Here is a 72089-nt window from a genome sequence, read left to right as displayed (position 1 = left end):
CTCCGCATCAGGAGGACAACAATAGCTCCCTAAGGCAAACATGCCCGCCCTTAAAAAGGAGAAAGCATTGGTAACCCATGATTAAAGTCTTCAATTGTGATGGGGTCCAACCTGAATGCTGTTTGAGGACAACAATCTGCATCAACATTATCATTCCCAGTAGTAATAGTAGGGTTTGTAGTCTCCTCTTCAGGAAGAGCAGAAGGTAATTTTCGAGTCAAGCGCTCAGGTACCCAAATTGGATTTTCTTGATTCTGCAGAAAAACACAAACAGCTCCCCTAGATCTCGAAATCATGGGATCTGGGCCACGCCATTCATCAGTTAAGACATCCTTCCACTTTTACTTCTGCATTAGTCATGGTGTAGTAGCAACATGGCGATCTGCAGCAAGCGACCATCGCATCCAATTAGAAATTTAGAGTAAAAAGAGTTAAAGAAAGTTGTTCTTTTGGTGTTCGGCCGCTGGCAATTCCCTCTTTCTGTTTTTTTATAAGCTCTTTTAAGGTACGATGTACCCTTTCCACAATTCCTTGACCTTGGGGATTGTATGGCAATCCTGTAGTATGTTTGACCTGCATTGTCTGGCAAAATGCCTGAAAATACTTAGCAGTGTAGGCAGGCCCGTTGTCTGTGTTGAGACTATCAGGCTTTCCCCAGGCTGCCCATGCCTCTAAGCAGTGGCTAGTGGCATTACGAGCCTTTACACCAGTCATCAAAGTGGCTTGTATAATAATACCGGAACAGGTATCAACAGAAATATGAGCATATTTTAAATTTCCAAATTCAGATATGTGTGTGACATCCATTTGCCAAAGTTTTAGCGGGATAAGACCAAGAGGGTTAATCCCCACTGAGGAGGGTGGTGAAATTGAACACAATTTTGGCAACGTAACACCACATCACGAGCTGCAGCTCTAGAGATTTTAAATTTTTGTTGAAGAGTAAAGGCAGGTACATGAAACTTTTGATGAAATTCTCTAGTGAGATCAACCAGAGCTGCATGAAAAAAACTCTCTACGAGTACTGACATCCACCAGGGCATTATTACTGGTCATGGGACCAGGCAAATTAGTATGGGCTCGAATATGTTGTATGAAAAATTTATTTTTTCTGGCCCAAATCAAATTTTGTAATTCTAAAAGAATTTGACATACAGTTCTAGTCGACCGAATTGGCCCTGCAATTTCAAGTGAGCACACCGCATTAACTACATAAGCAGAGTCAGAAATTAAAAAAATCATGAAATCTTTTGAAAACTTCCAATACAATTTTACATTCTGTAATTTATGGGGTACCTGGACTGTATTGAATTAATACTGGTTCTTGAGAATCAACCATATAGGCACCTACACCTGTTTTGGAGCCATCTGTATAAATATTTAACGCTCCAGACAAAGGCTCTGAGGCAGTGACCTTTGGAAAAAATCACTGGATGTTCAGTAAAAAATTATAGCAAAGGCATCCCAATTTAGACCTGTTTCCCTAGATTGGCTCATGCCACAAGTTGTCTAGAATGACTCCATCCAAATTTACCAGTTTTATGTCAACTTTCTGTTATCAATGTTACATTTTTTTAACCATATCCAATAACTTAAAAGCCAATAGTCCATAACCAAGGCATGTAGAAAATATTTATACATTTAAAACCAATCAGAAAACAAAATTGAAGTGGCTACACATATCTTAGCTACAGGTGCAAGGCTCCAAGGGCCGATTGAAACTGCTTTTTTAAGAGAAGCACCTTGTCACCTGCTAAATCTCCTTGAGACCAGGAATCCAAGTAGGCACACTCTATACAATTCTCAAGACAAAAGTTTATCTTTTTGTTTGATTCTCCTGAATAAATTTTTCAGGTGGTCTACCTCTATCAAATCTGATCAGTATGACTCTGTGAGGTTTCCAGAGCCTAATCACATACCTAGCAATAGCCTCAACTTGAGCCACAACAAAAGCTGCACTGACCCCATTTTTTATCTCTGCCTTCTCTCTGTTCCTTTTATCTCCTTTTCTTTTCTTTTTTTCTTTCGAGACCTTTTCTCCCTCTGACATACTTTCTTGTTGCTCTGCAAGGACCCTCTGACCTGTCCTAATGGCTCTAAGGGCTTCCTCACATCGTTTATCCTCTAAGCAGGCAGGGACCATTCGCCAAAGAAGTTTTGGTCCGGGCTTAAGCTTGCCCTCTGTGGCTTCTCTATCCCACACAAGAAAAAGAAACAAAATTACAAGCCCCTACCCACAAAGGATCATTGGAAACAACATTGCCGTGGTTCCCAAACCTTTCGCCTCTATACCAAGGCTTTATCGTCTCTGCTTACCTCCAGAGAACTTTATTTATCTTACCTCCCTTATCCGGGAACTTTCCGACGTTGCTCGTCCTGAAGCTGAAGAGTTCTGAGATCCACTAGGATGTCCTCGGTTCCCCGTCCAGGGCCACCACTTGTCGCGCCCACCTCGGCCGGCAAGGAAGACGCAACACGGTTGGATTCTTCTCAACAGCCTTTACTGCAGGACACTTTCATTCTTGATACAGGGAGGCGGCGGCGGCAGCAGCAGCCAGCCCTAAGTGTTACAGCTCCAAGTGTTACAGCTTCAAATGTTACTGCGCCGAGCGGCAAAGCCGCTCGCCTTATATACACAACAGTATGCTAATATTCTTTCAGGGATTGGTGGGGCACGAGTCACCCCACTGTCATCCCAGCTACTTGTCCTCCAGAGATTGGTGCGGCATGAACTTCCATTAGCATAGTACCGCCCCAGCCAGACTGACGTCAGGTGCAAAACCTCACACATGCGCAGTACTGTTGTTCACCACAGGAGGGCGCCAGATTCACCTCATTATCATACACCTGCCCTGACAGGGGACAAGCCTGGGCATGCGGGGTAAGTTATTCACATTCGGACGGGGCTGGCTGTCGGCGCCATCTTTACTTCGCCGCGCCGCTCCCTACAGGCAATTCTGTCTTATCAATTGGATCTAAGATTATTGTGTTGTGTGTTCTTTTATGTGATGGTTTGAGTGTAGGAAAGTGTGTGGTGGCAGGAGACACTGGGCCGCCAAAGAGTTGGGATGTGTTTCTGCCAAGATATCTAGCAGATATCTTGGGGCACTATGGTGCCAAACCTAGTGAGGTAAAAGACAACCAATACCTTTTTAATTTTTTATATCTTTACAACAACAGATGGCACCGACACCAATATTTTTACAACAACAGATGGCGAACTAATGTGATGGGCAAGAATCCACTAGAATTCCTAGGAGTTGAGAGAAAGTTTTTATTTTCTAAGTGGAGACTGGTGCCATGTTAAGTCATGTGATATCTCTAGGGCAGGAATTCAAACAAAGAAGGGGAAGCAGCCTAGACTATCAGGCTGAAGGTCCCCTACTGTGTGATAAGTAATGGCAGCTCAGAGAGTTAGAGATTAAAAGCTGCTTTTTAAAGAAAGTTGTTTAGAAAGTCTTTCAGGATACGCATATTCTTTTTAACGTGGGCTCCACGGGAATTTTGGGTTGAAATCCAAGTTAGATAAGCTATTTCTTATTTACAAGTATTATTAAAAGGTGATTAAGTTTGTTTTTAGAAAGAAGAGAGTAAAGAGATTACCTGAATCAGGTGGGGATTTTCATCCATGGTTCAGAGCTTAGATAGGGAAAAATTAGTCACTACCTCCAAGTAAAGAGTTATGATGAATGTCTGTAACACCAGGGAGAGTGAATGCAGACATATATTACAGAAGTTATTAAGGTTAAATAAAAATCTGTGGCTCCAGGTAGAGAGCTTAACAGATGGATATATTTTGGGCTAAAATCCTGAGTTTTAAGTTGCTTATTGGTTTTAGAATTGATAGAAGGTGTTTAAGTTTGTTTTAAGGAGAGTAAAGAGATTACCCAAATCACGTGGGGATTTTCATCTACGGTTCAGAACTTAGATAGGGAAAAATTGGTCACTAACTCCAAGAGTTGTGATAAATGTCTGTAACACCAGGGAGAGTGAATGCAGACATATATTACAGAAGTTATTAAGGTTAAATAAAAATCTGTGGCTCTGGGTAGAAAGCTTGACAGATTGAGATATTTTGGGCTAAAGTCCCAGTTTGATTTGTTGCTTATTGATATTGGAATTGATAGAAAGTATTTGGTTTGTTTTATGAATTACCCTGCTAAAGGCCATATGGCTCATTGATACTGGCTAGCAAGGGTTTATGGTTACTTTTGATATTTACCACAACAGGAAGCTCAGATTCTTTTAACATGGGCTCCATGGGAATTTTGGGTTAATTTCCTGATATCACAGAGTACAAAACCCTATCAGGCTCATTGTTTAGCTTACTATCTTTTTAAAAAATTGTTTAGTCTTCATGATGGGTGTGACTTTGAGTTTTATGTTTATATTATTACTCTGGGAGAGAGTGCAAGATACATGCTTTTTTGGTTTCAGACTAAGAAACACAGTATTTTGGGAGAAAGATTTTGTCTTTGTGTTTTTAAAAAGTGTAATTAGGCTCTGGAAACCTCACAGAGTCATACTGATCAGATTTGGGAGAGGTAGAATGCCTGAAAAACTTAGTCAGGAGAATCAAACAAAAAGATATCTCGATTCTAAACGTTTGTCTTGAGAGTTATATTTTACAGAGTGTGCTACTTGTATTCCTGGTCTCAAGGACTTTCAGCTGAGTCCAGTCAGGACACATCAGCTACAGCATTTGTTTCATTCTTCCTACCCCCTACCCCCAAGGACATCTCAACGCCCATGTACAGCTTGAAGAAGTTATAGAGGAGTTGTCGCTCCAATTCCCTGGATTTTGGGGGGCTGAAAGTGGTTATTATAAAGTTGTTTTATGAGGAATGTAGAAATGGTTGGAATTTAACAGGGAGGAAGTTAATAGATTGAGTTGTACAGTTGTAATCTCATTTGGTAACAAAGATAAAATAATATCTTTGCTTTGATATAGAATTTATTTGATAAAAGTTTAAAAGTACAAGATTTAGAGTCAGTCCTTCTATTGATGTCATTACAAAATTCTGAGTTGATTATACACATGTGAGTTAAGGGCCAAATAGAAAACATATTGCTGACTTTGTGAGAGTACTTTCAAGATATTATTAGGATATAAAGACAACAGTACAGATTGTCTTATATAGGTAGATGGTTTTCAAAAACGTTAGAATCCACAAAATTTGAGATTTAAAGTTATTTATCTTTTGTTGAGACATATCTGCTCCTAACAGTTCCCCTTTTGTAGATTTAACGAAGAATTTGAACATCTCTACCTCCAGGTGAGGCAATATTTTGTGGCTAGGCAGCTACTACACAAAACAGCCTGTTTCATCTGCAGACTAATACTGTCCAGAAAAGTACAAATTATACAGAAGAGTTGACTGATAAACCCTACCAAGACACTGTGATCAGCCCTTCAAAATCTGCATTTCAACAGTCTGTCAGTTCATTTTGGGACAGAAGGCTGAAGACTTTCACTCACATGTTGCTAACAGGGGACTGTGCTAGTGGAGATTTGTCTCTACAACCTCTCAGTTCTGAAAGCCATGTTAGGCTTGCTACGTGTATAGATATTTGGTCATTCTCAGATTTCTGAAGTGGTTGAAGACTGATTATAGTCTCATAGCCTATCAGGCTATTTAACTCCGAATATACATATTTTATTATACAGTTATCAGATAGTATACAAGCTGGCCAAGATGTAATAAAGATTTTCAGCCTTTCTTTTCTTTTTTTATTTGATTTTTTTCAAGTCAGTTTTTTTTCTTTTTTTCTTTTTTCTTTTATTAACTTGAGTATTTCTTATTTACATTTCGAGTATTATTCCCTTTCCCGGATTCGGGCCAACATCCCCTAACCCTCCTCCCCTTCTTTTGGGTGTTCCCTCCCCATCCTCCCCATTGCCCCCTCCTCCAACAATCACGTTCACTGGGGTCCAGTCTTACAGGACCAAGGGCTTCCCCCTTCCACTGGTGATCTTACTAGGATATTCATTGCTACCTATGAGGTCAGAGTCAGGGTCAGTCCATGTATAGTCTTTAGGTAGTGGCTTAGTCCTGGAAGCTCTGGTTGGTTGGCATTGTTGTTCATATGGGGTCTCGAGCCCCTTCAAGCTCTTCAGTTCTTTCTCTGATTCCTTCAACGGGAGTCCTATTCTCAGTTAAGTGGTTTGCTGCTGGCATTCGCCTCTGTATTTGCCGTATTCTGGCTGTGTCTCTCAGGAGAGATCTATATCCGGCTCCTGTCAGCGTGCACTTCTTTGCTTCATCCATCTTATCTAATTGGGTGGCTGTATATGTATGGGCCACATGTTAGGCAGGCTCTGAATGGGTGTTCCTTCTGTCTCTGTTTTGATCTTTGCCTCTCTATTCCCTGCCAAGGGTATTCTTGTTCCCCTTTTAAAGAAGGAGTGGAGCATTCACATTTTGGTCATCCATCTTGAGTTTCATTTGTTCTAGGCATCTAGGGTAATTCAAGCATTTGGGCTAATAGCCACTTATCAATGAGTGCATACCATGCGTGTTTTTCTGTGATTGGGTTACCTCACTCAGGATGATATTTTCCAGTTCCATCCATTTGCCTATATGGATTTCATAAAGTCATTGTTTTTGATAGCTGAGTAATATTCCATTGTGTAGATGTACCACATTTTGTGTAGCCATTTCTCTGTTGAAAGGCATCTGGGTTCTTTCGAGCTTCTGGCTATTATAAATAAGGCTGCTATGAACATAGAGTAGCATGTGTCTTTGTTCTATGTTGGGGCATCTTGTGGGTATATGCCCAAGAGAGGTATAGCTGGGTCCTCAGGTAGTTCAATGTCCAATTTTCTGAGGAACCTCCACACTGATTTCCAGAATGGTTATACCAGTCTGCAATCCCACCAGCAATGGAGGAGTCTTCCTCTTTCTTCACATCCTGGCCAGCATTTGCTGTCACCTGAGTTTTTGATCTTAGCCATTCTCGCTGGTGTGAGGTGAAATCTCAGGGTTGTTTTCATTTGCATTTCCCTTGTGACTAAAGATGTTGAACATTACTTTAGGTGTTTCTCAGCCATTCAGGATTCCTCAGCTGTGAATTCTTTGTTTAGCTCTGAACCCCAATTTAATAGGGTTATTTGTCTCCCTGAAGTCTAACTTCTTGAATTCCTCATATATTTTGGATATAAGCCCTATATCAGTTGTAGGATTGGCAAAGATCCTTTCCCAATCTGTTGGTTGTCATTTTGTCCTAACAACAGTGTCCTTTGCCTTACAGAAGCTTTGCAGTTTTATGAGATCCCATTTGTCGATTCTTGATCTTAGAGCATAAGCCATTGGTGTTTTGTTCAGGAAATTATCTCCAGTGCCCATGTGTTCGAGATTCGTTCCCACTTTTTCTTTTACTAGTTTGAGTGTACCTGGTTTAATGTGGAGGTCCTTCATCCACTTGGACTAAGCTTTTTACAGGGTGATAAGCATGGATTGATCTCCATTCTTCTACATGTTCACCTCCAGTTGAACCAGCACCATTTGCTGAAAATGCTATCTTTTTTCCATTGGATGGTTTTGGCTCCTTTGTGAAAAATCAAGTGACCATAGGTGTGTGGGTTCATTTCTGGGTCTTCAATTCTATTCCACTGGTCTATCTGTCTGTCTCTGTACCAATACCATGCAGTTTTTGATCACTATTGCTCTGTAATACTGCTTGAGTTCAGGGATAGTAATTCCCCCAGAAGTCCATTTATTGTCGAGGAGAGATTTTAGCTCTCCTCGGTTTTTTGTTATTCCAGATGAATTTGGAAATTGTTCTGTCTAACTCATTGAAGAATTGGATTGGTATTTTGATGGGGATTGCATTGAATCTGTAGATCGCTTTTGGTAAAATGGCCATTTTTACTATATTAATCCTGCCAATCCATGAGCATGGGAGATCTTTCCATCTTCTGAGGTCTTCTTCAATTTCTTTCTTCAGAGCCTTGAAGTTCTTATTGTACAGATCTTTTACTTGCTTGGTTAAAGTCACACCGAGGTACTTTATATTATTTGGGACTATTATGAAGGGTGTCGTTTCCCTAATTTCTTTCTCGGCTTGTTTCTCTTTTGTGTAGAGGAAGGCTACTGATTTATTTGAGTTAATTTTATACCCAGCCACTTTGCTGAAGTTGTTTATCAGCTTTAGTAGTCCTCTGGTGGAACTTTTGGGATCACTTAAATATACTATCATATCATCTGCAAATAGTGATATTTTGACTTCTTCTTTTCCGATCTGTATCCCCTTCACCTCCTTTTGTTGTCTGATTGCTCTGGCTAGAACTTCAAGAACTATATTGAATAAGTAGGGAGAGAGTGGGCAGCCTTGTCTAGTCCCTGATTTTAGTGGGATTGCTTCAAGTTTCTCTCCATTTAGTCTAATGTTAGCCACTGGTTTGCTGTATATGGCTTTTACTATGTTTAGGTATGGGCCTTGGATTCCTATTCTTTCCAGGACTTTTATCATGAAGGGGTGTTGAATTTTGTCAAATGCTTTCTCAGCATCTAATGAAATGATCATGTGGTTTTGTTCTTTCAGTTTGTTTATATAATGGATCACGTTGATGGTTTTCCGTATATTAAACCATCCCTGCATGCCTGGGATGAAGCCTACTTGATCATGGTGGATGATTGTTCTGATGTGCTCTTGGATTTGGTTTGCCAGAATTTTGTTGAGTATTTTTGCGTCGATGTTCATAAGGGAAATTGGTCTGAAGTTCTCTTTCTTTGTTGGGTCTTTGTGTGGTTTAGGTATAAGAGTAATTGTGGCTTCATAGAAGGAGTTCGGTAGTGCTCCATCTGTTTCAATTTTGTGGAATAGTTTGGATAATATTGGTATGAGGTCTTCTATGAAGGTCTGATAGAATTCTGCACTAAACCCGTCTGGACCTGGGCTCTTTTTGGTTGGGAGTCCTTTAATGACTGCTTCTATTTCCTTAGGAGTTATGGGGTTGTTTAACTGGTTTATATGTTCCTGATTTAACTTCGGTACCTGGTATCTGTCTAGGAAATTGTCCGTTTCCTGCAGATTTTCAAGTTTTGTTGAATATAGGCTTTTGGAGTAGGATCTGATGATGTTTTGAATTTCCTCTGATTCTGTAGTTATGTCTCCCTTTTCATTTCTGATTTTGTTAATTTGGACACACTCTCTGTGTCCTCTGGTTAGTCTGACTAAGGGTTTATCTTTTTTCTGGATTTTCTCAAAGAACCAGCTTTTGGCTCTTTTGATTCTCTGTATAGTCCTTTTTGTTTCTACTTGGTTGATTTCATCTCTGAGTGTGATTATTTCCTGCCTTCTACTACTCCTGTGTTCATTTGCTTCTTTTTGTTCTAGAGCTTTTAGGTGTGTTGTCAAGCTGCTGATATATGCTCTATCCTGTTTCTTTCTGCAGGCACTCAGAGCTATGAGTTTTCCTCTTAGCACAGCTTTCATTGTGTCCCATAAGTTTGGGTATTTTGTACCTTCATTTTCATTCAATTCTAAGATGTCTTTAATTTCTTTCTTTATTTCTTCCTTGACCAGGTTATCATTGAGTAGAACATTGTTCAACTTCCATGTCTGTGTGGGCGTTCTTCCCTTATTGTTATTTAAGACCAGCTTTAGCCCGTGGTGGTCTGATAGGACACATGGGATTATTTCTATCTTTCTGTATCTGTTGAGGCCTATTTTATGGTCAATTTTGGAGAAAGTACCATGAAATGGTGAGAAGAAGGCATATCTTTTTGTTTTAGGATAGAGTGTTCTATAAATATCTGTTAAGTCCATTGGTTCATGACTTCTCATAGTCTGTCTATGTCTCTGTTTAATTTCTGTTTCCATGACCTGTCCATTGATGAGAGTGGGGTGTGGAAATCTCCTACTATTATTGTGTGAGGTGCAATGTGTGTTTTGAGCTTTAGTAAGGTTTCTTTTATGTATGTAGGTGCCCTTGTATTTGGAGCATAGATATTTAGGATTGAGAGTTTATCTTGGTGGATTTTTCCTTTGATGCATATGAAGTGTCCTTCCTTATCTTTGTTGATGACTTTTGGTTGAAAATCAATTTTATTCAATATTAGAATGGCTACTCCAGCTTGCTTCTTCAGACCATTTGCTTGGAAAGTTGTTTTCCAGCCTTTCACTCTGAGGTAGTGTCTGTCTTTGTCTCTGATGTGTGTTTCCTGTAGGCAGCAGAATGCAGGGTCTTCATTGAATATCTAGTTTGTTAATCTGTGTCTTTTATTGGGGAATTGAGTCCATTGATGTTGAGAGATATTAAGGAATAGTGATTGTTGTTCCTGTTACATTCGTCTTTGGATGTGAGATTATGTTTGTGTGCTTTTCTCCTCTTTGTTTTGTTGCCAAAACTATTAGTTTCTTGCTTTTTCTAGGGTGTAGCTTGCCTCCTTATGTTGGGCTTTACCATTTATTATCCTTTGTAGGGCTGGATTTGTAGAAAGATATTGTGTAAATTTGGTTTTGTCATGGAATATCTTGGTTTCTCCATCTATGTTAATGAGAGTTTTGCTGGATACAGTAACCTGGGTTGGCATTTGTGTTCTCTCAATGTCTGTATGACATCTGTTCAGGATCTTCTGGCTTTCATAGTTTCTGGTGAGAAGTCTGGTGTAATTCTGATAGGTCTGCTTTTATATGTTACTTGAACGTTTTCCTTTACTGCTTTTAATATTTATTCTTTGTTTTGTGCATTTGGTGTTTTCACTATTATGTGACAGGTCAAGTTTCTTTTCTGGGCGAATCTATTTGGCTTTCTGTAGGCTTCTTGTATGTTTTTTTGTTTTTATTTTTTAATCTTTATTAACTTGAGTATTTCTTATTTATATTTCGATTGTTATTCCCCTTCCCGGTTTCCGGGCTAACATACCCTTAACCCCTCCCCCCTCCACTTTTATATGTGCTTCCCCTCCCCATCCTCCCCCATTACCACCCTCCCCTCAACAATCACATTCACAGGGGGTTAAGTCTTGGCAGGACCAAGGGCTTCCCCTTCCACTGGTGCTCTTACGAGGCTATTCATTGCTACCTATGAGGTTGGAGCCCAGGGTCAGTCCATGTATAGTCTTTGGGTAGTGGCTTAGTCCCTGGAAGCTCTGGTTGGTTGGCATTGCTGTTCATATGGATTGATTTCCATTCTTCTACGTCCTGACTTCCAGTTGAACCAGCACTATTTGTTGAAAATGCTCTTTTTTCCATTGGATGGTTTTAGCTCCTTTGTCAAAGATAAAGTGACCATATGTGTGTGGGTTCATTTCTGGGTTGATCATCATTCTTAATAGAAAAACAATCCTTATTTTCAGTTGTAATAAAAATTGGGGTTTATACACACTCTCAGATCGTGGATGTCTGCCCCTTCATGCCATGTCAAGGTATAACTGCTACCTTTAATTAGATCTATCTAGTTGTAATTTATGAAAACGCTTTGAGGTCTGTTATATCCAAGTCTCCATGTCTCGGTCACATGATGTTCAGTTCTGAGAGAGATGTCTTATGTACCTTAATAGATTCTTCTATACTATTCCATGACCTCTAAGCTTAGTTGTAAGTGATATTATAAAGAAGCCTTCATTTGTGAGTTCCCAAGGCTCTGCTCATCTCTGGTTAGTTAGGCCAGGCTAGACTGTAGTGCCTGCATCTCCTCTGGTCCCAGCAGGACAGTGAAGTAGAAACTGATGGGGAAGGATTTGCCAAGACTATGTTATCTATGTTATGTTGTCTATGAATTTTGAAAAGGGTCATTGTCAAAGTTAATAACTATAACCCTTTGTGTGAGATAATACAGGCATGCTCTCAAGAACCCTGCTTACTTTCAAACTAGGCCAGTTGTAACCATGTAGAAGTACACTAATGTGACTGCACATCAGAAAGCTTGGCTGTACATTGTACAAGTCAAATGTTTAAAGATAGACAAGCTTAAAGGAATTGTACAGTCTTCCTTCAGTTTATTAGACATGGCCCTCAGGGTCTTTAAAGCCACAAGGAGACGTTTATAGCTAAGGTTGAATATTAGAAGATTAAAGAGAGACACAGCAAGGTCAGTACATGCTTGCCAAATTGTCTATTCCTGCTCATCTCAGGAAGCCCTAGAGCTCTATCTAGTGGCCACTCTGCTCATTCACAAGAACCAGCTCATTTAAGGGCCAAAACAGTCTTTCCGGTTATTGGTGTTGTTAGCCAGGACTTTTTAACCTTGAGTTCTAAAAGTTACTCAGCTATACACACCCCTCAGGACATGACCATCAGCAAAGTACAGAGCAATTGCAAGCAAGAAAATAGCTCTCTGTCTTGTGAGGGAACAGCAACCTCCACACAAACTCTTCTTCAGAGCAAACCTGAATTAGGATAACTGCCCATGATTTGGGAGAGAATGAGGCCATGACTCAGTGGCAGCCTTCATTAAAACCCCGTCTCCTTCTGTCAATAAACTCCAGTTTGAATAGTCCCTCCTTCCTGTGGCTAGCAATTTCAATTTCCCAAGTCTACTTCCCAAAGTTTAGAAAACTAACATTGTTCCTTTGCATCTCTGTGTGACCATGATGTTTACTTGTCCAACATGACCTCAGCCTCTTCCCCATCTTTGATAAAACCATAGCCTGTGAGAGACATTTGTTCTCTCACTTTCTGTGATGACAGGCCCCCTTAGGTTTATTTCAAAATTAACCTGTCCCCACTGCTGGGGATCCACTTCCTGAATGTCAGGGTTTTCTTGCAACCCAGGAAGCCGCTGACTGTGGTAGGTTATCCTGTGCTCTTTCTGAGGAGTCATTGGCTTTCTCTCCCTGTTTTCTTCCAGTCCTTCTTTCTTTCAGCCTTGCTCTGTGTTTGCATGAAGATGACTGAACATTTTGTCGAAGTATGGGATCCTGGTCAGGACACCCCAAACGCTCTGCACCATGTAGCCCCTCTCCAAACACTCTACGCACTGGTTGACTCCTTGTGCTAGATCCCTCTTTTTCTTTTTCTCTCTCATCTCTCTCCTCCCTTTCCTTTCCCTCTTGTTTTGTCTCTCTCTTCTGTGTTTCTCCTCTCATTTCCTCTGTTCCTTCTCCCCCCCCTCACCTCTCTCCATCACTTCCTCCCATATTCCCCACTGTGGTATGTCTGGCATTGTGACGTCTTCTTGTTCTGTCATTGGAAGCATTCAGTGATTCTCTTCTCTGCGTTTCAATCCCAAGGAGTCTAGGAAGTCTGTCCCTTGGGGACTTTCTTTTTTTGAGAGGACAAGGTCTTGTTACTGGCATGCCTCCCATTTCCTTTTCTGACCTCTCCAGGAAATGTGTGACAGTTGACTGGCATCCTGACAGGGACACATGGTCAAGGGTCTTCAGAGCATCTTGGGCTCTCTTAAGCACCATGGGTTTCCAAATTTCCCCTCAATACCTTCATTTCTTTTGAGGTGCTCTTTTTTCTCATGTCTCTAAATTGGTTCTTAGGAGTGAAATCTGACCTAGTAAATGACCCAGTGCCAATATAAATTGAACATCTCTCTGTGGTCTGAATGGCACACGAGACTTGGAAAATTATCAGGGCTTTGATCACTTTAGAACTAGAGAGTGGTAGGAAGCTCCCTCTTTACAAGACTTCTGCCCTGTGTTGGTTTTTCCTGAATCAGCCCTGTTCTCCTACCCATATATTGTGTCCTTTAGAGAGACCACTACTTTATCCTTTGGGGATTCCACCTTTGGAGCTGGTATTGACTCCCCATCCTCCCCATCTCCCACCTGATGCCTGTCCTGCTGCTCTTGAGCCTGGTGAGTTGCCCAGTGAGCCTGACCACAAGGTAAGAAAGTACAGAGTACTCTTGTTGCCCACGTCTTCTGTACCGCTTCCTAAGAGCCCACTCCTGTTACTGGCATTAACGACTAACCAACCCCACATACCATATACCACATACCATAACCAATTCCACATACCATTCCCCCATTCGCTTGTGCCTTCTAGGACACATGTCTCTTGCACTCATTTCTCATCATACCCCAGTGTCCATTTCCTTTACTAGGAAGAAACTTGCTCCATACACTTAGATAGGATCTGTTAGCAGTGAAATTGTTTTTTAACTTAACTCCTGTTGTAGTGGCACATGAAGGTGACTCCTGCCCTCATTCCTCAATATTGTTCCTGTCTAAAGTCATCCCCATTTTATAGGACACAAGCTTCTCAACAAATGCCCAACATCATCAATTGGTGCTCATTTTCCCACGGATATCCTTGATATATCTCAGTTCTGCAGCACCTATTTTCCTTTGGGGACTGGAGGAACTCAAGCACATCACCTCTCACCTCCTTATGAATATCCCAATGTCCACAAACTCTGTGACTACTGGCAACATGGCTACCCTTACTATTCGAAAGCCCACTGCCCCTCCTGCCCTTCTCTAGACCTTAGACAGGAAGATTTTCTGTGCACCCATGCGGCCCCCAACTCTCTAGCATCCAGACCCATCTCCCAGATCCCCCATCTGAGACAGACATCATCTTCATTTCCCATCTTGGAGCTCAAAGTTGCCTTGTCCACCATGTTCCTCTAGCCAAATCTTGAACTCTTTCTGCTTTCACTGGGACTGACCCTGACTATAACTTCTCCCAGCAACTTACCTTGCAGGTTCTCTGCAGGGATTCAGAACCAGCTGCTATCATTTCTGGGATGTTCTTTAGTGGCAGTCAGGGTCTTTCGTTTATTCTTTCCTCTCTTTCCCTCTGACTCTTCCTCCTTCCAAACATCCCCCTCTCCCCACAACATGCTTCTCCAGATATACTATTCCTGTGGTAGACTTAACTGCAATGACAGAGACCCCATTCATTTACTTTTATTACTAGTGTAGGTCTCAGTTTTGCTATTGTCTCCCAACTTTCTTATCACACATTTAAAGATGATGTCATAGTCATCTGGTTTGCAGTCCAGACAAACAGTAAGGTTTTATATCCCTGAGGCAGACCCTCAGAAACTCATGTCCATGAACTCCTCCAATTCTTTCTTACCATTCTCCTCCTTTACGTCTGCACTTCTTCTAGTCCAACCTGTAGAAGACTAACTCTGACCTAATGTCCATTACACTAAACAAATTGAACTCTATACCAGAGCTGGCCCCTTATGTTTCAAGTTCTAGAAACTTGCCATTTTGCTCATCCCCACACCTCTTATGGTTAATTCCTTCAACCTCTGCTTTGTCCTCCACCACTGTGCAACATGATCAGCCCCTCTGCACTCTCCTCCACTTCCTCCTTTTGTTCCCAGTCTTGTAACACTTCCCTTCTCCAATGTGCAGTTTCTCTTCATCTCTGGAATCCACTCAACTCTAACCACTCTGCTGTCTATACAAATACAAGAAACATCTTCCTTGTGGCCCAAATACTTCACAATTATTACAGGATAATGGAGAGGCCCTTATGCATTTGTACCACTTCCAATTCCTGGACCTCTGTATAGGTTCAGCGATGGTAGTTTTCTCCAGGTAGCCCCACATCCAGCTGGCTATGATGATCATCTTAGAGTACTGCCATGATGATTTTGACTGCTTCCCCCAGTGGGTGGCAGAGGCAAGGCCCCTCCCTTTTCAGATGACTTTGACTGTAGCAGGCAGAGCTCATTCCTCAATGGGGCACTACACCTAGCTAGAAATACCACAGTTAGCATCTATGAGCACTTTCAACATTTCTATGGGATCATCCATTCAATCATCCAAACTTGAAGTGAGTACTGTTTCCTCACATCAAAGGGTACCTTGTTATTAAATGGAAATGTCTCCCATGTCTCATTCAGGCAGCCCCATTTCCAGTAGGTTCCTTGCTAGCTGGTCAAGGGACATGTGTTGCCCCTCTGACTGTTTTATTTAGCTTCTTCTCTTTACAAATTTATCTTTTCATACCACTAGAACCCTTCAGATCCAGCAAAGCCAACCTTTGAGATCCTAATATGTATCTTAACAACAGAGAAGTTTCTTCCACACCTGCAAAGCTTTTCCTTCCTTCAAGAGAGTCATTCATACTTTCCAGGCCAACCACTTTCCCTTCTGAAATATTCTTAGTACACATGCTCATCTCAGCCCTCTTACAAAAGAATGTGTACAGGATCTCTGGAAACAATGTAACACCTGTCAAAGGGTCTCTGCAACAACTAATATTAGGCACCTACCTTTCCTGACTGATCAACTTACTGTGAAATTCATGCCTTCCTTGCATAAGATGCACCAAATACTTCCTGCTAGTAGTTGAAGTTGACACTGTCAAAGGATAGGTGTTGGCTTTCCCCACAATGTGTCTCCATTGTGGCCTCAAGGCTATTGAGAGAAATAATTTCTCATGTCTCTCATGCAATTTGACAATGGCTCTAAATTTGTTTATCAAATACCTCAGTGGATTGGTAGTATGCTGAACATCTCCAGAAGTTTCTATCTTTCTTATCATACCCAGGCCTCTAGGAAAGGGAGGACAGAGGGGGGGGGAGGGAGAAGAGAGAGGGGAGTATATGAAATCTTTAAAACCATCTAGCCTGCATCTCCCTCCAGCTACATATGGACAAGATTTTTTATTACTTCAAACTTCTGGAGAGTCTTTATATCCCTCCCATTTTCTGCCTTTCTGAGATAATGTATTAACACCCACTTTTGCCCACACATCCTTTCAATTGGAACCCATCAAGGACCATCCTGCTTCATTGAATAAGTCTCTATTTTTGTTTTTTCAGATCCTCTACAGAACTTTGTTAATACTGTGATCCCACCTCTATCCCTGGCTCAAGAGACTACACCTTGCTCTTCCTTCCTTGAGATCTTGTTTTGATTCTCACTTCAATAAACCCTTTAAATCCGACAAGGGAGGGCCCACACAAGATCATTCCAACAGAAAGATCCTCCCACATCAAAACTCCACTATTTTTCCCATTGGCACTATTATTCCTTCTCCATAAGGAGGCTCCTTCTGACCCTGGGAACCTGAACACACTAGTAAATACTCTCCCATCAGCATAGGGCCTACTTGGTGTGCCTTATTTGTATCCTAGAGAATATGGACACATGCTTCTCCCTAGTTTACCACCTACCACTGTCTCCACTCTTTCTTCATTCCTCTTTCTCATATGGGTTCTGGGTCCTTACTGATAGCTAAACCAGACTGCCTCCCTCACTACCAATCTCCTGAAGAGCTTTAATGATTCCATCCACTCCTCCTGTTGGGTCTGACTTCACTTGTCTCACAAAACTGACTATGCTTTCCTGCTGTCCACTGCTGCCTGGCCTGCCTCAGCAGTGGGACTCCACCCTGGCTGACAGGACACCACTGGATGACTGGAAGGGAGGCAAAGGTTTCTTCTAGTCAGCCATTATAATTATTTCCAGAGATCACATACCTACCTATAACCTCCTTAGCGTCTCATCACTCGCTATAATAAAAAGGCCTTTGCCTGGCCTACCAAAGCCCCTTATGCAACTTCTGGAAGCTTGGAATCTGATCTTTGCCACCTTAATTTAACCACTTTTGTCCCAACTCACTATATTAACATTGTCTCTCCTTGTTTAATCTGAAGAACTCCTTAGACCAACTGAACCACCCACCACTAGTCAGTCAGAAACTAAAACCCAGATCCACTGACTGCCTGATTGGATTTCTGATCCATTCCTCATGACTTTTATTCCACCCTCTAGTCCTCTGCTATTCCTTCCTCCCCAAAATACTTCTCCCTCTGCTATTAAATGAATATTCATGATTTTTCTGAAATCCTGTTCCTAAAAAAAAAAAGATCTATTTTCAACTTAATCTTGGAGATGTCCCCTTCAGATTGTCAGGCCACCCTATATAGACTGTCATAGCCCCAGTCATTGGACACTCCACCTTCCTTTGGCATACTCAATATTAGTACCAAATTAAGACACTCACGGAAGCTCTTCCAGATATCCTGCTTTAACCTTTCTACCTAGCTGCCTGTCACACAGAACTGGAACATTCTGGATTTGCAGCTCCCAGGCATACACGTCTCTTCCTTTTATCAGATAAGAGTGTCCTCTTACCTTCCTCTAACCCACAGTCCAACTCTTCCCTTATGACACACAAATCCCAATCCAGGTCCTGCATTGTGTTAGGAGGTACTGGGCTGTGAAGGTGATCTTCCTCCTACCAATCTTGGGGGTCTGAGAAATGTGGGTACAGGACTTCCAAACAAGTATTAGAAAGTCTCAATACTTGTTCACCAGGATGTGACGTTGCATATCACTTCCTGGCAGTCCATGTCCAAATGTGTTCCCTGGCTGCTGTTGGTCATGCAGGATCTGGTTACCTGGAGGCCACCCATAGGGGAATATGTGGACTTATGGATGATCAGGGCTACTGTATTATGTCAGTTGTCCACATCCTTGTGGCTCTAATGCTGTCTTTGACTGCCTCTTTCATACTGATCTCTCTGTAGCTACTCTGTCCTCCTAGGCTCTGCTATCAAACTGCTTTTTATATCCTTAGATCTATACTCCTCAATTTGTGTTGTTCTCAAATTTGGTCAGAGATACTTGTTTTTGCAACAGAGGATCCTAAGGGACACAGTGCCAAGGACAGAAAACTGAGGGTGAATGTCCAGTAATCTGCTGTGGATGAATCATCTCTATAAACCTTTCCTGATTCGGGACTCAAGGAGCATCTTAGAAGAATGGATGGAAAGAATGTAAGGACTAGTAAATAGTAGTGTCATGAAAAGGTGACCCCTGGGTTTGTCATGGCTACTGCACACAAATACAATATCTCATCATCTGTACATACCTGTACAACACCTAACTAGTTAAATTTTTTCCATACTGGATTTCCTCTTTTTGGTGGAACAATTGATAGTTGTTGGCTGTTGAGTGAAAAGAATCACTCTCTTTTTGGGTTTATATGGCTGCTGGTGGGTGGCCCATCTGCCAAGCAGCTGGTCCCCCCACCATGCATACTTAAGCACACATTGGACTCAAGAACTTATCAGTAACAAAAGAGGAATGATATTATTAGAGATGTGGGTAGTACTCCTACGAGGAATTGAAGCGAGGTATTGATGGAAGGGTTTTACCAAGTACATTGGTTGAGGGTCAACTTAAGTGTTTTTTGTTGTTGTATTTTTTCATCTTTATTAACTTGAGTATTTCTTATTTACATTTCCATTGTTATACCCCTTCCCAGTTTCCGGGCCAACATCCCCCTCCCCTTCCCTGTGGGTGTTCCCCTCCCCATCCTTGCCCCATTACCGCCCTTTCCCCAACAATAACGTTCCCTCGGGGTTCAGTCTTGGCAGGACCAAGGCCTTCCCCTTCGAATGGTGCTCTTACTAGGCTATTCCTTGCTATGTATGAGGTTGGAGTCCAGGGTCAGTCCATGTATAGTCTTTGGGTAGTGGCTTAGTCCCTGGAAGCTCTGCTGGGTTGGCATTGTTGTTCATATAGGGTCTCAAGACCCTTCAAGCTCTTTCAGTCCTATCTGATTCCTTCAACGAGGGTCCCGTTCTCAGTTCAGTGGTCTGGTGATGGCAGTTCAGCGGTTTAATGATGCCATTCGCCTATGCATTTGCTGTATTCTGGCTGTGTCTCTCAGGAGAGATCTACATCTGGTTCCTGTCAGCCTGCACTTCTTTGCTTCATCCATCTTATCTAGTTTGGTGGCTGTATATGTATGGGCCACATGTGGGGCAGGCTCTTAATGGAAGTTCCTTCTGCCTCTGTTTTAATCTTTGCCTCCCTATTCCCTGCCAAGGGTATTCTTGTTCCCCTTTTAGATAAGGAGTGAAGCATTCTGCATTTTGGTCATCCTTCTTGAGTTTCATGTGTTCTGTGCATCTAGGGTAATTCAAGCATTTGGGCTAATATCCACTTATCAATGAGTGCATACCATGTGTGTTTTTTCCTGTGATTGGGTTTATCTACTCAGGATGATATTTTCCAGTTCCATCCATTTTGCGTATGAATTTCAAAAGTCATTGTTTTTGATAGCTGAGTAATATTCCATTGTGTAGATGTACCACATTTTCTGTATCCATTCCTCTGTTGAAGGGCATCTGGGTTCTTTCCAGCTTCTGGCTATTATAAATAAGGCTCCCGATGAACATAGTGGAGCATGTCTCTTTGTTCTATGTTGGGGCATCTTTTGGCTATATCCCCAATAGAGGTATAGCTGGGTCCCCAGTTAGTGCAATGTCCAGTTTTCTGAGGAACCTCCAGACTGATTTCCAGAATGGTTGTACCAGTTTCGAGTCCCACCAGCAATGGAGGAGTGTTCTTCTTTCTCTACATCCTTGCTAGTATTTGCTGTCACGTGAGTTTTTGATCTTAGCCATTCTCACTGGTGTGAGGTGAAATCTCAGCATTGTTTTGATTTGCATTTCCCTTATGAGTAAAGATGTTGAACATTTCTTTAGGTGTTTCTCAGCCATTCGGCATTCCTCAGCTGTGAATTCTTTGTTTAGCTCTGAACCCCATTTTTTTCTTTTCCTCTTTGTAAATTTTATTCTGGTGGAGAAATGGAAAATAAACAAATATGCATCCACATATTTATAAATATCTTTCAATAAAGATGATAGAAAATTATCTGGCCAGGAGGATGAGCCAGTGGGGCACAGGTGGGCAGAAAGTTTGAAGCAAGTCCAGTGAAAGTTAGCAAGGTACAAACCCTGAGTTTTGCTGAAGGAGGTAGCCATACAAAGATTTGGAAAAACAAAGCCTTTGAAACCTGTTATAGCTCTGCCTCGTGATGTCCTGACTGAGATATGATACGAAGTAACTATAGCGAGGAAGAGTTCATTTTGCCGGATGATTTGAGAAGAGAGATACCATCATGGTGGGGAAGGCACAGTGGCAGGCATGACCTCTAGTTGTGTCCACAGACAAATAAAGCTGTTTTCCAATGTCTTGAAAGACCAGGAAACAGAGAAAAAGACAGGCAGCCATTCAGATGACTCTCTTCTTTACTACCTTATGCTCAGATTGGGTACCCATTCCTATGGGATGATGTAACATACATCCAAGGTGGGCCTTCCTTCCTAAATTAATTAATTAATTAATCCCATCAAGCTGACAACCGTATGCAATCACTATAGTATGATATAGTTCTTTTTTTAAATTTTTTTCATCTTTATTAACTTGAGTATTTATTTACATTTCGATTGTTATTTCCTTTCCCGGTTTCCAGGCCAACATCCACCTAACCCCTCCCCCTCCCCTTTTATATGGGCTTCCCCTCCCCATCCTCTCCCCATTACTGCCCTCCTCCCCAAAAATCACGTTCACTGGGGGTTCAGTCTTGGCAGGACCAAGGGCTTCCCCTTCCACTGGTGCTCTTACGAGGCTATTCATTGCTACCTATGAGGTTGGAGCCCAGGATCAGTCCATGTATAGTCTTTGGGTAGTGGCTTAGTCCCTGGAAGCTCTGGTTTTTTGGCATTGTTGTTCATATAGGGTCTTGAGCCCCAGTTTTTATGACTATTACTCTGTAATACTGCTTGAAGTCAGGGGTGGTGATTCCCCCAGAAGTTCTTTTATTGCTGAGTATAGTTTTCGCTATTCTGGGTTTTTGTTATTCCAAATGAATTTGCAAAGTGCTCTTTCTATCTCTATAAAGAACTGAGTAGGAACTTTGATGGGGATTGTATTTAATCTGTAGATTGCTTTTGGCAAAATGGCCATCTTTACTATATTAATCCTGCCAATCCATGAGCATGGGAGATCCTTCCATCTTCTCAGATCTTCCTCAGTTTCTTCAGAGACTTGAAGATCTTGTCATACAGATCTTTTATTTGCTTGGTTAAAGTCATAACAAAGTATTTTATGTTATTTGGGACTGTTGTGAGGGTGTCATTTCACTAATTTCTTTCTCAGCCTGTTTATCCTTTGAGTAGAGGAAGGCTACTGATTTGTTTGAGTTAATTTTATACCCCAACACTTAGCTGAAGTTGTTTATCAGGTTAAGTAGTTCTCTGGTGGAACTTTTAGGGTCAGTTAAGTACACTCTCATATCATCTGCAAATAGTGATATTTTGATTTCTTCTCTTCTGTATCATATCCTTCTGACCTCCTTTTGCTGTCTGATTGCTCTGGGTAGTACTCCAAGTACTGTACTGAATAAATAGGGAGAGAGTGGGCAGCCTTGTCTAGTCCCTGATTTTAGTGGGATTGCTTCAAGTTTCTTTCCATTTAGTTTGATGTTAGCTACTGGTTTGCTGTATATTGCTTTTACTATGTTTAGATATGGGCATTGACTTTCTGATCTTTCCAGAACTTTTATCTGAAGGTATGTTGAATTTTGTCAAACGCTTTCTCAGCATCTAATGAAATCATCATGTGGTTCATAGCTTTGCATTTGTTTCCATAGTGGATTACGTTGATGGATTTTCTTATATTAAACCATCCCTGCATCCCTGGGATGAAGCCAACTTGATCATGATGGATGATCATTTTGATGTGTTCTTGGATTCGGTTTGCAAGAAATTTATTGAGTATTTTTGCATCAATATTCATAAGGGAAATTGGTCTGAAGTTCTTTTTCTTTGTTGGGTCTTTGTGTGGTTTCGGTATAAGAGTAATTTTGGCTTCATAGAATGAATTTGGTTGTGCTCTATCTGTTTCAATTTTGTGGAATAATTTGGACAGTATTGGTTTGACATTTTCTATGAAGGTCTGATAGAATTCTGTACAGAACCCATCTGGACCTGGGCTCTTTTTGGTTGGGAGACTTTAATAACTGCTTCTATATCTTTAGGATTTATGGGGTTGTTTAGATGGTTTATTTGTTTCTGATTTAACTTTGGTACCTGGTATCTGTCTAGGAAATTGTCCATTTCCTCCAGATTTTCCAGTTTTGTTGAAAATAGGCCTTTGAGGTAGCATCTGATGAATTTTTTACTTTCTTCAGATTCTGTTGTTATGTCTCCCTTTTCTTTTCTGATTTTTGTTAACTTGGGTATACTCTCTGTGACCTCTGGATAGTCTGGCTAAGGGTTTATCTATCTTGTTGATTTTCTCAAAGAACCAGCTCCTGGTTTTGTTGATTCTTTGTATAGTCTCTTTCGTTTCTACTTGGTTGATTTCAGCTCTGAGTTTCATTATTTCCTGCCTTCTACTCCTCTTGGGTTTATTTATTTCTTTTTGTTCTAGAGCTTTTAGGTATGATGTCAAGCTGTTGACATAATGCTCTTTTCTGTTTCATTTTGCAGGCATTCAGGGCTATCAGTTTTCCTCTCAGTACTGCTTTAATTGTGTCCCCTAAGTTTAGGAATGTTGTATCTTCATTTTCATTAAATTCTAAGAAGTTTTTAATTTCTTTCTTTATTTTTTCCTTGACCAAGTTGTAGAGTATTGAGTAGAGCATTGTTCAACTTCAATGTATAAGTGGGCTTTCTCTCATTATTGTTGATATTGAAGACAAGTCTTAGAGCATGTTGATCTGATAGGATGCATCAGATTATTACTAATTTCCTGTATCTGTTTAGGCCTGTTTTTGACCGATTATATGATCAGTTTTAGAGAAGATTCCATGAGAAGCTGAGAAGAAGGTCTATCCTTTTGTTTTAGGATGGAATGTTCTATAAATATCTGTTAAATCCATTTGGTTCATAACTTCTGTTAATTTCTCTACGTCTCTGTTTAATTTCTGTTTCCATGATCTGTCCATTGATGAGCGTAGGGCATTGAAATATCCTACTATCATCATGTGAGGTGCTATGGGTGCTTTGAGCTTTAGTAAGGTTTCTTTTATGAATGTAGATGCCCTTATATTTGGAGCATAGATATTTAGGATTGAGAGTTCATCTTGGTGGATTTTTTCTTTGATGAATATGAAGTGTCCTTCCTTATCTTTTTTGATGACTTTTGGTTGAAAGTCAATTTTATTTGATAGTAGAATGGCAACTCTAGCTTTTTTCTTCGGGCTTTTTGTTTGGAAAGTTGTTTTCCAGCAATTTACTCTGAGGTAGTATCTGTCTTTGTCTCTGAGGTTGTTTCCTGCATGCAGCAAAATGTTGGGTCCTCTTTATGTATCCAGTCTGTCAGTCTATGTCTTTTTATTGGGGGAATTGAGACCATTGATGTTGAGAGATATTAAAGAATGTTGATTGTCACTTCCTGTTATTTTCGTTTTTAGATTTGGAATTATGTTTGTCTCTCTTTTGGTTTCATTGCAAGGAAATTATATTCTTGCTTTCTGTATGGTGTAGTTTCTCTCCTTGTGTTGAAGTTTTCCATGTATTATCCTTTGTAGGGCTGGATTCGTGGAAACATATTGCATAAATTTGGTTTTGTCATGGACTATCTTGGTTTCTCCATCTATGTTAGTTGAATGTTTTGCTGGATACAGTAACATGGGCTGGCAACAGCAACATGTATTAATCCATCTCACTACCACCACTTCATCATCTTTATGAAAAAGCTCTCTGTCCATTTTGGTTTCTTGTCTCATTTGCTTTCCTTAAAGTCAAACATTTTGGTCTCCTAATGCTGTCTTGTGCCATATGCTTTTTCATTTCTCCTAGCTTTCTTTGTCTTCTGATTATGTATGTCCAAGTCATCTGACTTAAAGCTTCCTCATTTTGTTTCATTTTTGATGTGACCTCCCACACAAACTTTCTATCATGATTTACATTTTACCTAATATGTAATTCAGGTCAAGAACTTTTGTAGGCTGGGTGTAGTGGCACATATCATATCTATACACCCAGCTCTCAGGATGCAGAGAACAGTAGATCTAGAGCATTTTGCTAGCCTTGGCACAAATAACCAAAAATAAAAAAAAATCATTAGAGAAAAAGCATTCTAAGCTCATCTAGTTTACTATTAGATTACATCTCTCTTCTATTGAAGCTCATACAGATTTTAATTAATTAAAGAATCCCTCCCCTCACCCTGTTCTCTTCACTCCTGAGAGGATTCTTCTCTCTGTGTTTCTTCCCAACCCAAGTGCATCTGTTTTCCTCAGGAGTACATATATCTTCACAAACTTAGTTAGAACAAGGCAGCCCTCTGCTACATATATGTAGGGGGCCTTGGTCAAACCAGTCTATGCTTTTTGGTTGGTGGATAGTTTCTGAGAGCTTTCTGGGGTCCAAGTTAGTTGATACTGTTGGTCTTCATTTTGGGGTCCTATCCCCTTCTAGGCCTTCACTTCTTCCTTCATGGCTTCTATTATGCTCCCTTCTATTATGTTCCAGCCTCAGAGACCCAAAGGGACATGCATGGTATGTACTCACACAAAGAAGTTAAACAGGAAGGAAGACCCAAGAAAGGATGCTGGAATCACACGTAGAAGGTAGAACAAAATAGTCATGGGAGGCAGAGGGAGAGAGAGACCTGAGTGGAAGAGGGGAGGGCGAAGAATTAGGGTAGGATCCTTTTTCTCCTCTGTTCCAGCTTGTGGTCATACAGCTTGAAAGTAAGTCTCACCAAATTGTAGGTCCCTGTTTGGTGCTGGACATGTCTCGGGGCTCCATTTTAAAATGTTGGTCAGGGAGACAGGTGCCTGTGGGCCATGTCAGATATCAAGTCTCCATGTAGTGGCCCTGGCACTGAGCTCCAAGGAAAAGCATTAGTCTTTACTTCTTTTCATCTCACCAGGTTGGATGATCTCACTGCTCTGCCACCTGATGTTGAGAGGAGTAGGCGCCTGGTGGAGGTGGTCCCCTAGCCATCAGGCTTGGGAGGGGCCAGATGGTCAGTGTAAGGATAAAGCCTGGGGTCGGCGTGTGTGGGGCCTTGCTTGGCTTTGGGTTTCAAGCCTCAAGTCTAGATTTAATTGTCTGGATTTAATTATCTTTCCCAAGTAGAAGTTTTCTTGAGGTCTGCATGGTGCTGATCATGGAGCACCACAGGCAACTCTTTCCTGTTGGCTTCCTTCAGGGATTCTTCTATAGACCAGGAATGTTGAGGCTTTCCCCTGGCTTCCTGGGAGATTGTGCACACACATTGGTGCATGGATTGCTGTTTAAATTGGTGTATCTGTGGGGGAGATTGTCTCTGGATCATCTTCCTCAGCTGCCATCTTTCTGCCAACCCTATATTTCCTGCACTGCACATTTGAATATTTTCAACTGCTATTTCATGTTAACATTTAATAATTGTACACAGTGACATTTTAACACATGTGTGCAGCACACACTGATCAAGCCATATCCTTATCTTTTTGACACTTATGATTTGAACCTCCTTATGGATTTTTAAAAGGATGCTTAGAGCATTTGAGGGTCTCTTTTGTAATTCCTCAAAATGTTCTGACTATCGTTTAGCCCACTATGCTGTAGAACACTATGAGCTATTACTTCTGTCTGGCTTTTAATACTCCTTATCTAATCTTATCTTTCCTTCTTGTCCACTTCCTAACTTCTTTGTCTTGTACCATCTGACTACTTTAGGTCTCTGTGTATGAGCTACAACCATGTGGTGTTTCTTTTTCTGTGTCTGGCTTATGTCACTTAAGAGACTGTCCTTCAGTTCTGACAGTTTTGCTACAAATGACAGGATTTTGTGTCTATGGCTGAGTAATACTCAATTGTGTACCTAAACCAACCACCTCCTCCCTCCCTCCTCCTCCCCCCCCTCCCTCCTCCTCCTCCTCCCTTTCCTCCCTCCCCCTCCCTCCCCCTCCCTCCCTCTCCCTCTCTCTCTCTCCCTCTCTCTCTCTCTCTCTCTCTCTCTCTTTCTTTTCCTTTGGAGAGTCAGAACCTAGACATAGCTTTTATGTATAACCCTGTCTCTCCTGAAACAGGCTAGTCTCAAACTCAGAGATCCACCTGAGTCTGCCTCCTGAGTGAAGGGAATAAAGGTAATAGTCCCAATCATCTTCTGCCCAGTTCAGTACAATTTTTTTAATCAATGGGCATTTAGGCTGCAATACTGTTTAGTAGTGTTTCTTCCTAAAATGTCTAATCTACTGCAAGTGTTCTAATCTAATATCAGAGATCACATGGAATGCATGTGGAACTGGATTTATTGCAATTGTCACTTTGGACTAACTGGTATTGGCTTACTGTGAATCAAATTGTCTCTGTCCCATGATAACAACACAGTGCTTATAGAGCAGCAAGACTGAGGAGTGGAGATATGGCTCAGCCATTAACGACAGGGCTTCCAATAAAAAGTATAAGAAAAGGTAGACTGAGCCAATGTGTATCAAGCTGTCATGATACTTGTATAATATCACTTATCAGTGTCCAATAATGACTCTATCTAAAAATTCAACAAAAATGTCAATGGTCTTTACAAGTGGATATCTTCATCTTGAATATAAGACATTCAGTGTTAAAAACCACTGAAATAGGAAATAGTATCTTAAACATTTTCAGTGAGGGCTATAAATTTCTTGACCTATTTTGAGCAAAGTTCCTGGAGGCTGAACTGTGGGAACTGTGGTGAGATGCTTTGTGTCTAACTAGAAATGGATGCGAATCCATCTACAGTGAGAGAAAACAAATATAACACGCTGTGTTCATATGAATGCATATGATTGTGCATGTCTACAACATTTGACAATAGCAATGGGAAGGTAGCCAGAACAGGGTGTTTTAAAGAGCTTACAATGGTATAGAATTATTCTCTACATTTTCCTTTCCATTTTGCCTACTTCCTACAGCAGCAAAGTGCCACAAAGTTCTATTTCCCCTCTATAAAGCATGAAGGGTAATCTTGGTTGTCACTGTGACTGCATCTTGAGTCAGGTAAAACCTAAGGTGCTGGGTACTCCCGTGAAACATTTTCTTAATTAGATTATTACACGCAGGTAGACCCATCCTAGGCTTTGCCAAAACCTTCTGGTGGCAGATTACAACAAAGGACACAGGAAAAAGTGTTGTTTTTAGCCCCCTTTCTCTTACTCTTCCTTGCAAGTTTATCTATCCTGTTGCTATCTGATATTAAATCCAAGTTCTTCAGGATTCCAATGTTATCTGGAGTGCAGCAGCCCTCTTGGAATCCTCAGTGATGCCACCACCAGACTGAGAGTGCTGAGACATCTGCCCTGCGGATGAATTAATAGTTATTGACTTTTTTGTCAGGAGACAGTCAGTGTTGGACTCTCCAGACCATATATGCTCCTAGGCATTCTGTTTGTGTGTATGTGTGTGTGCACGTGAATATATGTATTTTTTAAGCTCTCTTCTTTAGCAAATCCTAAGAAACTTACTATATCTTTATCAGGGTAGAAACCAATAGCTGAATGTATTACTTTGTACAAATAGGCATACACAAGAATTTTGGTAGATACATTTTTATTACTTCATATGGACATTAACCCAATCGATTAAAGTGATCTTTCTTATTTTGTTCTAAAATAATTCCAAAATAGTGTTGTCATTTCATAGTCCTAATTTTCTTTGAAAATGTTAACTTAAAAAGTGAAGGCAGGGGGGCTGGAGAGATGGCTCAGCGGTTAAGAGCACCCGACTGCTCTTCCAGAGGTCCTGAGTTCAATTCCCAGCAACCACATGGTGGCTCACAACCATCCATAAAGAGATCCGATGCCCTCTTCTGGTGTATCTGAAGACAGCTACAGTGTACTTATATATAATAATAATAAAAAAAGTGAAGGCAGAAAGTGTTTTCCACAGATAACTGAATTTTATATAACAAGGCAATGTTTTTTGAGAGAACAATGGAAATGGTAAAATTGAAGGTACATGTTTCCTTAGAAGTCTCTCTATTGTCATAAAAGCTTGCAAAACGAAGATAGCAGATTTTGTGTTTTTTAATATTTTGATTTTTTTTGTTTTGTTTGTTTTCTGTTACTACTTTGCATCAATAAGCATTAAGTATGTGATTAATCATTCAGATGTATCTACTTTCTAACTATAACCATTACTTAGAAGCATGAGTATTTAGATGTCTCTAGGGTTTTCTAAATGTGATATAATTTGCTTTCCTTTTACTAATAATAGAGTAGATGAACGAGAAGAACTGAATTACAACAGCACATAAAACAATGGAGATGAACCCAGGCCTCTTACTCTGACTGCCCCCACACCTCACAGACCCCTCAAAAACTGACTTCACTCTGTTCGATCTCAAGGGTGCTTTCTTTCCCAAGTGCCTTGCACCTTTACCTCTTCAGTGCTTGCAAGCAGGCCTTAAGCATTCTAGTCCAACTGCTCGATTACTTCCTGCCTGTAGCCTTTGTCTAAAGGAACTCATGCCAACTATCAGAGCTGGCACCTTATGTCTCTAACTTCAGGCAAAGCCTGTTCCTGTCGTGCGTCACAGCCTCCAATCTATCCCTACTAAGTTGTTTTTTCCTGTCCTCTCCTCTGTTTCGTCTGTTGCCTCCAGTCTTGTCTGATATGTTTTCTACCCTGCAGGCTCTAGACAGCCCTTCCCTCCCATATCCCTGACGCTCTGCTCCTAGCTACAGACAACTCCCTTCTTGTGACACAAACACACATCTGACCATTACTCAGAGACACTAGATGACTCCCTTGAGGTTTCCCACCAGCTCAATTCCATCCCCATTCCTGGGACCCTGGATTGATTCACTGAGGGTAGCTCCCTCAAAGACACCCCACTGTTTGAATCCAATTAATGAGGGATGTCATGAGAATCTCAACTGCTTCCCTTCTCTGAGAGGAAGAGGCAAACTTCCTCCTCCTTAAGCAGGCAGATGGCACTTGCCAGTGTCCTATTACAGTGGTCATTTACCCTGAGTCTCTATACCTACTTACCTATAGCATCATTTACTCTGTCTTGTAGATAACGGCAATTTCCTTACACCGATGGCCACCACCATAACCAGTGAGAGGCTTTCCCCTCTCCTCCTTGAAGGATGTATATTGTCCAAAGGGGATGCTACCATCCAGTGCCAAGGGTATCTCCCAGACAAAAACTTTGTCACCCTGAGGTATAGAATAGTCCATTTGTGGGCTGGCCTAGATGTTCAGGGCCTGGATGTGCCCCACTTCCTTTGTATACACCACTTTTCTCCTGATCCCTCTTCACCTGCATAGTATACTTTTTCTACTGTTTTATGTTTTTAACCCATTGGTCTTCACAAATTAATTTACTTACTGCACATATCTTTTCAGAGCTGGGACACTCCTTTTTGTGGTGAGGACCTTTTGCTTTTTTGCCTTGCACTCTTTCTTCATTCCTCTTTCTCATATGGGTTCCAGGTCCTTACCTGATAGCTAAACCAGACTGCCTCCCTCATTACCAATCTCCTGAATAGCTTTAATGATTCCATCCACTCCTCCTGTTGGGTCTGACTTCACTTGTCTCACAAAACTGACTATGCTTTCCTGCTGTCCACTGCTGCCTGGCCTGCCTCAGCAGTGGGACTCCACCCTGGCTGACAGGACACCACTGGGTCGCTGAAATGGAGGCAAATGTTTCTTCTAGTCGGCCATTATAATTATTTCCAGAGATCACATACCTACCTATAACTTCCTGAGTGTCTTATCACTCGCTATAATAAAAAGGCCTTTGCCTGGCCTACCAAAGCCCCCTATGCAACTTCTGGCAGCTTGGAATTTGATCTTTGCCACCTTAATTTAACCACTTTTGCTGCAACTCACTATATTAACATGTCTCTCCTTGCTTAATCTGAAGAACTCCTTAGACCAACTGAACCACCCACCACTAGTCAGTCAGAAACTAAAACCCAGGTCCATCAAATGTCCTGGAATTAATTGGCTTTCTGATCCTTTCCTTGTGTTACTCCCTCCCCACAAATGGATCACCCCTTGCTATTAAATGCATACTCATGATTTCTCTGAAATCTTGTTTCAGAAAACAAGTATTTTCAACTCAATCTTAGAGGTATCCCCTTCAGATTGTCATGCCAACCTATGTAGCCTGTCACAACACCAGCTTTTTGCCACTCCACCTTCCTTTGGCATACTCATTCTTAGTACCAAATTAAGACACACAGGAAGCTATTTCAGATATCCTGCTTTAACCTTTCTACCTGGCTATTTGTCATACAGCACTGGAACATTCTGGATTTGCAGCACCCAGGCATACATGTCTCTTCCTTTTATCAGATAAGAGTGTCCTCTTACCTTCCTCTAACCCACAGTCCAACTCTTCCCTTATGACACACAAATCCCAATCCAGGTCCTGCATTGTGTTAGGAGGTACTGGGCTGTGAAGGTGATCTTCTTCCTACCAATCTTGGGGATCTGAGAAATGTGGGCACAGGACTTCCAAACAAGTATTAGAAAGTCTCAATACTTGTTCACCAGGATGCGACGTTGCACATCACCTCCTGGCAGTCCATGTCCAAATGTGTTCCCTGGCTGCTGTTGGTCATGCAGGATCTGGTTACCTGGAGGCCACCCATAGGGGAATATGTGCACTTATGGATGATCAGGGCTACTGTATTATGTCAGTTGTCCACATCCTTGTGGCCCTAATGCTTTCTTTGTCTGCCCCTTTCATGCTGACCTCCCTGTAGCTACTCCGTCCTCCTAGGCTCTGCTATCAAACTGCTTTTTATATCCTTAGGTCTATACTCCTCAATTTGTGTTGTTCTCAAATTTGGTCAGAGATACTTGTTTTTGCAACAGAGGATCCTAAGGGACACAGTGCCATGGACAGACAACTGAGGGTGAATGTCCAGTAATCTGCTGTGGATGAATCATCTCTATAAACCTTTCCTGATTCGGGACTCAAGGAGCATCTTAGAAGAATGGATGGAAAGAATGTAAGGACTAGTAAATAGCAGAGTCATGAAAGGTGACCCCTGGGTTTGTCATGGCTACTGCACACAAATACAATATCTCACATCATCTGTACCTACCTTTACAACACCTAACTAGTTACAATTTCCATACTGGATTTCCTCTTTTTGGTGGAACAATTGATAGTTGTTGGCTGTTGAGTGAAAGAGAATCACTCTCTTTTGAGTTATATGGCTGCTGGTAGGTGGCCCATCTGCCAGCAGCTGGCCCCACACCCATGCATACTTGAAGCACACATTGGACTCAAGAACTTATTAGTAACAAAAGAGGAATGATATTATTAGAGATGTGGGTAGTACTCCTACAAGGAATTGAAGCGAGGTATTGATGGAAGGGTTTTACCAAATACATTGGTTGAGGGTCAACTTAAATGTTTTGTTGTTGTTGTATTTTTTTCATCTTTATTAACTTGAGTATTTCTTATTTACATTTCCATTGTTATTCCCTTCCGGTTTTCCAGGTCAACATCCTTACCCTCCCCCTCCCCTTCTCTATGGGTGTTCCCCTACCCATCCTACCCGCATTACCGTCCTCCCCCCAACAATCACGTTCACTGGGGATTCAGTCTTGGCAGGATCAAGGGCTTCCTCCTCCACTGGTGCTCTTACTAGGCTATTCATTGCTACCTATGAGGTTGGAGTACAGGGTCAGTCCATGTATAGTCTTTAGGTAGTGGCTTAGTCCATGGAAGCTCTGGTTGGTTGGTATTGTTGTTTAGATGGGGTCTCGAGCCCCTTCAAGCTCTTTCAGTCCTTTCTAGATTCCTCAATGAGGGTCCCGTTCTCAGTTCAGTGATCTGCTGATGGCAGTTCAGCAGTTTAATGATGGCATTCTCCTATGCACTTGCTGTATTCTGGCTGTGTCTCTCAGGAGAAATCTACATCTGGTTCCTTTCAGCCTGCACTTCTTTGCTTCATCCATCTTACCTAGTTTGGTGGCTGTATATGTATGGGCCACATGTGGGGCAGGCTCTTAATGGGAGTTCCTTCGGCCTCTGTTCTAAAACTTTGCCTCCCTATTCCCAGCCAAGGCTATTCTTGTCTCCTTTTAAAGAAGGACTGAAGCATTTAGATTTTGGTCATTCTTCTTGAGTTTCATGTGTTCTGTACATCTAGGGTAATTCAAGCATTTGGGCTAATAGCCACTTATCAATGAGTGCATACCATGTGTGTTTTCCTGTGATTGGGTTATCTCACTCAGGATGATATTTTCCAGTTCCATCCATTTGCGTATGAATTTCATAAAGTCATCGTTTTTTTTTTTTTTTTTTTTTTTTTATTAACTTGAGTATTTTCTTATGTACATTTGAGTGTTATTCCCTTTCCGGTTTCGGCAAACATCCCTTCCCTCCCCCTTCCTTATGGGTGTTCCCCTCCCCACCTCCCCCATTGCCGCCCTCCCCCGACAGTCTAGTTCACTGGGGTTCAGTCTTTAGCAGGACCCAGGGCTTCCCCCCTTCCACTGGTGCTCTTACTAGGATATTCATTGCTACCTATGAGGTCAGAGTCCAGGGTCAGTCCATGTATAGTCTTTAGGTAGTGGCTTGGTCCCTGGAAGCTCTGGTTGCTTGGCATTGTTGTACATATGGGGTCTCGAGCCCCTTCAAGCTCTTCAGTTCTTTTCTCTGATTCCTTCAAGGGGTCCCGTTCTCAGTTCAGTGGTTTTGCTGCTGGCATTAGCCTCTGTATTTGCTGTATTCTGGCTGTGTCTCTCAGGATCGATCTACATCCGCCCCTGTCGGTCTGCACTTCTTTGCTTCATCCATCTTGTCTAATTGGGTGGCTGTATATGTATGGGCCACATGTGGGGCAGGCTCTCAATGGGTGTTCCTTCAGTCTCTGTTTTAATCTTTGCCTCTCTCTTCCCTGCCAAGGGTATTCTTGTTCCCCTTTTAAAGAAGGAGTGAAGCATTCACATTTTGATCATCCGTCTTGAGTTTCATTTGTTCTAGGCATCTAGGGTAATTCAAGCATTTGGGCTAATAGCCACTTATCAGTGAGTGCATACCATGTATGTCTTTCTGTGATTAGGTTAGCTCACTCAGGATGATATTTTCCAGTTCAACATTTGCCTACAATTTCATAAAAGTCGATTTGTTTCTCATAGCTGATAATATTCCATTGTGTAGTTGTACCACATTTTTTGTATCCATTCCTCTGTTGAAGGGCATCTGGGTTCTTTCCAGCTTCTGGCTATTATAAATAAGGCTGCGATGAACATAGTGGAGCACGTGTCTTTTTTATATGTTGGGGCATCTTTTGGGTATATGCCCAAGAGAGGTATAGCTGGATCCTCAGGCAGTTCAATGTCCAATTTTCTGAGGAACCTCCAGACTGATTTCCAGAATGGTTGTACCAGTCTGCAACCCCACCAACAATGGAGGAGTGTTCCTCTTTCTCCGCATCCTCGCCAGCATTTGCTGTCACTTGAGTTTTGAACTTAGCCATTCTCACTGGTGTGAAGTGAAATCTCAGGGTTGTTTTGATTTGCATTTCCCTGATGACTAAAGATGTTGAACATTTCTTTAGGTGTTTCTCAGTCATTCGGCATTCCTCAGCTGTGAATTCTTTGTTTAGCTCTGAACCCCATTTTTTAATAGGGTTATTTGTCTCCCTGCAGTCTAACTTTTTGAGTTCTTTGTATATTTTGGATATAAGGCCTCTATCTGTTGTAGGATTGGTAAAGATCTTTTCCCAATCTGTTGGTTGCCGTTTTGTCCTAAACACAGTGTCCTTTGCCTTACAGAAGCTTTGCAGTTTTATGAGATCCCACTTGTCGATTCTTGATCTTAGAGCATAAGCCATTGGTGTTTTGTTCAGGAAATTTTTTCCAGTGCCCATGTGTTCCAAATGCTTCCCTAGTTTTTCTTCTATTAGTTTGAGTGTATCTGGTTTGATGTGGAGGTCCTTTATCCACTTGGACTTAAGCTTTGTACAGGGTGATAAGCATGGATCGATCTGCATTCTTCTACATGTTGACCTCCAGTTGAACCAGCACCATTTGCTGAAAATGCTATCTTTTTTCCATTGGATGGTTTTGGCTCCTTTGTCAAAAATCAAGTGACCATATGTGTGTGGGTTCATTTCTGGGTCTTCAATTCTATTCCATTGGTCTATCTGTCTGTCTCTGTACCAATACCATGCAGTTTTTATCACTATTGCTCTGTAATACTGCTTGAGTTCAGGGATAGCGATTCCCCCTGAAGTCCTTTTATTGTTGAGGATAGTTTTAGCTATCCTGGGTTTTTTGTTATTCCAGATGAATTTGCAAATTGTTCTGTCTAACTCTTTGAAGAATTGGATTGGTATTTTGATGGGGATTGCATTGAATCTGTAGATCGCTTTTGGTAAAATGGCCATTTTTACTATATTAATCCTGCCAATCCATGAGCATGGGAGATCTTTCCATCTTCTGAGGTCTTCTTCAATTTCTTTCTTCAGAGTCTTGAAGTTCTTGTTGTACAAATCTTTTACTTGCTTGGTTAAAGTCACACCGAGGTACTTTATATTATTTGGGTCTATTATGAAGGGTTTCGTTTCCCTAATTTCTTTCTCGGCTTGTTTCTCTTTTGTGTAGAGGAAGGCTACTGATTTATTTGAGTTAATTGTATACCCAGCCACTTTGCTGAAGTTGTTTATCAGCTTTAGTAGTTCTCTGGTGGAACTTTTGGGATCACTTAAATATACTATCATATCATCTGCAAATAGTGATATTTTGACTTCTTCTTTTCCGATCTGTATCCTCTTGACGTCCTTTTGTTGTCTGATTGCTCTGGCTAGAACTTCAAGAACTATATTGAATAAGTAGGGAGAGAGTGGGCATCCTTGTCTAGTCCCTGATTTTAGTGGGATTGCTTCAAGTTTCTCTCCATTTAGTTTAATGTTAGCCACTGGTTTGCTGTATATGGCTTTTACTATGTTTAGGTATGGTCCTTGGATTCCTATTCTTTCCAGAACTTTTATCATGAAGGGGTGTTGAATTTTGTCAAATGCTTTCTCAGCATCTAATGAAATGATCATGTGGTTTTGTTCTTTCAGTTTGTTTATATAATGGATCACGTTGATGGTTTTCCATATATTAAACCATCCCTGCATGCCTGGGATGAAGCCTACTTGATCATGGTGGATGATTGTTTTGATGTGCTCTTGGATTCGGTTTGCCAGAATTTTGTTGAGTATTTTTGTGTCGATGTTCATAAGGGAAATTGGTCTGAAGTTCTCTTTCTTTGTTGGGTCTCTGTGTGGTTTAGGTATAAGAGTAATTGTGGCTTCATAGAAGGAGTTCGGTAGTGCTCCATCTGTTTCAATTTTGTAATAGTTTGGATAATATTGGTATGAGGTCTTCTATGAAGGTCTGATAGAATTCTGCACTAAACCCGTCTGGACCTGGGGCTCTTTTTGGTTGGGAGACCTTTAATGACTGCTTCTATTTCCTTAGGAGTTATGGGGTTGTTTAACTGGTTTATCTGTTCCTGATTTAACTTGATTTACCTGGTATCTGTCTAGAAATTGTCCATTTCCTGCAGATTTTCAAGTTTTGTTGAATATAGGCTTTTATAGTAAGATCTGATGATTTTTGAATTTCCTCTGAATCTGTAGTTATGTCTCCTTTTCATTTCTGATTTTGTTAATTTGGACACACTCTCTGTGTCCCTCTCATTAGTCTGGCTAAGGGTTTATCTATCTTGTTGATTTTCTCAAAGAACCAACTTTTTGGTTCTGTTGATTCTTTCTATGGTCCTTTTTGTTTCTACTTGGTTGATTTCAGCTCTGAGTTTGATTATTTCCTGCCTTCTACTCCTCCTGGGTGTATTTGCTTCTTTTTGTTCTAGAGCTTTTAGGTGTGCTGTCAAGCTGCTGACATATGCTCTTTCCTGTTTCTTTCTGCAGGCACTCAGCGCTATGAGTTTTCCTCTTAGCACAGCTTTCATCGTGTCCCATAAGTTTGGGTATGTTGTACCTTCATTTTCATTAAATTCTAAAAAGTTTTTAATTTCTTTCTTTATTTCTTCCTTGACCAGGTTATCATTGAGTAGAGCATTGTTCAATTTCCACGTATATGTGGGCATTCTTCCCTTATTGTTATTGAAGACCAGTTTTAGGCCGTGGTGGTCTGATAGCATGCATGGGATTATTTCTATCTTTCCGTACCTGTTGAGGCCCGTTTTTTGACCAATTATATGGTCAATTTTGGAGAAAGTACCATGAGGAGCTGAGAAGAAGGTATATCCTTTTGCATTAGGGTAGAACGTTCTATAAATATCCGTTAAGTCCATTTGGCTCATGACTTCTCTTAGTCTGTCTACGTCTCTGTTTAATTTCTGTTTCCATGATCTGTCCATTGATGAGAGTGGGGTGTTGAAGTCTCCTACTATTATTGTGTGAGGTGCAATGTGTGTTTTGAGCTTTAGTAAGGTTTCTTTTACGTATGTAGGTGCCCTTGTATTTGGGGCATAGATATTTAGGATTGAGAGTTCATCTTGGTGGATTTTTCCTTTGATAAATATAAAGTGTCCTTCCTTATCTTTTTTGATGACTTTTAGTTGAAAATTGACTGTATTTGATATTAGAATGGCTACTCCAGCTTGTTTCTTCTGACCATTTGCTTGGAAAGTTGTTTTCCAGCCTTTCACTCTGAGGTAGTGTTTGTCTTTGTCTCTGAGGTGTGTTTCCTGTAGGCAGCAGAATGCAGGGTCCTCGTTCATATCCAGTTTGTTAATCTATGTCTTTTTATTGGGGAGTTGAGGCCATTGATGTTGAGAGATATTAAGGAATAGTGATTATTGCTTCCTGTTATATTCATATTTGGATGTGAGGTTATGTTTGTGCTTTTCTTCTCTTTGTTTTTGTTGCCAAGGCGATTAGTTTCTTGCCTCTTCTAGGTATAGCTTGCCTCCTTATGTTGGGTTTTTACCATTTATTATCCTTTGTAGGGCTGGATTTGTAGAAAGATATTGTGTAAATTTGGTTTTGTCATGGAATATCTTGGTTTCTCCATCTATGTTAATTGAGAGTTTTGTAGGATACAGTAGCCTGGGCTGGCATTTGTGTTCTCTTAGGGTCTGTATGACATCAGTCCAGGATCTTCTGGCCTTCATAGTTTCTGGCGAAAAGTCTGGTGTGATTCTGACAGGTCTGCCTTTATATGTTACTTGACCTTTTTCCCTTACTGCTTTTAATATTCTTTCTTTATTTTGTGCGTTTGGTGTTTTGACTATTATGTGATGGGAGGTGTTTCTTTTCTGGTCCAATCTATTTGAGTTCTGTAGGCTTCTTGTATGCCTATGGGTATCTCTTTTTTTAGGTTAGGAAAGTTTTTCTTCATGATTTTGTTGAAGATATTTACTGGTCCTTTGAGCTGGAGTCTTCACTCTCTTCTATACCTATTATCCTTAGGGTTTGATCTTCTCATTGAGTCCTGGATTTCCTGTATGTTTTGGACCAGTAGTTTTTTCTGCTTTACATTATCTTTGACAGTTGAGTCAATGATTTCTATGGAATCTTCTGCTCCTGAGATTCTCTCTTCCATCTCTTGTATTCTGTTGGTGAAGCTTGTATCTACAGCTCCTTGTCTCTTCTTTTGGTTTTCTATATCCAGGGTTGTTTCCATGTGTTCTTTCTTGATTGCTTCTATTTCAATTTTTAATTCCTTCCACTGTTTGATTGTGTTTTCCTGGAATTCTTTCAGGGATTTTTGTGTCTCCTCTCTATGGGCTTCTACTTGTTTATTTATGTTTTCCTGGAATTCTTTCAGGCATTTTTGCGATTCCTCTCTGTAGGCTTCTAATTGTTCTCTAAGGGAGTTCATCATGTCTTTCTTGAAGTTCTCCAGCATCATGGTCAAATATGATTTTGAATCTAGATCTTGCTTTTCTGGTGTGTTTGGATATTCCATGTTTGTTTTGATGGGGAGAATTGGGCTCAATGGTGCCATGTAGTCTTGGTTTCTGTTGCTTGGGTTCCTGCGCTTGCCTCTCGCCATCAAATTATCTCTAGTGTTACTTTGTTCTGCTATTTCTGACAGTGGCTAAACTGTCCTATAGGCCTGTGTGTCAGGAGTGCTGTAGACCTGTTTTCCTCTCTTTCAATCAGTTATGGGGACAGAGTGTTCTGCTTTCGGGCATGTAGTTTTTCCTTTCTACAGGTCTTCAGCTGTTCCTGTGGACTTGTGCCTTGAGTTCACCAGGCAGGTCACTTGCAGCAGAAAAGTTGGTCTTACCTGTGGTCCTGAGGCTCAAGTTCGCTCGCGGGGTGCTGCCCACAGGCTCTCCGTGGCGGCAGCGACCAGGAAGATCTGTGCCGCCCCTTCCGGGAGCCTCCGTGCACCAGGGTTCCAGATGGATTCTGGTGCTTTCCTCTGGAATCAGTAATGTGTTCAGAGAGCAGTCTCTTCTGGTTTCGCAGCCGTGTCTGCCTCTCTGAAGGTTTAGCTCTCCCTCCCACGGGATTTGGGTGCAGAGAACTGTTTATCAGGTCTGTTTCCTTCAGGTTCTGGCGGTGTCTCAGGCAGGGCTCCTGCTGCTCCTGGGCCCTCCCCCACAGGAACCCAGAGGCCTTGTACAGTTTCCTCTTGGGCCAGGGATGTGGGCAGGGGTGGGCAGTGTTGGTGGTCTCTTCCGCTCTGCAGCCTCAGGAGTGCCCACCTGACCAGGCGGTAAGGTCTGTCTCCCACGGGCTCTGGGAGCAGAGAGCTGCTGCGGGCCGGGATCCGCGGGTGTGGGACTTCCAGTAAACACAGGACGTGCCCGGTCCTAGAGGAATTCTGCCTCTGTTTTTCCCGATTCCACCAGGCAAGTCAGTTGCAGCAGATAAGTTAGTCTTACCTGTGGTCCCGAGGCTCAAGTTCGCTCGCGGGGTGCTGCCCACGGGCTCTCCGCGGTGGCAGCGACCAGGAAGATCTGTGCCGCCCCTTCCGGGAGCCTCCCTGCACCAGGGTTCCAGATGGATTCTGGTGCTTTCCTCTGGAATCAGTAATGTGTGCAGAGAGCAGTCTCTTCTGGTTTCGCAGCCGTGTCCGCCTCTCTGAAGGTTTAGCTCTCCCTCCCACGGGATTTGGGTGCAGAGAACTGTTTATCCGGTCTGTTTCCTTCAGGTTCCGGCGGTGTCTCAGGCAGGGCTCCTGCCGCTCCTGGGCCCTCCCCCACCGGAACCTCCACTGTGTTTTAAATTAAAGGACAAGATGGGAGTTTGAGCTCAGTTTGGAATATGCATTCAATTGTTTGAAACAGAAACAAACTAACAAAACAAGAGAACTAAAATAATGACAATATCTGGTGTAATAGTTTGACCAGATATTTACAAAATCGCAGTTGGAAGCACAAACTATTTATTTTAAAGGCACAAGCTGTGATAAGCCATGGTCATTTATAATAAGTGCATGCTAGACTTCAACTCTGTGCTATACATTTCATAAATATCATCCAAGCAACTGTGAGAATTACATGAACAAGGACCATGTTTGCATGCCTGCTTCACAAAGATCCTGAATGCCGACTATGCTCATGCACTATATGGGAGGTAAAATGTCTGGTACCTGATATTATGCAGGCGCAGTTGGATACTAAACCTGTTTCTTTGTGAATTTTACTGGAAAAGGTATGGGAGCTTATTGAGGTCAGGTGACTTCTTTAAGGTTTCTCAGATCTCAAGTTTCTCTGACATGATTGACAAGAGACTTTTCCTCAGGAAATGCAAGTGTGTCCTATTGACTAGTAAGGCAACACAGGCTTCTCCATGCTTCTTCAGGATGATCAGAGAGTTGAAAAATAGATAAGAGACAGAAACTCAGAAACTGAAAAATTCCATTAAATTTTTCCTTCTGTTCTGGCCAGAAGACTTGGTGAGTAAAGGTGCTTGCTGTCAACCTAGATGATCTGAAGTTAGTCCTCAGAACTCACATGGTGAGAGGAGAGAAGCAGACTCCTATGAGCTGTTTTCTGACCTTCTTGGTCACACCCAGAGCACCCATGCACATAAACACTGAATACATGGATAATTAATCATGTTTCTTTCAGTTTTGAGTCAAGCTTAGTATGTGTGCACGTGTGTGTGTGTGTGTGTGTGTGTGTGTGTGTATAAAACCAGACACATACAACCACTAAACACTTTTAAGGTGAACTGTGTCTTTTCAAGAGCATTGTCTATAATACCCAAAATACAAACAGCAATATCATAGCCTCATGAACTGGGACATTACAGAGACATTCTGTATAAGGAAATGGGATGCTGGGATGAGAAGGAATGGCACTCTATTAACTTTGCAAAAGGTGAGCTCTCAGAGGGATAGCAAAAATATAATAACAAAGACAATCCAGTCATTTTCCTGCAAATGATATAATTTCATTCTCATTTATTCCCCAAATGAACATCATTATGTATCCATGCTTAGTTTCTTTAGCCATTCCTCTGTTGCTGGAACTTAGGTTGGTTGTTTCTATAGCTTAGCTATTATAAATAAGGCTTCAAACACTCTGTGCAACACTGATGTGCAACACGCTTCTGTGGCAGGCTGTCTCAGAACACTTCAGGTAAATGCCGGAGAGTTGCATAGCTGAGTCATATGATAGGTGTGTTACATTCACGCCGATTTCCAGATGTTATATAGTTATAGACAATTATGTAGGTACCCACATCAGGAAAGTAGAAACAAGATTGTCCAGGACAACTAAAGAATCTACTAAGAGTGGGGAGGAGAAAGGGGAGGAATTAGCAGAGACACACTTAAAATATATTATATACTTGAATGAAATGGCCTTATGTAACCCAGCATAATACAATAAAACCTTTAAAAATATAATTATAAGAGAAGGAAGCCAGACCAAAAATATATGACATATAATTTCATTTGTGCAAAGGTTGAAAAATAAGCAATGTTATTTAGAGATTCATACATAGGTATCAAAACTCATGAAATGCAGGCAGATGGTCACGTCCAAATCAAATCAGGGTAATCCAAGGATATAGGCAAGAATTCTGAGAGAGAAAGGAGTGCCAAGCTCCTTTGGGCTATAAGCAATGTTCTCATTCTGCCCTTGGAAGGCACTTGGAGAATGTTTGCTTTATGATAATTTATTAAACTGAATTTATATTTTATGCACTTTCCTATATGCATATCACATATTGTTTTACTAGGAAAAGGCTTAATGAAAGAATAGAAAAGTCTTCTACTGAGACAGATTCTGCAGTGGAGTGGTAGCTGGAAAGTCTCCGCCTTTCTCCTTTCTAGCACGGATGGAAGTCAGGCACAGCTGTGGAGCAGCAGTGGCCTCTCTGCTTTCTGCATGATAGGAAGCAAGCCAGAGAAGTTATATGCCCCATACCTCCAGGGAAATACCTAGATCCGTCCCCACTGCGGAAGGTGGGAGGAGAGCTGGAAATGATGGTAATAATGTTTGGCACTACATTAAGAAGGGGTTAAAGGATAGTAAAACATTTTAGCTTGTTTGTGTCTCGGGACTCTGCAATTTCCTCCTCACAGTTGTAGAGATAACCGAGTGATACCCAAATGAGAAAGCCGTCTTTATTCTCAGCTGGCTACAGACACCAAGCAGGATAGGCATATTAGCTCAGCTGACTTTGGGACTTGCTTGGCTATGACATCAAGATTATTTATACCTGGTTCTGAGCATCAGGGCTTCAGGGTAGACTGGAGGCTGGAGTAAGTTGTCTTGACACTGGAGAGCACACATTCAAAATGGGGAGTAGCCTGCAGAAGCTGAAAGGCAGTGATGTGGGTAGAGACTCAGGAAACTACTCACCGGACATGTGGGTATCTGAATAGCCAGGGTTGATGCTATGCTGGCACAGGGAAAATGTGACATTTGTGGTGAGGTCCAGAAGGAAGATGGAGTGTGTGCATGATTTCCAGAGACGTTTCCAGAAACCTGATTGAGAATCTACACAGCATCCTCCACATCTTGGGTCGATATATTCTAAGGTTGAATCCCAGACACGTTGCATTATTTAGAGACAGGCCTGTCTGCTGAATAAAACAGGGATGAAGGAGGGTCCCAGGGGTAAACCGAGTCAGGGAGGGCACTGTGTTCACATTTCCAGTAGAAACCTTCAGCTGAATCTTCAGGAAAATAAAACTAAAAACTTAGGTTCCTTCCTTCCTTCCTTCCTTCCTTCCTTCCTTCCTTCCTTCCTTCCTCCCTCCCTTCTTTTCTCCCTTCTTTTAAGAAAAAATGTGTTTTTTTGTTTGTTAAAGACGTGTGTGAATTGCAGATCAAATTGCTGATTTAACTCCATCAAGCTCCTCATGCCAAGCAGGATGAATCAGTTCTCAGGTATCTGCAGACACCACACAAATCTGAGGGGCTGCAAAGAAAGCAATCACAATTGAAGGGTGGAGCAGAGTTCAGGGGAGGCCGGTCCAGCAGCTGTGTGAGGTCAGAGATCTTTTTATGCCAAGATTCCTCAGTTTGGAGTACATAGTGACAAGCTCTGGGTATCTTCTATCAGTGGATTGATTGTCATATCAATTATCTACCAATGTCTATGTATCTAATTTCTATTGATTGATCATCTGTTTATATCTATCATTCATTCATCTAGTTATCTGCCTATCATTCTATCTATTCACACATATCATATTTCTGTTCACTTCATCTATCAATTGGCATATCTATATATATATATATATGTGTCTATGCCTATAAGCATTTATTTCATCTTATATATCCTATCACATAAATCATATCATATATCACATTGCATTTACTATGTCACATATATCATATATTGTATATCATATGTCACATATTGCTCATTGCATATACTATCACATTCCACACATCAGATATCACATATAATCACATATACATCATATATCAAACACTAATCATATATCACACATCAGTCGTATATCATATCACATATTATATTATATATCAATCTATCTTACATCAGTGTATTCAGTAAGTAAAGTCATTTTCTTCCTAAATGTTTGCTAATGTAGGCATCTCAATAATGAGCAGCTATCTTTTTTCATTTGATTAGTTCTCATATTTATATGGTCCTGTTATTGATTTATAACTGTAGTTTTATAATGATATAAATCTTTGAATACATCCAATCAATGCATACTTTTTGATGTCACCTTTTGCTGAACACATACAAATTCTACAGTGTTTTTGACTTCCTCTGGGCATCCCTCATACCCTCCATGTTGGAATTTTCAATCCAGTTCTGGAGTTCTTGTCTTTTCTAAAATGTTGTAAATCTCAGATTCTGGGCTTTGTGACATTTTATTGAGAATCTCTTTTTTTCTCTCTCCTCATTGCTGGTCAAACATTTGGCTGAATAAAACACTCAGGAAAAAAACTGTTTCCTATATATTGTTCAGTTTCTCAGCCTGACAAGTCTTTGATAAGGAACACACAACAATGCATGGCATGTGTTCGTGAAATCAGAACACATTAAACACTGTCCTGTAGAAGAGCAGTGGAATTCAATGGAGTGGATATAGGATGGTGTTAGAGATCAATGTAGGGAGGAGAGGTAGTTGATGCATATCTTAGCTTCTTATTAGGAGAGAAAGGGGTTTCTGGTAACTAGAGCTGTCAGAAAGATGAGCTCTGTCCATAGTGAGTGTCTTGTCTCCAGACAAGCAAACACAAAAGTTTGCACAAATTCTCTAAAGCAAACTTCCTACTGTAGACATACCGCGCCATTAGGATGAACAGTCCATACGTTTCTTTCATCTTTAAGATCATAGCTAGCATAGAGTTGTAGATTTCAAAGCTACAATTTAATGAGGAAAAATAGTCACAAATGCTCTGAGTCAAATTTTTATGAACATGGTTTAAAAGAAATCAGTAAGTGGAAGGCCTTCTAGATCATCTGCATCGTAACACTGATTACACCATTGCACACTGGGATTAGATCACTCTTTTGGAAAATCCTGAAGCTCCTGGAGGAAGCTTCATGGAGACTGTTCCCTATCTGATCTTTTCTTAGAGAAATGACTGGAGATCAGGAACCCAGACAGAGGATGTATAGTGAGCTTCCAGTAAAAGGCACAGTTTCCTCCCTGAATGGGCACGCTGCCTGGAAGACAGGTTGATTTGCATTTATCTGCAGTGCATTACTTACTTATGTACAATACTGCAGCATTTCCAGCATCTGCCTAGAGACAGCCTTGTCCTTAGAGGACAACTGCATTCATTAGCAACCATCTTACGCTCTGCAGGCGACATGCCAGTACCTTCTCCCCTGCCTGTCCTCTCTTTTCTACCAGCACCCCAAGAAATGAAAGATTTTTTGTGAGATCATATTTTTTTTTAGCTTTTCAAGGTCATTTAAGAAAAGAGCTAAAATAACACAAGACTATGTTTTTGTTTGAGTGAGGAGTCACAGGATAAAGATGTGCCATCAATACAAAGTGTAACGTTTGAGGATTGAGTTGTACTTGCAGAGGGTGTGAGCCTGGTGAGATAATAGCATCTTTCCCCCTCATCTAAGTTGGCAAAATCCAGGTAGAATTGCTGGGCTTAAAAGAAGCTATGTAGCCTTGAAAGATGTGCAGTGTCATCTTTGACTAAGCCACTCCAATATTTGCAGGAAAGGTTGAGCTAATGTTTTAAGATGAAGTTTTGGCTCAGGTCTAAAGCAAGAAGAGAGAGAGGGTCCCATACTGGCAGGGAGCTGTGCTGTAGATTGTGTTAGGAGCCATGACAGTAGATCTCTCTTGGCAGGTTTTTCATGGCTCTCTGTCTTCAGTCCTTGGGAAAAGGTCACCCAATCCCCAACCCTGTGGTTATTCAAAGGTTTCCAAGTCTCACATCATACTCACATATTTCATTCAATTTTCAAAAGGCCCTCCAATCTTATAATGAACGTTTATCTGGAAAAATATCAAGCAAACTCAAAATTAACTTCTGGGGGAAACTAAGAAAACATTACATATCTCAATCCCACTTTCCATCTGTAGGTGTGTGTGTGTGTGTGTGTGTGTGTGTGTGTGTGTGTGTGTGTGTGTGTGTGTGTGTATGGAGTAAAATATCTTTGCATACAATGTAAAAACCTAAATGGGACCCACAGTGGTCATTTATTATGGGTTGGCAGTTACCTAGCTGAGCCTATATAGCTTTCAGAAGTCTTCTCTCTTAACTTATTTTGTAATTAAAGTTTTGAATTCCCCTGTGTGATTTCTTTCCTATCCCTGTCTTGGCCCTAAGACAGCTGACATAAGACTTCAAACCAATTAGCAAGACAGGTTCTCCACAGAAGATAGGGTTTCTGCTCCATAGTAGTTAGGCCCTATCTATAATTGTGCCCCAAACTTAGACTCAAAGTATCTGAATAGAGTTTAGAAAGACTGCATGAAGTTATGAACTTGACTTGAAACATGGTTCTTCTCAGACTGAAGGCCTTTCCTTTACTTCCTGATGAGACTCATCCATCTAGATTAGGCAAGTTCAATTTGCAGTCTATGGTTGGGCTGCATATGTCCAAGGATGGCTATAAATGTAGCCCAATAAATTGGCAAATGACAGTATCCTATCTAGATATCGAAATGTTGGATGCCCTTGATCTAGATGATGCTTCAATGTCTCAGGATATAGGAAGAAATTCTTGTGTACTCAGCTTTATACATCCTGGATGCTCACTCTGTATTCTTACCTTGAGCTCTTAGTGGATCCTGGGTTCTCACACTATACGCCTACATGAGCCTATGGTTCTTAGCAGTTCTGCTCCACGTTTTTGGGGACTGACCTCTTCAGCATGCATTCCTTATGTCCCTAGGCCAGTCTCCCTGTGGCAACAACCAACAAAGGTACACTGACCAGGAGATGCTTGAAGAGGTCAGAAGTCAAGGATTTCTGTTCTATGTCTCTACTGAATACATTTTCTATTATGACTGTGACTTTCTGAAATTCTTGCCTCCCCTTTGTGGTGTCATCTCTGGCGTCTCTTATGTTTGCTCAGGTTTCTGCACCAATTGTCTGTCCTTGCTTCTATGAGATATCTGTACTGCCAAGAGAACTTAACCCTCATGATAATTACCCACAAGGTCTCACGTATACACAGCACTACATTAAGAATGAGCATTCACCATGACAACTGAGGACTCATCCAAATATTCATTCAGAGTCTCATCTTCCCACTATACATTTCTTAGTTTTTACAAAATTTTAAGTTTAATTGAATTTTATTTTATTTTTGCAACTGGACCATTGACAATCCACCAAGATCTCTTTGTATTTCCCTATTATTATTTGGGAAATTTGATGCAATTTTTGCTTTTTTCAACCTTTTTGTGCTTTTAAAGTCATTATATTCTGTTTAAACCTTTGAAATTAGATTCCAGATGAACCCTGAGCTCTGTTTCTCTATTGGTTGTCACAAGCATTAAAAGTTTACTATTCTGTTGGGACTTTAGTTTTGCCTGTGTTAAAAAAAAAGAAGTATTCGTAATTTTATAATAGCTTGTTTTTATGTTCACAGTAGACAGAGGCATACCCTTATCATGTAAATATTTAAAATTGATATTATTCTGTCATTCTGTGTCAGAGACATTTCGGATTGCAAAGTTTGCTTATCTTCCAAACAGGATTCTTCTTTTAAATTTTATATTTCCTCTTTAGGGCTCTTTCTGTATTAATGTTATTTAATATAATTTTTAAAAGCTCTTTAATCTAACATTCTACTATATTATAGGAAGCCCTTCATTATATAGCTGGTTTGTTTAGAAGAAATCCTTAAAGCAGTGAGCCCTGTGCCTGACACTCAACAAAAAGTTGGTAATGAATGAGATGCCCGTCCACTGAACTGGTAAATTGCAGTATGTCCTGTGTGGCACATTAATCTTTGAATATTAGATAATGTAAGCCCTGAAGCAGTGGGGTTTCAATTCTGTTCTCTAGCTGTGGTAGCTCAGAAACAGAAAATGGGTAGTATTTAACTATTCACTATCCAGTATGAGTCTGGTTGTCGCTAAGCAGCTGACAAGATGCTGATCTAAGAAGGTGGAGAAGGTATTGGCAGTTTCTGAGATATTTAGGTGTGTGTGTGTGTGTGTGTGTGTATGTGTGTGTATCTGTTTAGATACTATACTTTTGGCACAATAATTCCCTGTGTAAAAGCTTCTGAGTGTGCACTTTCCATCAATTTTTTTATGTCTCTACTAAGTTTTGAAGAAAATAATTGCTTAAACCACTTTTAATAGATAATCAAATCAAGGGCTAGGAAGATGGTTCAGCCAATAAAGTTTTTAACTTGTAAGCTATGAGTACTGGAGTGTGTTTCTTGAAATCACTGATGATTTTTTAAAAATAGGGGTTGTGTTGCTTGTAATCTCAGCACTTTTGAGACTTGGTAGCCATTCAGTCTATATTACCTGGCAACCCAGGGCAGGATGAGACCTTGTTCCTTGTTTTGCTTCATTTTTTATTAAAATGATTGACATATGAGGAACAACACCAAAATGTCCTCTAGCTTCCACATGGATGTGCACACATGCTCATGTGTATGGTCACACATAAACACACACACACACACACACACACACACACACAAGCATGTTCACACACTCAGAAAGAAAGAAATTAAATTAAAAGAAAGGAGGGAAAAGAAGAAGAAAAAGGAAAAAAATGTACAAATAATCTGAATTCAGAGGATTTCATAAAAATTCATCACCATGCTTATTCACATATAACAACACTTAGCTGATTATAGCTAAAAGAAATAGTCCCTCTTCATTAATATTTTTACTGCATGTTTTTACCTGCTATTGGGTTACAATTGCCAACAGAGTTCAATACAATGGCACACTATGCGGCTTGTAGCCTGTAGACCACTCCCATACAGCTTTGGCGCATCATCTGGGTTTGCATAAATGCACTGGATGAGGAGCCCACCTAAGGGTTCCCCTTTAGCAGCAAATTATGCTTTATAATGGTAGTGTATAATCCCTAGTCATTTCCGTGACTACATTCTTGCAAAGTAAGTTACACTAGTGGAATGTAGCAATGTTTCTAAGGTCAGTGTCTCTAAGATTTACCCGTACTGTGGTGTATGTCAGTGTTTTACCTCATTAATCAGCCTGCTAGAGTTCACTGCAAAGAAACACAGATTTTATTTATATATTCATGTATCAGGAGACTTTTGAGCAGTCTGTGATTTTGAACTATGGTGAATAATGAACATTAATATGCAAGGGTTTATTAATTTATTTTCGTTTCTCTCTTGGACAAGTTACTGGCTCATGTGAACTCTGCATGTTTATAATTATGAGATACTATCTAAAGTATTTCCCAAATAGTTGCCAGTGACTTTTCATTTTATTCAATGATCTTGGTTACTTGTCTGGCTTTATCCCTGACTTTTCCCTACCAGCTTACACTGATGATCATCTATTTTGCTGAAAGTCCTCCTCCCCATAGTTTTTGTATTCGGTCATCCCACACCTGCACCTTGTCTTTTCCTAGACGCTTTCCTCTTCCATACATTTTTTGTGCTGGCCTCTGACCTTTCTCTCTACTTTATCATTTACTAAATGCTATTCCACTCCCTAGTGTTGTGGGTATTTCTCTCTAATCATCTGCTCAGCATCTTGTTTCAAAGGAAGGTTACTCACAAGAAGGCTCACTAACTGTTTTGGCAAGCTGGTGTTCTCTCTCTCTCTCTGTCTCTCTCTGTCTCTCTGTCTCTCTGTCTCTCTCTCTCTCTCTCTCTCTCTCTCTCTCTCTCTTTCTCTCTCCTTCTTCTTCCCCCTTCCCCCTCCATCTACCCTCTTTTCTCCCTCTCTCTTTTCTCTCACCTTCTCTCTCTTCCTCTTCTCCCTCTGTCTCTCTCTCTCCTTGCCTTGTGCCTTATCTTTATTGTTTCAACTGAACTTGAAATTTCAGTGCTTTTATATTTTTCCTCTCCCTGACTCCTTACACCTGGTTTTCCAACTCCTGTTTAATCTATGTGCCAATCACATCAGAGACAGATCCATTTTCTGCACCACTTTTTAAAACCACATTACCTCATTTATTTAGCTTCTATAGTTCTTCTTATTTGTTCTACTTAATTACTTGATTTCCCTTTTTCCATCACTAATGGAATATACACATCTTACTTGGAGTTCAAGCAACTAACTTGGGCTCACAGAAACTGAACCGTTCATCAGAGAGCATGCATGACAGATGCATAGCTTGGTCCTCATGTGAGCCCTTTGATAGCAGGAGCAGGGGCTGTCTCTGACTCTGTTGTCTGCCTTTGAATCCCTTTCCCCTAACTGGATGGCTTTGTCTGGCCTCAATAGGAGAAGCTGAGTCCTGTCCTGCTACAGCTTGATATGCCTAGGTGGATTGATATCCATGGGAGGTTTCTATTTCTCTGATGAGAAAGGGAAGGTGTAGAGGGGAAGAGAAGATGAGGAGGGACTGGGAGGAGAGGAGGGAGCCGGAGCTCCAGTCAGGATGTAAAGTAAATGAATTCATTAATGAAAAACAAGCAAACAAACAAAAGAGTTCAAGCACATCCTTCTGCCTTTTCTTTTGAAAATGTTCAGACTTTCCCCGTTATCATTTAAGCAAAGACCCGTCGCTGTGTATAATCCTTTCTAATGTGTTTTCCTAGTTCTGTCTCCTACTGCATGAAGCATCCTCACCTCTTTGTTAAACAGGGGTGCTGTGGTACATTTTCTGCTTCCAGCTTTGCACACAGCTCTCCTTGGGAAGCCCTGCCACTTCTCTATGCAAGTCCATTTCTCAAGATCCAAATGCCATGTGTCCTTCTGTACATGGATGTCTATGTTCTCACTGACCCAACTTTATCACTCACTTCTTTCGAGGTCCCAAAGTCATCTTCAATTATTTTTAACAATTGCTTTGTGCCTATTTGGTCGTCCTTCCTGGAGTCAATGACTTCAAGGGTATAAACCATGATATACTTTATCACAATTACAGAAGCTACTATATAGTGTTTGTAAGGTATGATCTTGGCATCAAACTAAGAATTTATAAGCAAATCTTTTGTAATTACAAAAACCTTCAAGGTAGACACCATTTTAAATCATTGCATAAATGATCAAGTTAATGTTTAAAGAGAACCTGTAACTTTCCTGAAGCTAAACATACACCTAAATGGCAAAGCTAGAATTTCAGACCATACACACCTTATTAAAGTCTACCCCTTTCTTCCTAGCACTTAATTTAATAAATCCTAATTAAATAAATAAAAGCCACCCAATTCATAATTCTCAAAAGAAGTATATGGCTTAGGAGTTTTGTATTAGCTCAAAGTAAATGCCAATACTTTCTTACATGAGTTATTTGTCACATGTTACATGTACACTCATTCATAAGGTAGATGATGAACTCGTGGGGACAAAATGGACCTATGCACTCAGTGACTTCTGACAGGTAGCTATGTTAGGTGGCAAATGTCAGGTAATGACCAGAGAACTAAAATGCCATGTTTGCCTTGGAATAGCAAGATGAATGGGCAGCCACACCACAAACAGTAGCTGAAATAATGTCAAGAATCCATTCTATCAGAGAATGAAAATTTGTGTTCATCGTGCATTTCCTGCAGTCTCTGACCTAAGATGAAAATACCAAAATATGTGACACTTTTCATGAGTGTGATTTTTAATTGATTTATCTATCAGTTTCTATTTACCATCTGTCTGTCTAGCAATCATCTATATATCACTTGTGCAGCTGTTGTACTATATCATTATTAAATTGGCATGGTCAATCTATCCCTGTGTTACCAGGAGTCACATGCACACAGTTCAGTCTACACTGGGACAGTGACTCTCATGCCCTGATTTCAATTGTTTCCCCCTATATATCACATGGTCTCAAACATGGAGAAGGGACATGATCCTCATACTTCCAAATACCAGTGTTTTCTAGAATAGCAGCCTCTCTGGTAAGGCCTTTATCAAAGGAAAACTTCAAGTTACTTATGTTAAATTACAGTACTCTTTCCTATTCCTGTCATAAAATAAATGCCTTTGACTCTCATATAGTCTCATCACTAATCAGTGGTTGAAAGAATACTTAATATTTCCTATAAGGTGATCCTACTTTCAGCTTCCCATAATCCATGGGAGCCAATCTTGTTTAAAAGTTGTAAAGATAGAAGGTTATTACACAGTGAGTAAGGTAGAGAAGGGCAATTCATTTGATGTGGAAGTATGAGAGTTAGTTTTCTGATTGATCTACTCCATCCAAAAAAGGGTAAAGTCCATTAAGGTATCATAAAGATGGACTTTATCAGTATGCCTCCAGGCCCTTGGTCTTAGAATTGTGGATGGAGAATTTTGATGCAGTTTCTACTCCATTGACATTTGGGGGTGGGGTGGGGGGGTGCTGTATCTATCTTTTAAAATCCTAGTGCCATTTGCAATTCTCAGGTGTTGTCTTGATTTATTTGTTTGAGTTTGATGTATTCTAATGGGAGCTCTAAAATTTAATGTTCATATTCAGGAAGCAGTTCATAAGTGGAGGGTGCAATTTAAAAAACTGTATAATTTTTAAAAAGCTTTGCAGTTCAGGGGACTTAGGACAGCATCTGCAGTCAATATTCTAATCAATGTTATTTCAGAATTAGTAGCTAAAAATTAAATGTCATTTATTATCATCTCAAGGAGTCTTTGCTGGCACAGGGGTTATTTTGCAAGTTTAGAATAGCCCATAAAAACACTGTTTCACTGATCTGGACACAAGAACTCCCTGAGATGAGCAACAATTCAGAGTTGCTTGCTCTGTCCTTACATCTTTGTGAGGTGCCAGATAGAAGACATGTATGCTGATCAGGCTGTGGGAAAGACGGGCAGAAGAACATGGCAGTCTTCTGATTTTTAAGGATATCTCCTATCTGTGGTCCTGCAAATTTCACACCCTAAATGTCTTCAGTAGAGAACAGTGAGCTCCAGTTACACTCACCAGTGCAGACACATACTTAGGAACATACAGCCAGTTATTATTTACCTAGATCTACCATCATGAAGCTATTTGTTTCCTCATAAAGAAAGATTACTCTACCCATCAATAATTTAGACAGAGTCCTGTGAAAAGATAGTGACACAGTTAATTTAAGTTTTCAACTTGACACAACCCTGAGTCTCACGGGAGGAAGGCAACTTCAGTTGAGGATTGCATAGATCAGATTGGCCTATGGCCATGTCTGTGAGGTCTTTTCTAGGTTGCTATTTGATGTAGGAAGACCTATTCCTGTAGGCCCTGTCATCCCTTGGCAGGAGTGGTATAAGAAAAGTATTGAGCAAGTCAGGATGAGCAAAGTAATAAGCACTGTCCTCCATGGTGTCTGCCTAAGTTCCTGCCTTCAGTTTCCTGCTTTGAGTTCCTGCCTTGACTTCTCTCAATGATGGCCAGTGTGTCCTGTAAGCAAAATAAACCCCTTTTACCCCCAAATTGGTTTTAAACAATGTTTTACCACAACAACCAAAAACAAACAAGGACAAGTACTGAAATGTCGCAAATTCTTCTAAAGTTCAAGTTAAAATTAGGTTTCATTTGTATTTAATTCGAGTTTTCAGTTGCACAGATAATTCACACTAATGCTGACAGCAGTTTCGAAATTTTTATGCACAGTAACAAGATCTGGACAGATAATTGTAAGAACTAAGGGTAGCCAGGAGTCCACATCTAAGTTCTTGTTCCAGCTTAGCTCCTTGACTCAGTTTCCTTTGCCAGAAGTAGACAAAGCTGCTATTATTTCCCCCTGAAGTGGAAATGTGGATAATATTTACATACATTTGGTTAGAAATTAAACTGGACATTTGAATTTCAACCCCCAATCTTGATTCTGCACTAAGGAGGGATAATAATGTGTAAAGACAGACATTGCTGCCTGTGGAGTGAAGCTGTGTGCTGGGGCTGAGCTTTTGCCTCGCACACTGTTCAGTGGAAGGTGAATTGTGCACTCTTAAGTATTTCAGTCTGTTGGAAAGACAGTGGCCCTCTATAGTAAAATTCACATGGCTTTGCAAACATATTAAAGTTTCAAAAATAGCTTTATAAATAATTTTTATTGAGATTGTTGCAACTTTGTGGGATATTGAAAACTAATTATAAAACTTACATTTAAAATGGGAAGCATATTTTCTTTCAGGCATCATTTTTTTCCCATTACTAGAAAACTGAATGCTGTGCTCATTACAGTTTGCTTGCAGGAATGGGAATCCAAAAAGTCTAATTCCAGAAGCATTTGCTTATGAGGCTTGGACTGGAGATACTGAGGTGAATGGCATAGTCACTTCCCTCAAGACACTCTCAGTCTGAATGATGAGAACAGAGAGTGGCTTGGGAGTTATGATTTGTTGAGATTAGAGTTTCTTGATCTGTTTCCTCCCACAATCCTTTTTATCTGAGAAAATTCCAAGTGACCCCAAGTACACAGATTTATTCAATAAATATGCAAATGAAACATTTCTGCACAAAAAATTGGAAAGGCATTTATTTTTTTAACAACTTCTTTGGCTTACATATAATTTACTATTTACTAAAGAGAAAATCAAATTTGTGTGCAAATGTGATATAATTATTTGTTCATCTTGACTTTAAAAATTTAAAGATTGACTGAGTACTAGATACTGCAGGATATAGAGCATATTTGACATTTTTCCAAGTTAACCAATACTTTTATTTAATAATCATCAGTGCTGGGAATTCTACTGCACATAAGCATGTTACACAAAATGGCATAATTATGTTTAGAAACATTTCAGAAATTATTCAATGAACTCATATCAATTTTTAAAAGATTCTAATCCAATGTAATTTAAATATACAGTAATTTGATACTAATATATCAGTATATGACAGGAAGGAAATGTTGAATATTTTTCTTTTCTATTATTAAGCCACTATACTTACATAAAAGCAAAAAAACCTGTGTTGCAACAAAACTTGTATAACAGACAATATTCTTTTTTTTTAAAAAGATTTATTTATTTATTATATATAAGTACACTGTAGCTGTCTTCAGGGGCACCAGAAGAGAGCATCAGATCTCATTACAGATGGTCGTGAGCCACCATGTGGTTGCTGGGATTTGAACTCAGGACCTCTGGAAGAGCAGTCAGTGCTCTTAACCACTGAGCCATCTCTCCAGCCCCTAACAGACAATATTCTTAAATAGATTCCATAAGACTCATGTGTACGTGAAACTTACAAGTTTTAGGAAGCACAATTTACAAGTTTCTGGAAGCTCCTGAAACTTACAAAGTCCACTAGGTCCCTTTACAGGTTTAAATAAGTACAGTTAAGAGCAGGAGAGAGAAGTCTCCTTGACTACAGCAGAAAGGTTTCAGGCAGTGGCTGTCAGTGTACGTTGCATGGCCTCAAAGTGTACTCAGTGAGAAGCGCTCATGATGTTTGTCCAGAACCAAGGTTGCAATGAAGCTGTATGTACAATGAGCAGACTTGGACCACCTTAGATTCATAATGTCTTTGGTTTGAAAAAGTTTTGGTTGTATTGCATTCAGAAACCTTGCACTGCTGGGCAAAATAAAAAACTAGGTTTATGATCTGCAAGAGATGAGCTATCCAGAGAAGTTTTTTAGAATAGCAAGAGAGAACTGCTTGGAGAACTGTCTCAAGCAGAAAATAGAGCAAGAACTTTCTGGAGATCTCCAGAGAAAGCAGAACAGAAGGAAATGAATCTGGAAAGCTGTCACATAGGTCATCACTTGGACGCACAATTTGACTTCAAGTCATTTGTTTCAGTATTCTCAAACACCCCTTCTCTCATGACTCTTCTCCAAGCCAAGGCTAGTCCTTGGCATACTGGTTTTGTGTTTGCTTTTTGATACCGAGAGAAAGGGCAGTAGTCTTACTATAAGACTATGCCCCTCAAAAGATTGTTGTCCAGTATCTTTGGAAAAATAACTCAGGTTTTATGTCTATTGTCTTTTCCTTTCCTTTTCACAAACCTACTGAGAAAGGATCATCATTGTCACGATTTTACACTTGAGATAAAAATCATATACAGAATAATTAGTCTAAGGTCTAATGGAGAGGACATCAGAGCTGAGGCTTAGACTTCATTATCTGTGTTTCCTGCAGCAAACTTCTCCCAGGGCTCACTCAGTGTTGGTTCAGAGAACCTTTTAATATTTTAGACCTTAATTTGGTCCTGTAATCTGGAATTCGTGAGCACTGATCTGTTGGTTTGTCTTGTACACTGGAGATTATTTTGTTGTCCCAAGCAGAGCAGGTGCAAGTCGGCCCTTGGTGTTTCTGGGCACCCTGCTCCGATTCGTGCTGCCTTTAGCAGACTGAGAGTCCTTGTTTTACAATGTGTGAACAGCAGTGTGTTTACACTTCCAGTACTGATGCATGGTTCCCTCACTGCTACTTGTCCCTCTGGTCATCTGGTGATTTTAGGAATGAAAGTGGCTGGAATGTTTTTATTCAAGATGATACTATTTTAGGAAGCCCCTTGATCTCTTTTTAAAATTCCTTTAAGGTATCTTAGTGAACTCCCACATTCTACCATTCATTTTAAGATCCCAGGTTCTCAGTGGTGTGCCGTTGAGTACTCTCTTGACTAATTCACCCTGGGAGCTAGTTATCACATAGATTCCTTTCTTATTTTGATAGGCAGGTGGCTAGTTCAGATTTTTATTCTGCTTTGACATATGATGAGTGAGAAACTATTAATTGATGTTGGTCACAGGTGCCATAGTAGAGAGAGAAGCTCACCCAGGTGCTAAGCCTTCATTTTCTGAAGGAACAGAGGGGTTCATCCTTCTTGGGAAGACAGACACCTGGCTAGCTCGCTCCAGTTACTTTATTCAGATATTATACAAGGTTAATTAGGCCGGGATAGGTTCCAACTACAAAGTTATCTTGTTTACCTTGCCCATGAGAACAGACAATCCACATAAATCTCAGTCTTTTTTTTTTTTTGATTATGGTTAGTCATAATCTCAAAACAATTTCTCAGCCTCTACTGATTAACCCAAATATAACCAAAGCTTTGCGTAAATATTTCACTCAAAGCCAGGCACAAAGCTTTACCACACATTTCATACAAGAATTTTATTTGTTTGTTTGTTTATTTATTTATTTATTTATTTATTTATTTATTTATGGGTTTTTCAAGACAAGGTTTCTGTGTGTAACTTTGTCTGTCCTGAAACTCACTTTGTAGACAAGGCTGGTCTCGAGCTCAGAGACCTGCCAGTGACTGCCTCCTGAGTGCTAGGATTAAAGGCATCTTTAAAAGATGTTTTAAAGAGCAATTTTATGTTCCCAGCAGAATTAAGAGTTCAGACAGATATTTGTCATATATCATAACCCCTGTCCATGTACACACTGCACACACACACACACACACACACACACACACACACACACACACACACACACACACACCAAAAAATATGCCAGAGTGGTACATGCTTGCAACTGATGGACTTACACTCCTATACTTTTACCACTGAAGGACCACAGTTTACACTATTCAGACTCAGTGCTGGTGTTGTATATATTATGGATTTTGACAAATCCACAATGACATGGATTCACCATGACAGTATCACCTAGAATAGTAACACTGTCCTAAAACCCTGCTGTGCTCTGCCTGCTCCTCTTCATCCCTAATCTCTGTCTGGCAGCAATGGAGCTTTCACTGTCTTCAGAGTTCTACCTTTTCCAGAACACCATTTGATTGGAAGTCATAGATTTTTGAACAAATAAACAAATCTTCCTTTGTTAGATAAGTAATGGCAGTCTGAATTTTCAGTCTGATGCTTTTAAGGCATGAAGATAACTTGCACAGGCAGATAGGCTCTCTCCTTATCTTTCCTTATCTATGGATGAAGAAAACATCCTTTTTGGTTATTGTGGAAAACACTTAAGGGACAGAAATTATTATCTAGTTGTATGACATGAACGTCCTTTTGTTCCTTTCTGTAAAATGAGGTGCTTGAATCTGATTAGCTCTTCTTCCTTTCAAATTGCCTTAATTTTAGTTGTAAGAGATTAAATATGCTTATTTTGCCTCAAGAAAGTGGAAAGAAATTGAATAGAGTTTCTGCTTGGGAAACTAGAAAGCAAAAAGATAACAGTGTAGGGACAAATCTTCTTTGTGTAAAGAGTTACTTTATAACTCAACCTTATATTTGAATATCATAGACTGGCCATCTGGGAAACTTCCATGCTAACAGCCCATGACCTTTAAAGGCTATGGAAGAAAGAAAGGGGGTGGAGACCAGCGCACTTCATTAGCATCTCTTGCACTCTTACTAATATAGATTTTCATTTTCCCTAAGAGCAGCCCATAAACTCTGTGTAGCAGAAGATATTTGACAAGTCATAAAAGTACTTTCATAACACACAAAGCTGATGTGAGGGGACAGAGAGTCTAGGTGGAATTTAACCTAGGTTGGGAAGCTGAAATTCATCATCAGCTGTTCTTGAAGCTTAGCACATTATAAATTTATGCGCTGCATATGGCGAGTGGGGGTGAATTGGAGACTCTAGTGAGCCATACTTCCTGCACATGAGCATATTCCTTTCCTTGCAGAGAAGCAAAGTGTGTGGCTGAAAAAGCAAAAGCAGTTGCACTCATTTTAGAATTAATTTCTGCGATATAGCATGGATATTAAGATGTCCAACATCTTTTCCAACACTTGCAGCTTTCTCCGTGTTTTGTCCAGGTGGGATGCTCAAGGGCATTCCAGGGACTGCAGCAAAACAGTCAAACAACAGAAGAGTCTGCTTGGATATATTCGAATCTCTTTGCAAATCAAAGTATATTGAATGTCCAAGTTTGGCAATAATAAAAAATCATGCATTAAGGTAGACCAAGATTTATATAAGGGAACGATAAGAAAAATCTCTGAACCTAAAATAATTTGAGGGCCAAGAAATAATGATTTGTCATTTGTGTCTCATTCTAATGAAAATTGGTAAGCGAGAACTCCTGGGTGCATTTGATACCTTGAGGTCCTGCTGAGAATGCAGCTTCTGGTTCTCTATATACACCCAATTCTGGAGCAGAGGGAATAAAAGCATGCATACCACAATAATGAGATTACTGGGACAGCTCCCAAATTGAGACAGCTGAGCCAAATCGATAGACGCATTTTTCTTTCCTTTAAAGTTGCTGAGCCCATTAGAAAGACTAATATACTTCATGGTTAGACCCTGGGAACTTAGAGATCATGTGTCAAGCACCCTCTTGCATTTGGCAAATTAAAAATTTAAATGCAGGGATGATTCCAAAACCCAACTACACCATCAAAATAACAGTTTCCCTAGAATAAGCATCCCTAGTTCTCGTTTAAAAAAATGCCTTTACTCGTTTTTGAATGTGCGAACTGCCCATAGGTGTTTGACTGATCTGCTGCTGCAGGATGGACCATCACACGGGCTAGAGCAAAGGGCAGAGACCTATGAGTAGCATAGAGTATAGTTTAGAGTGAAGACCCCATCTGCATTGACTGTGTTCACTCTGCAGAGTGAAACAAATGGACCTCCTTCTCTTCTGTGAAAGACTACAAAGCAGGGGAGGACAAAACCTAGAAATTGTTTTGGAGAAATAATGACATGGATATATGTATTTAGTTCAAAGGTATTCTCTTCGACATGTTGACAATTAAATCAAATTGCAACAATTAAAAGGCAATATTTACTGGGAAAGGATTGCTTAAATTAACTTCGATAAGGTAAGCAAAAAAAAAAGATATAGTTAACTAAATTTACATTTAGAGGACACTTCATGTAATGGAAAGAGACCTAAGATATAGCTTTGATTTTATTAATGAGCTGGAGAGATGACTCTGTGGCTACCAGCATTTACTGCTCTTGTAGAGGACTGAGATTCGGTTCCCAGCATCAACATAAGGCAGTCCAACTCACTTGTAACTCTAGTTCTATATCATCTGAGGCTGTCTTCTGACCTCTGCAGGCCCCTACACAAGCATGGTACATAGAAACTAACACATAGACATAAATGGTCTCCTGGCCTATGACTATAGTCTTAGTGCTCTGGAGGCAGAGAAAAGTGCACCTCTATAAATTTTAGACCAGCCTGGGCAGCACAGTAAAGCCTTGTCTTTAAAAATGTAATGCATGTGATTTGTGAGTTCTCAAACTAGGTATGGTTTTTATATAGGATCATTTATTTATGGTGTATGTTTATTTTTATTGCTTTTGCTCCAGAATAACTTCTCTAGGGCCATACACAAAACAGAGACACATACATGGACGAACACACACATAGAAAAGGCCATTAACTAGGTGTGGGTAGTAAGTCAAGTGTGCACAGAAAAGAGCCTTAATTAAACCGTGGCTGCACAATCTAAGCAGCTTGTCTAAGGATTAGATTTATTCCTTTGTTTCATCCCTGTCTCACCAAGGTCTCTTAGAAATGTGGGGCTTGTTTCACAGAGAATAAAACTAAACAGTGTTTCATAAAGTAGCAGAAGATGCTGAGTCATTCTTCAGTTGAACAAAAGAATATTCTAGCACATGTATCAGTATTATGGAGAGGGAGAGAGGCAGGGAAAGAGGGAGAGGCAGAGGGAGAGGGAGAGGGAGAGGGAGAGGGAGAGAGAGAGAGATCATAGTTTCAGTGATGTCTTGAAGCATATGTTATGAAATGAGTGTGAAAAGAGCCACGAAAGAGGAGACGGCAGTCCGAAACTGGGTCAGGTCACAGAGATACATAAGGAGCGAAATAGCCAGAGAATTTTACAGTCAATGCTAGACAATTCTTGATAGACAACGGCAAGGTCATGTTGGTACTACTGTCATGGAAGAACACTTCCTTCACTTTCACAACTTGCACAGAGAAGCAGGTGCAGGGATGGGCTGCACACAGCATCTGACATCAGCCACACCAGGTTTAAATCATGGCTTCACTGCTTACTGATCATGTGACCTTTGTTGGCTTCATTCTCTCAGGTTTCATTCTTCATGGTTTGACCGGCTGTAGCCATCCTTAGAATGTTCTCAATACAGTTGCATACTCCCTGTACTCACACAATGAGCAATGGTTACCAATACCCCATGGAGATAGAAATAGAAAATGCACATTTGGGCTGGAGAGATGGCTCAGCCGTTAAAGGCTAGGCTCACAACCAAAAATATAAGAAAATGCACATTTGTTGACATCACCATTTCTGTCTATATAAAGTTCCATATTATAAAATAAAGAGAATGAACAACACACTTTCCCTATGCCCAAACAATCTCTGGTTTGTGGGGTAGCAGATGTAAGAGGAGATGGTGCTAGTATTTTTAGCATGAAGATGCCCAATCTCAGAGGCTGGGAAGATGACTCAGTAGTTAAGAGCAGTGGGTACTTCCAAAATGGACTGATATTTGGTTCTCAGCACCCAAGGTGGGTGGGTGGTTCTAGCTCCAGGGGATCAGAAATACTCACTCCTCTAGTATCTAAAGACCCCCCTTCCACATATAAGTGTGGGAGTGTGCGCACGCACGCGCGCGCGCGCGCACACACCCACACACCCACACACCCACACGCACACACACACACACCCCTACACACACGTAAATAACTAAGAGAAAAATGAGCAGCCTCCTAAGCCACACTGAACTCGCTTTGTTTGTTTTGCCTTCTTTCAGGGCCCAGGGGAGGATGGCTACCCAGATGGAGCCGGTTGCCTGCCTTGTTTCCATGGAGGAAAAAAGTAGCACACATTTGTTTAGCTTCTATTCCGAAGTTCACTGTAGAATTAAAATTTTTTATTTGTTGCAGCTGGGTCTGGCAGGGAAGAACATAGTCATAACTGTCCATTGGCAAATTAAAAATGTTATTCTGTTATTTTTGTTTTCTTTAAGACATGCCGTGCATTAAAAAAGTCACTCTTTAAAAAAGTCCTTCTATTTCCAAATGTTGAAAAAATTAGTATACAGAGAAATGATGTTTGAAGCTCAAAAAACAAACAAAAAAACTAAAGCAAAAAAAAAAAACTCCAAAAAACAAAAACAACAACCAAAACCAAATCCCAAACATATCTTGCAGTTGCAGTATTCTATTACATATTCCAAAACTATTTGCATTTATTTTAGTTTTTTGTCATTCTTGTGAGTTGGCCAAAAGCAACAGTGTTCACTTCATCAACTACTAATAAAAAATAAATACCTGGGGTTGGGGATTTAGCTCAGTGGTAGAGCACTTGCCTAGCAAGCGCAAGGCCCTATGTTCGGTCCTCAGGTCCAGAAAAAAAATAAAAAATAAAAAAAAAATAAACATCTGAGGTCCAGTGATAGTCTTCAAAGCCACATAAGGTGGGATAACTGGTTTAGGATTCAGGACTCTTAACTGTCAAACTGTATTATCTCCACTCCAACCCAAATATGTTTTAAGGTCTAGGATGATGCATATGACTTTTATATTTGAAAATAGAATCATGGGAGGAGAACTCCAGTTTTCAGATTGCTTGGGTGAGGTTTTATGGAAAGTCATTTGTTTCAGTTAAGTCTTAATTGTAGGCTATCTCTCACACCATGGTTTCCTGCATCCCACACACTGCTGGCTCACTCCCCTCCAGAGACATCATGCAACATGGCAGAGAGTTTAAACACTTCTCATCCTGCTGGACTACTTTAGTACCAGAAGCTCATAGGAGCCCTCGTTTCTTTAATGCGCTGATGCCCTCTGACTGCATATTGGAGCCTGGCTCTGTGGCTCCCTGGTATTCATTGCAATACTCCTTTTGTTTAGTGCACAGGAGGACAGTTCATGAATAAAGTTGAAGGTCTCAGAAGTGCAGGTGTGAAGCACAGGCTGCAAAGCTGTTGGTAGCTGATGATGAATAACTCCATAGCAACAGTGGCACCTCTGCTGGGATGCGGAGAACCTAGAGTATTGTTTTCTTACCTCTTTTCCAGATGAGCAAAGACATGGTTTTTGTTATAGCATCTAGTGTAGTGTCCATATAATCAAAAGAATTCTAGAAATTTCCATCCTCAAAGCTTGAATCACTTCAAAGATAGTTTCTTCCAAAGAAAAGCCATTAATAAACTCAAGAACTTGAATATAATTTACATTTATTTATTTATATACATATATATTTAAATATAAATGAATTTTTATTTTTGGTATTATAAGCTATTATTTTTATTCAATATGAAATCACTCTCTAGAGAATTAATTATAGTCCACCCACATAAATATTTTTTATTAAAAATAGCACACATTAGAATTTTAGTTTTAAACCATCACACACATATACTCATTGACAATGTAATAGTAATTAATATATAAGTTTGAAAAAGGCACAGAGAAGAAAATAAACACTTGTAATTATATAACAAAAGGGGAATTTTTGTTAACTTTTTGACAACATTGTCAGAGGACCTTTTGTTTCTGTCAAGTCTTTTTATGTAGTTAGATCTTGCTAAATATCATGTCCAAATTTGTATTTATCAAATCAGAAGTTAAATATATATACTGTATACATTATTTTTCTTCTGACATATTTTTTTTAAATAGTGGTTGTTAATGACACACGAGAGAGGGAGCCGATCTTGGTCCTCTTAGTACAGAACTCTAAGTGGGATTGCTGAGAGTGGGTAGTTGTTTTGAGCCACAACCACTTTAGCATAACATAAATTTTGGATGGCAATCATCTCCAACTGAATTTGATATATTTAGCCTGTATTTAGGTTCATGTGCAATTTTACCAAGTACCACAGAAAACTGAATAGGCACAATCATGTATGGGCATGGTTCTCTATAACTTATTTTCTAGTTCATGAATTTTCTCTGGTAGTCTCCCATTACATAACTTCTTTCTGTCTCTCTGTCTTTTTGGCTTTCTAACTTATTTTCTAATGCATGAGTTGTTTTCTGTGAAATCTTCCTTTACATTATTATACTGCTAATTACACATTCCCTTCTTTTTTTTTCTGAGGAAACTCCCTTTTAAGCCATGACTAATCTCTAACTGGGCTACACCAATCAAGCGTAAAGCTTTGCCATGAGGAACCAAGTTGGTTTCTTTGGTTATAGTGATTGCAGATATACAGCCGGAATCAGAGACTCTCAAGGGGAAGTCTCAGCTATGCTACTTAGAATTGGGGGTTCTAATTTGGGTATAGTTGGCCTCCTACTACCCCGGGCTGTAGATTCATGTGCTAGAATCTTGAATCTGAATGGTGAAACTGTTGTTAAGAGGTAGCACTCAAACTCGAGCTCTCTGCCTCCAGCTCACTGCTCCCAAACCCCGTGGGAGAGAGAGCTCACCACCTAGACAGGTGGGCACTCCTGAGACCGCAGAGCAGAAGAGACCACCAACACTGCCCACCCCTGCCCACATCCCTGGCCCAAGAGGAAACTGTATACGGCCTCTGGGTTCCCTTGGATAAGGGCACAGGAGCAGGAAATCCTCTGCATCTGAGACACCGCCAGAACATGAAGGGACCGACCAGATAAACAGTTCTCTGTACCCAAATCCCGTGGGAGGGAGAGCTAAACCTTCAGAGAGGCAGACACCCCTGGGAAACCAGAAGAGTCACACTCTGCCCACATCTCTGATTCCAGAGGAAAACACCAAATGCCATCTAGAACCCTGGTGCACAGAAGCTCCTGGAAGGGGCGGCACAGATCTTCCTGGTTGCTGCCGCCACAGAGAGCTCGTAAGCAACACCCCACAAGCAAACCTGAGCCTCGGGACCACAGGTAAGACAAACCTTCCAGCTCCAAGCAACCTGCCTGGTGAACTCAAGACACAGGCCCACAGGAACAGCTGAAGACCTGTAGATAGGAAAAACTACATGCCTGAAAGCAGAACACTCTGTCCCCATAACTGGCTGAAAGAAAACAGGAAAATGGATTTACAGCACTCCTGACACACAGGCTTATAGGACAGCCTAGCCACTGTCAGAAATAGCAGAACAAACTAACACTAGAGATAATCTGATGGCAAGAGGCAAGTGCAGGAACCCAAGCAACAGAAACCAAGACTACATGGCATCATCGGAGCCCAATTCTCCCACCAAAGCAAACATGGAATATCCAAACACACCAGAAAAGCAAGATCTAGTTTCAAAATCATATCTGATCATGATGCTGGAGGACTTCAAGAAAGACATGAAGAACTCCCTTAGAGAAACACAGGAAAACATAAATAAACAAGTAGAAGCCTACAGAGAGGAATCACAAAAATCCCTGAAAGAATTCTAGGAAAACATAAACAAGTAGAAGCCTATAGAGAAGAATAAAAAAAATCCCTGAAAGAATTCCAGGAAAACACAATCAAACAATTGAAGGAATTAAAAATGGAAATAGAAGCAATCAAGAAAGAACACATGGAAAGAACCCTGGATATAGAAAACCAAAGGAAGAGACAAGGAGCTGTAGATACAAGCTTCACCAACAGAATACAAGAGATAGAAGAGAGAATCTCAGGAGCAGAAGATTCCATAGAAATCATCGACTCAACTGTCAAAGATAATGTAAAGCAGAAAAAGCTACTGGTCCAAAACATACAGGAAATCCAGGACTCAATGAGAAGATCAAAACTAAGGATAATAGGTATAGAAGAGAGTGAAGACTCCCAGCTCAAAGGACCAGTAAATATCTTCAACAAAATCATAGAAGAAAACTTCCCTAACCTAAAAAAAGAGATACCCATGAGCATACAAGAAGCCTACAGAACTCCAAATAGATTGGACCAGAAAAGAAACACCTCCCGCCACATAATAGTCAAAACACCAAATGCACAAAACAAAGAAAGAATATTAAAAGCAGTAAGGGAAAAAGGTCAAGCAACATATAAAGGCAGACATATCAGAATCACACCGGACTTTTTGCCAGAGACTATGAAAGCCAGAAGATCCTGGACAGATGTCATACAGACCCTAAGAGAACACAAATGCCAACCCAGGTTACTGTATCCTGCAAAACTCTCAGTTAACATAGATGGAGAAACCAAGATATTCCATGACAAAACCAAATTTACACAATATCTTTCTACAAATCCAGTGCTACAAAGGATAATAAATGGTAAAGCCCAACATAAGGAGGCAAGCTACACCCTAGAAGAAGCAAGAAACTAATCGTCTTGACAACAAAACAAAGAGAAGAAAAGCACACAAACATAACCTCACATCCAAATATGAATATAACAGGAAGCAATAATCACTATTCCTTAATATCTCTCAACATCAATGGTTTCAACTCCCCAATAAAAAGGCATAGATTAACAAACTGGACCCTGCATTCTGCTGCCTACAGGAAACACACCTCAGAGACAAAGACAGACACTACCTCAGAGTGAAAGGCTGAAAAACAACTTTCCAAGCAAATGGTCGGAAGAAGCAAGCAGGAGTAGCCATTCTAATATCAAATAAAATCAATTTTCAACTAAAAGTCATCAAAAAAGATAAGGAAGGACACTCCATATTCATCAAAGGAAAAATCCACCAAGATGAACTCTCAATCCAAAATAATTACGCTCCAAATGCAAGAGTACATACATACATAAAAGAAACCTTACTAAAGCTCAAAACACACATTGCACCTCACACAATAATAGTAGGAGATTTCAACACCCCACTCTCATCAATGGACAGATCATGGAAACAGAAATTAAACAGAGACGTAAACAGACTGAGAGAAGTCAAGAACCAAATGGACTTAACAGATATTTATAGAACATTCTATCCTAAAGCAAAAGGATATACATTCTTCTAAGCTCCTCATGGTACTTTCTCCAAAATTGACCATATAATTGGTCAAAAAACGGGCCTCAACAGGTACAGAAAGATAGAAATAATCCCATGCGTGCTATCAGACCACCACGGCCTAAAGCTGGTCTTCAATAACAATAAGGGAAGAACGCACACACATACATGGAAGTTGAACAATGCTCTACTCAATGATAACCTGGTCAAGGAAGAAATAAAGAAAGAAATTAAAAACTTCTTAGAATTTAATGAAAATGAAGGTAAAACAAACCCAAACTTAAGGGACACAATGAAAGCTGTGCTAAGAGGAAAACTCATAGCTCTGAGTGCCTGCAGAAAGAAACAGGAGAGAGCATATGTCAGCAGCTTGACAGCACACCTAAAAGCTCTAGAACAAAAAGAAGCAAATACACCCAGGAGGAGTAGAAGGCAGGAAATAATCAAACTCAGAGCTGAAATCAACCAAGTAGAAACAAAAAGGCCCATAGAAAGAATCAACAGAACCAAAAGTTGGTTCTTTGAGAAAATCAACAAGATAGATAAACCCTTAGCCAGATTAACGAGAGGACACAGAGAGTGTGTCCAAATAACAAAATCAGAAATGAAAAGGGAGACAGATTCAGAGGAAATTCAAAAAATCATCAGATCTTACTATAAAAGCCTATATTCAACAAAACTTGAAAATCTGCAGGAAATGGACAATTTCCTAGACAGATACCAGGTATCGAAGTTAAATCAGTAACACATAATACATTTAAACAACCCCATAACTCCTAAAGAAATAGAAGTAGTCATTAAAGGTCTCCCAACCAAAAAGAGCCCAGGTAGTGACGGGTTCAGTGCAGAATTCTATCAGTCCTTCATAGAAGACCTCATACCAATACTATCCAAACTATTCCACAAAATTGAAACAGATGGAGCACTACTGAATTCCTTCTATGAAGCCATTTCTTCAAAGAGTTAGACAGAACAATTTGCAAATTCATCTGGAATAACAAAATACCCAGGATAGCAAAAACTATCCTCAACAATAAAAGGACTTCAGGGGGAATCACTATCCCTGAACTCAAGCAGTATTACAAAGCAATAGTGATAAAAACTGCATGGTATTGGTACAGAGACAGACAGATAGACCAATGGAACAGAATTGAAGACCCAGAAATGAACCCACACACCTATGGTCACTTGATTTTTGACAAAGGAACCAAAACCATCCAATGGAAGAAAGATAGCATTTTCAGCAAATGGTGCTGGTTCAACTGGAGGTCAACATGTAGAAGAATGCAGATCGATCCATGCTTATCACCCTGTACAAAGCTTAAGTCCAAGTGGATCAAGGACCTCCACATCAAACCAGATACACTCAAACTAATAGAAGAAAAAGTAGGGCAGCATCTCGAACACATGGGCACTGGACAAAATTTCCTGAACAAAACACCAATGGCTTACGCTCTAAGATCAAGAATCGACAAATGGGATCTCATAAAACTGCAAAGCTTCTGTAAGGCAAAGGACACTGTGATTAGGACAAAATGGCAACCAACAGATTGGGAAAAGATCTTTACCAATCCTGCAACAGATAAAGGGCTTATATCCAAAATATACAAAGAACTCAAGAAGGTAGACCGCAGGGAGACAAATAACCCTATTAAAAATGGGGTTCAGAACTAAACAAAGAATTCACAGCTGAGGAATGCCGAATGGCTGAGAAATACCTAAAGAAATGTTCAACATCTTTAGTCATAAGGGAAATGCAAATCAAAACAACCCTGAGATTTCACCTCACACCAGTGAGAATGGCTAAGATCAAAATCTCAGGTGACAACAAATGCTGGCGAGGATATGGAGAAAGAGGAAAACTCTTCCATTGTTGGTGGGATTGCAGACTGGTAAAACCATTCTGGAAATCAGTCTGGAGGTTCCTCAGAAAATTGGACATTGAACTACCTAAGGATCCAGCTATACCTCTCTTGGGCATATACCCAAAAGATGCCCCAACATATAAAAAGACCCGTGCTCCACTAAGTCCATAGCTGCCTTATTTATAATAGCCAGAAGCTGGAAAGAACCCAGATGCCCCTCAACAGAGGAATGGATACAGAAAATGCGGTACATCTACACAATGGAATATTACTCAGCTATCAAAAACAATGACTTTATGAAATTCGTAGACAAGTGGTTGGAACTGGAAAATATCATCCTGAGCGAGGTAACCCAATCACAGAAAAGCACACATCGTATGCACTCATTGATAAGTGGCTATTAGCCCAAATGCTTGAATTACCCTAGATGCCTAGAACACATGAAACTCAAGACTGATGATCAAAACGTGAATGCTTCACTCCTTCTTTAAAAGGGGAACAAGAATATCCTTGGCAGGGAATAGAGAGGCAAAGATTAAAACAGAGGCAGAAGGAACACCCATTCAGAGCCTGCCCCACATGTGGCCCATACATATACAGCCACCCAATTAGACAAGATGGATGAAGTAAAGAAGTGCAGGCCGACAGGAGCCAGATGTAGATCTCTCCTGAGAGACACAGCCAGAATACAGCAAATACAGAGGCGAATGCCAGCACTGAACTGAGAACAGGACCCCCGTTGACAGAATCAGAGAAAGAACTGGAAGAGCTTGAAGGGGCTCGAGACCTCTTATGAACAACAATGCCAAGCAACCAGAGTTTCCAGGGACTAAGCCACTACCTAGAGACCATACATGGACTGACCCTGGACTCTGACCTCATAGGCGGCAATGAATATCCTAGTAAGAGCACCAGTGGAAAGAGAAGCCCTTGGTCCTGCTAAGACTGAAACCCCAGTGAATGTGATTGTTGGGGGGAGGGCAGCAATGGGAGGAGAATGGGGAGGGGAACACCCATATAGAAGGGGAGGGGGAGGGGTTAGGTGGATGTTTGCCTGGAAACCGGGAAAGGGAATAACATTGAAATGTAAAAAAAAAAAAAAAAAAAAAAAAAAAAAAAAGGTAGCACTCTGTGAGTGATTTGGTTGGTCACCAGGAACACTGCCATTGGAAGAGGTTGATATTAGCCTCATGGAATGGATTTGGTCCCTTGTGCTAGGAAGACTGAGTCTGAGTTCTTCTGTTTCTTTGGTACATGATCTCTTCATCTCATATATTATTTCTACCATGAGTCCCTTACTGGAGCCAAGCCCACACTGGCGGTGCCACATTCTTGATTTCTCTCAATTGTGAACCAGTGCAGTTCTTCCTTTACCATGTATCCAGCTCTAGTTGGTGATTGCCAGTGCTAATGGCATGAGATAATGTGTGGTCAGACATCACCCATGCCTGTGCATCCTTCAAAATGGAACATTGTGTTTATAAGGATTTATGTAAGATAATATGGTCCATTTTAGGAGTTCAGTAGGTTGAACCCTTATAAACCAAACAATATCACTGTGGTAAGGATACTTCAAATTACTCTCTCTTTATAGACAACTCATTGCTCTTGACAATAGCCACCAAGTGTGATGGTTAATCTTAAATCTCAAGTCTATGGGGCTAGAATCATCATGGAAACACACTTCTGAACTCATCAACGAAGGTATTTCCAGAAAGATTTAAATTCAATAAGAAGCCACACACTGAGTGTGGGCAGTACCATCCTGTATACTGGGACCCTGAACTAAATTAAAAGAAGAAAGTAAGATGACCACAAACATTCATTCACCTCTTTGATTCTTGACTACAACTGCAATATAACCAGATAGAACTAGCTGCCTAGCTTCCCCACCATGATGGACTGTACACTCAGTCCATCTATGAGCCAAAGTTAACCATTCCTTTCTAAATTTTTTTCAAGGTATTTTATCACAGCAAGGAGGACAGTAACATATAGATACTGACAATAACACAACTTTCTGAGTTACTCCCCATAAATGAAAATTTCTGTCTTTTGACCAACATTTCCACAACGTACTCTTTTACCATAGCTCTGGCAAACATTACTTTGCTCTACACTTCTAAGAACTGACTTTATTTTGATTTGACATATAAATGAGGTTGCATGGCTTTGTCTTTCTGTACTCTATCTTTCTATCTATCTCTTTCTCTCCATCTATCTATCTATCTATCTATCTATCTATCTATCTATCTATCTATCTACCTAACTAACTACCTATCTACCTATCTATCTATCTATTTCTCAGAATATCTTCTAGGCTCAAGGTAGTCTTTCCTGAAATAACATATCTTTCATAAAGATAGCTATCAGGCCAATATGGGGTACTTTTTATATATTTAATGGGTGACTCAAAGCCAGTTCATTCTGCTATACAGACAAGATTTATCAGAACCAGGAAATGTATGAGTTGGTTGTTAAAGATGACAAATGGTCAAAATTAAATTATACATGCTTTAAAATTAAATTATATCTTTAAAAGAAAATACTCAAAACCATATTTTCTCCATTTCCTATGTTTCTGAAGTTACTTATGAATCTAGTACTGACACCATTGTAAATGAATGTGATGCTGTGTGTGTGTGTGTGTGTGTGTGTGTGTGTGTGTGTGTGTGTGTGTGTGTGTGTTGCCTACTGTACACTGGTACATTGGTCCATAAAAGAAAGTCTGACAAATTCCTTTGCTCTTTCACTGTTCCCATCAGTCTATGGATATGTTTTAATTACAGTTGTTCATCAAATGTAAAACTAAATGTTGGGGTTAAGAGTGCCGGAGCTCAGAAAAGTCAAGAAAACACCCTGGGGTCCATAATAGCTATGAAGAATACTGTTTGAAAAATTATGCTAGTCACAGCTATGACAGATGCATTTATGTTTAAAACATTTGCATATATGTAGTCATATTTTTCAATAGACTTATAAAATCTTCACTGATTAAAACATGGCTTATGGTAGAATCTTAGCAAACACAGGTTAATGACAAAACATTTTTCAGTTTTTAAAGATTTGTTTTATTTTAATTATGTGTATGGGGGTGGTACTAGGGGAAGGGGAGTGTGCATCTGTGTACATGTGAGTACAGGTACTGGAAGATTCTAAAAAAGGAAGTTAGATTCCCTATACTTGGAACTATAGGCAATTCTGAACCTCTCTATGGGTGCTGGGAACTGAATTCATATGTTCTGCAAGAGTACTATGTGCTTTTAACTGCTAAGCAACCTCTTAAGCCTCAACAAGTGTTAACTGTGATGGGGGGGGGGGGGGGGGGGAGAGAGAGAGAGAGAGAGAGAGAGAGAGAGAGAGAGAGAGAGAGAGAGAGAGAGAGAGAGCCATATACAGAGAGGTAAGAGGCCCTCTTGTTTTTTTTATTTTTCATGTAGATTTTTGTTTTATGGAGAGGGACTTGTTTAAAGCTATCTTGAGTATTGTCTATTCTAACTTTAACTTGATTTGTCCTCTTAACCAACAGAATTTCATCTTGACTCTGGTATTAGGATGTATCCTAACTTAGCTTTTTTGTTTGTTGTTTTCCTTAGAAGCAATTTTGAATTGCCATTTTTCTTCCTTGTGTGGGAGAAATGTTCACCTTATAAGCACTTGTGTTGAGTGTATTGGAAAGACTTGTTTCAAAGAAAAATGGTTTGCACATGACTTTCCCTTACCTCTGTATTTTCCTCATGTAGCATGTGAAATACCCATTTGCTGCACTTGCATGCTATTGTAGGAGGTTCGTATATCAAATCAATAATATGGGTTACACAAAGAATTAAAAGGCATGATTTCATCACTTTCTAGCCTCATTATATTGGGTCTCTTTACATGGGTTTCTGTGAATGCCAAAATACACAATTTCAATTTCTTTTGCTGTGATGAGGAG

This window comes from Rattus rattus, chromosome 12 (assembly GCF_011064425.1).
Source record: "Rattus rattus isolate New Zealand chromosome 12, Rrattus_CSIRO_v1, whole genome shotgun sequence".
Lineage (NCBI taxonomy): Eukaryota > Metazoa > Chordata > Mammalia > Rodentia > Muridae > Rattus > Rattus rattus.
Note: the sequence above shows the minus strand (reverse complement) of the source record.